General features: G+C 38.7%; 1 protein-coding gene across 1 annotated transcript; it reads right to left on the bottom strand.

The window, feature by feature from the left end:
• Positions 1-13,597: 13,597 nt before the first annotated feature.
• LOC149183853 (annexin-like protein RJ4) lies at positions 13,598-62,553 on the bottom strand. Its single transcript, XM_089415111.1, has 4 exons — positions 62,545-62,553; positions 43,558-43,611; positions 43,227-43,395; positions 13,598-14,422 (listed from the first exon to the last, which is right to left on the bottom strand). Exons 1-4 carry the CDS (start codon positions 62,551-62,553, stop codon positions 13,734-13,736), a joined length of 921 nt encoding a protein of 306 aa, XP_089271237.1. The 3' UTR covers positions 13,598-13,733.
• Positions 62,554-72,089: the final 9,536 nt, after the last annotated feature.

Genomic DNA, 72,089 nt, shown 5'->3' with positions numbered 1-72,089 from the left:
ATAGTTTCAGCAAGCATTCTTGACTATGCAGCAGATGTTGGTAGAATTGTATGAAGATAAGAAGGCGAGAGATGCATCTTCTTCTTCAAAGGCATCAAAGAAGGACAAAGGTAAAGGGAAGAATGATAAACCACCTTGACCTCCATCATCTCCATCATCATCATCTTATTCTTCTTCTTCTAGTGCAGAATCTGAAACGCAAAAGAAACCTAAGAAAACATCTCTTTTGAAACTTGATGTTAAATTTGAGTTACCTATTTATGATTGCGAAATGAATCTTGAAAAGCTAGATAACTAGATAAAGTAGTTAGAAGTGTATTGTCGCATTCAGAACATTTCTAGTGATAAAACTAAAATTTAGTTAGCTACACTTAGAATGGGGGGAACAACTTTAATCTGGTGGGAAAGTAAAACACAACTAGATGTAAAGCGTAAAGGAAAAGTCATCTCATCATGGTCTAAGATTTTAAAAGCTCTTAGGAAACAATTCTATCCTTTAGGATACATGAAGCAAGCTGTTATTGATTGGTAGCATATGAGGCAAGGTAAAGGGCAGAGTGTTCAAGAGTTTAGAAAGAAAGCATTGGCTCTTGATATTTCATTGGATACACATGAAACATTGTTAAAATACGTCGGAAGTTTACATTCATATTTGCAGCATACTTTATTAATGTTTAATCCTGATGATTTTGATGAGGTGTGTGTTCAAGCCATACATATTGAATCAGGTGGCAGACCATTCAAGTGTTCATTGCAGTCATCCAAAGAGTTGGAAACCAAATATTCCAGTGACAGTAAGGGAAAGAACAATTCGAAGAGAAAGAAATCAGTGATCGTTCAGAAGGAAAGACCTACTTGTTCTTATTGCCAGAGAATAGGTCATGATGAATCGAAGTGTTGGAAACTTCGTCTAGAACTTAAGCCCAAAAATTTCCTTAAGGTGGAGGATGAAAATAAGGCCATTGCAGCAGTGCATCAAGATCTAGGTTCAGATTCAGGTGATGAAAGGAGGATAACCACCATGGTTACGACAGGTAAAACTTCTGGCACTGATTCAAGTTCGAAAAATATTGCATCTTCTTCAAACATCAATCCTTCACATGAGGATAAAAGAGTTGAATTGTTTAACATAAGGATAACTTCTAAGCATACAAAGATTGACACAATTATTGACAGTGGATCGCAAGCAAATTTAATATCTGAACATATAATTAATCAATTGGGATTGGAGACATGGAATCATCCAAGACCATACCCATTAGGTTGGCTTAATAAATAAACTCAGATACATGTCATAAAGCAGTGTTGGTTAAAATTTGCAATTACATCTAAGTACATTGATGAAGTGGAGTTAGACATGGTCCCAGTAGACATATGTGGAGTTGTCTTAGGAAGTCCTTATCTTTATGATAGAGATGCAGTGTTTTACAGAAGAGAACATAAATATCACCTAAAGAAAGAAGGGGTTGAATTTATTTTTAGGGCACATAAAGTCAAAACAAACTTGGATTTAATTTTTACAAATCAAGTTAAGAAGTTAATAAGTTCAAGTAAATATGTACTCATGTTTATTAAGGAACAACATAAGGATGATTATTCAGTTTATAGATCAATTGGTCAAGGTGGTTAATTCTTTTCCAAGAAATCTTATTCATAAATAGGATAAGCAACATGAGATACATTGGATGTCTTATGAACATCTTCTTAAAGACAGAATGACTCTCAACTCATTCATTCAACTGAATTTTAGAAACTATCATCATCAGCAGTGTATTGCAGGGAATGGTACACGTGAGTCTAATCAGAGACTTGTTTCAGATGGTATGTTTATTTTCAGTTTCAGGGGTGCAAGTCAGTATTGGGGAAATTCAATGTTCAATTTCTCTTGTGTTGTGTTGCCATGTCATGTCTCGAACAATTTGGAAACCTCTTTTCAAGTGGAGAGGAAACCTGTTTGTTTTCATATCCAAGCCTTTTCTAAAGCAGTGTCAAAGTGGCTAATGGGAAATTATGCATAAGAGGAAAGTGCTAACCAATGGAAACACCATTTAATAAATAAAGGAAAAGTGATTCAAACAAATCAACAGTTAACTCAATACTTTCAAAGACAAACTAAGTTGTAGCAAATTTCACCTTACAGTTGGATAGGTTCATGGCAGCAAATTCACTTAGTAAATTGGAAGCAGGAAAGTATGTCAATTCAAGTAGTTGGTTTGATGTCAAGTATATCTTTGATTCTCTGTCATTTTGCAAAATAGATTGTTTATACATGTTCATGGTATTAAACAACATCCAATGGACACTGTTTTTAAAGATTGTGAATCATTAACTCATTGTTCTTTGTGGAAAGAATTCAATTTCCATGTTGATAACAAGTTGTTTTCCCATCGTCGTAAGTTGTTCATACTGCAAATTAATGAAACAGGTCATCGACTCAAAAAGTGCCATGGTCAGCATCATCAGGGTCATCACTTGCAAGTGATTTATCGAAGGTATTGGTACATCGTCAGGTCAAGGTGGAAAGAGAGGGAGTTCTACCCTCATTGACTAATTGTTTAGTCAAAATTTTGTGGTCCAAAAGCTTTCAAGTGGAGAGGAATGATCCAGGAGGATTCCGTTGATTCAATTGCACAAGTGCTCAAGTGTCGTCATCAGTGTTCAGTGTCATTGTGACTTTCGTTCAGCTTCGACAGTGTTGGTTATGGATCAGGTTTTCAGGTAGTGTTTATGGTTTTTCATGGCGTTTAGTTGAGAGGGTTTGTACCTGGGTGTCGACTTGTGTTCATCGACCATTCTTCCATGATTGGTCGACAACATATGTTTTGTCGTACGACTTTGCAGGTTTGGGTTTGACATGTGTTATAGACATTTTTGTGCCTTACAGCATGGAGCATGAAATGTCGATAATCTGAGGGATCCACAGTCCCTAAACATGTTGTTCTTACCCTTGGAGGAACAAGGTCAGCAAACCACAGCACTACAGATCAGTTCTCCACTGAAAAACACTCAAAAACAGGTCAATTCTGGATCAAAGCAGCTGCTCCACTAGGCATCTGCGCTGCATAGCAGGTACAACAAAGGCTACCTGCGTTGCATAGCAAGTAGGACAAAGGCTACCTGCGCTGAGCGTACTTGGACATGTGGAGGAATCTTTTCTCAATGTGCCAGTGCCCAGGAAGCTTCTAAAATGACACTTGGATCAGAAGATTCGCCTAATGATGAGTTAAGAGCTTCTAAAACTCCAAGAGGAAGGCAGAAACTCCGAGTGAAGGACTGAAGAACAACTGGAGTTGAAGAGCACAACAAGTCACACATCAAGCTGACTTATCTTCACTCCAAAACTCTATATAAGGATCTCATCCCATGGGATCTGGAGGCCGGAATTTTGTGCAGAGAATTGCTATTGGTTTACAGTTGAGGGTATTGGGTGATTGCTTGAGGGAGGTGAAGAAGAGATTTCTCTCCGTCGGGAAGGTGATGCTGGATTGGACCTCTCATGGTTGTATCACCACCTGAACCTTACTTCCATATATTAATAAAGCATTTGAGGTTCTTCTATTCGCATGTGTTTCAATGGTGTATTGTCTTACTTGCGTCTTTGATTTATGCTAATCCTTGAATCAATTATGAATACATGCTTCTTGTAGTTTCCTTTTCTTGTCTTATTTGCAGGATCTCGTGTAGCTGGGCCCGTGAAAAGACTTGGAGCTGGGAGCAAGCGGCAATCAAAGGAGATTGGATCGACCATTTGCGCAAGACATCGGTAAGTGGATCTCTTCCTTTTATCTCTTGCATGTCATAAAGAAGAAACTTTAGATAGCTTTGCTTTCAGCTGTTGCTAAGGAACTGTCACCCTTAGAGTGGGATAGGGTCATTCCGTGTTGGATAATTTTCCCCACAACAGACTGGCGACTCCGCTGGGGATCGTGTCTTGTTGGTAGCTTGTGTATTCTTGCTATTTATCTCTTGAACAAAGGGAGTACCGAATCGAACTGCATTCGAATCCTTCGAATGCAAAGTAGAGGGCAGCTACTCTAGCTCAGTGCTGGGCATGTTCATGATTTAAAGAGCTGATCCACAAGGACTCTTTTTAGCTCTTTGTGATAGTGTTCATCTTCCTCAATCATCCTCTAGTGTATACTTGTCTGATAGCTTCTGATTTGGCCAAAAACCGCTCATTTTTTAGCAAACTGTGACCCGGAATCTGAGAGAGACGTGAGTTGTCTCATCAGTGCAGCTGCAACAAAGGCTACCTGCACTGCAACGCAGGTCCCGAAGGGGCTACCTGCGCTGCATCTCAGATTGACAGTGCAGTACCTGCGCTGATCCAGTTTTTCCTTGTGCAACTTGGATTCTCCACTGTCTGTTGCCCAGTTTTCAGTATTGTTTTTGCAGCCTGTTGTCAACCTGTATACCCAGCTGAAACTACCTTTCTTGGCCATCATTCTGCCTCAGTTGTATGAAGAAACCATGATTGTTCTTATTGTATTTCTTGCTTTCATTCACAGTTTCCCGTAGCGAAAGTAAACTAGTCTTGCTGTGACCTCTTGGATCTAGACCTGTAAGAAAGTGTCGTTGTGATTCTAAGAGCTAGTTTATTGCTGTTCATAGCTGCTTGAACATTTGCTTTCGTTATCTGGTTCGAATTTCAGTATTTCTTGTGTAAAAACAAGTAGATCTTAAGGTGTTCTTTTGATTATTGGACAAATACTTGTTTGCTTTCGCTTGAAGTTGAATTCGAAATCGTACAACAACTTTCTTTTTTTCATACACCAAACATTAAGAGAGAAGAAAAGAAATACTTGCATTGTGCATGTGCATTTTGACAGTTTGCATGTCGATTTAGGAAAAGTGCATCAGTGTGTGCTCTATGATCTGTTTGAAAAGATGATGTCTTTCTTTTCCTTCAGTAGTTAAGGTTTTCATAAGTTGAAAGAATTGAAAAAGCTTGCTTATCATTCTTAGACTGCATTTAGGAGTTGTCTCATACATCACGTGGTGATCCATAAAGGCAAACTGCTAAGCAAGATCAACCTAAAAAGAACTGAATTTATCTAAAAACGCTTTGAAACATAACGAAACACAGTAGAGGTCTAGGTAGAGACGTGAACCGGCGTTGTTAAACATAGTGACTATCGATCTCTACGAAGGTGGGTGATTCCTCCTGAGGGACGAGAGCGCTAATACGGATTTGTGCCCCCGCGTACCGTCGCGTATATTGGGGGACCCCTATAGGAACAAAGACTTTATCCATAGGAAACCGTGTCTGCCGCCCTACTGATCGCGATGCAGTGAACACAACATTCACGAAGATCGACCACTCGTACCGTAAAACGTATTCTGTGGTTTCGCGAAAGGTTTGGCACACCCTCTGCCTAGAACTCCAGAGTAGTTTCTTTTGGCCTTTTTCAAACTCTATAACTGAAAAAGTCCATCCGAGCATTTTTCACTTCGGGCTCGTTAATACATCGAAGGAGACTAGAGTCATCTTTAGCTTTTTCTCGACTCTTAAAAAGTGAAAAAGCAAGTTGTGTCTAAAGCGTCGTCATATAAAATTCATCTTAAACAGAACATAATTACCCCTGATTCCTACGTTGATCTTAAAGTTGAGAACATGGAACACACCAACAAAGGGATTCCACATGATGGGACCCCTAGCCCTTTCTCCTCTTGGGGAGAAGTTGGTGCGCCCCACATGGCCACATTGTCGCTTCCAGGACTGACAATTGGCCTGCCAGTTTGGCTATTCTCAACCGCTGTAGTTCAGACCACCACGGTTCCTGAACAGTCGAATCAACAGTTAGACCAGTCTAGAACTACCCTCCAGCCTTCCGCTTCTTATGAGCCTTCCTCCGATCCTTCTTCCTCGACAGGTCAAGCCGCCAAAAGCGCGGCTCCCATAGAAAAGAAGAAGGAAAAGAAGAAGAAATAAAAGAAGCAGAAGGAGCCAAAGGCGCCTGGGGGCAAGCAGAAGGTAACTAACGAAAACCCACACACAGCACGGACCAGGCCCAAATCGCCATGTGTCATATGTAGAGGAGATCACCTCCACCGTGATTGTCCCAGTATTCCCCGGATACTAAGGGACTGGTCCCCTCGTTTGCACGAGTCGGAAGCATCAACCTCTGACAACCAGGTCGAATGCTTACCGTCGACCAACGAAAGTGAAGGTCGCAGACGACGAAGGGGAATGAGATTCCCCTGCGAACTGTGTGAAGGCAATCACACCCTTCGCCGTTGTCCCTTTTTAGACGAAGCAAAGAGAGTTTTGGAAGATCAACCGGTTGCACCATTGCTACTTCCTCCTGGATATCAAAAACTCGCGCCAAGTCCTTCGTTGGTCGAAAATACAGCTGCCCCGATCATAGGGCCAGCTAAAGTGTCAGTCACTGAAAGTAAACCTATTGAATCCGGACCGGACGAAAGTCCCAAGGTCGAAACGGCAGTTGACCTGGTTCTCCCTTCAGAAGTTTCATCTTCAAATACCACAGTCACTGAGGATTCATCTTCAGTTGACACCCTCACCGAAGAGAGTAAGGATGACACCGTCCAGGTTCTCTTCATCAACACCAATTCTGATGAACATCAGGGCAATGTGCCCACTCCTTTATCGCAGGAAGGAGCATCGTCAGGATCATACCCGGCCGTATATTCGGTCCCACCACCAAGCAACCTGGTTGTGTCCTTTGATTGGAACCAACTAGGCAGACCCCGGTCACCAACCAGTATACCATTTAGAATTATAGTCCAAATATACAAAATGGTGATGGCTGGGACTATCATTGATGAAGGGGAATCTGTGAGTATCCTGTCCTCTATTGCTTGGAAAGCACTGGGTTGCCCGACGCTTTTGCCTGAGATAAGGAACCTCTCGGGTTTTGACAAAGGAACCAGTCAACCATTAGGGATTCTGCCTAATGTGCCTATTACCTTGAAAGGGAAGGCTGTCAAGATGAATTTGATGGTCGTCCAAGGACCCTTGGATTATAACCTACTCCTTGGACGAGACTACATATATTGCATGGAAGCAATAGTCTCCTCACTCTTTCGAATAATGTGTTTTCCATACGAAGGGAGAATGGTCAAGCTCGTAGACCAACTTTCCTTTCCGGGATCACGCATCGCAAATAGTCACATACCTATCCTGAATGGTCTTTTTGATCAAGAAAGGTCTCTACCTCCAGTTCTTCTTCCTGATGAATGCGAGTAATTCAGGAAAGGAAGGCCGGAACCCAGGGGGCATGCATCCTGGTCTGCTATGGAGGCAGAAAAAACCTTAGGTGTAAAGTAGAATTTCCGCGGGAGAATATGACTAGTCCGTACCCCGTCCCCTCCTTCATCTTTGTGAGCTTCCTCTGAGCCATCTTCAATAGAGAAGAAGGCCAAGAAGACAAAGAGAGACTGGGCATCTCAGAAGGGGTAATTGGGACTGGGGTTGTTCTAGAATAAGATTCTTTTGTCAAAGTTATGTGGGGGACGGGAGAGTCCGTCATTCACCTTTGTCTAAATAGGTAGGCTCTACCAAAGAAGGGGATCCGTTTGTGGCAGCAAGTAGGTACCGGCTTTGGGTAAAAGGCCAGCCTCACCCATTAAAACAAATGTTTTAAAGGATAAGTAGGGGCAGCCCCCAAAGATAGAGACGTTGTTGTTGCCACAGATTGTAACCATCTTTGGATAACCTAATGATAGACATCGCCGAAGAAAGTTTCTGTTTGAAAGATTAACAGAGCAATCTTTGGGTAACCTGAAAGAGGTAGGCCTCACCTGTTGAAAACAAAGGTTTTAAACGGATAAGTAGGGGCAGCCTTGAAATTAGACTTACACCTGGGGGCATGCAAACCTCTTGGAATGCAAGCGCGGGCGGCTTTTTAGTTTTAGGTAGGACTAACCCCGCTAACCCGTAGGATGGGCCGATACCCAGCTTGCATGAAGAGAGGATATGGAGCAAAGCGTAGGAAGATGAAGCTCTTTAAAAAATAGGAATCTTCCATGAGACCCTACTACTTTATGACTGGTAAAAACGAGCAGTTTTGGCAAAGTTCATGCTCGTTAAAAAATAAACGCAAGATCCGAGCAGTTTTAATGCGGAAGTTCATGCTCGTTAAAAAATAAATGTTAAGCATGTGAGCAAGCTTCCCCCAGAGTTCAAGCTCACTGGAAAAAATGAACCGGTAAATAACCATTTGAGACCGTAAATTCATCAGCCATAAAAGCCTTGGTCGTGTTTGTGCACCGTCACCTCCACTTTTCATTTGGCCGATCATTCACATCCACTTGATTGTTTACCTATTTTGAGGAACAGCTGCGAAGAGTTATTTCACCTAGCCATCCTTGTAATACTGCCATGATTGGAAAATTCCAACCTGTACCTGGAATCTGCTGCTATCCCTGTTTATCACTCGTTCCTCAAAAGACGAGTCTTCTTTGAGCTCTTTTCACTGACTCGTAAAATATGAAAAGTTTGCCGAGTTTTGGCCTTCCAGCTCGTTAAAAGGACCGGAAGAGCTATCCCTCCTCTAGATTTTAATCTTTTTGGACCTGAGGGATTATTGCACAAAAAGATCGAGCGCTTGTCTAGTTCGGCTCGATAAAGATATCAAACATTCATCCCTTCTGTATTGTTTTATACTTTTTCGGACATAAGGGATTAGATGACGAAAAAGGACCCCTGGAGTCCACTTTATGTACCCTTTTCAGACTCTCTAAAAGTGAAAAGGACCGAGTTGTCGTTGTCGCTGGGCTCGTTAAAAATATTAGATAGCGACAAACTTGTCTTTAGACGAGAACGAGTTTCCCTATCGCTAAGCTCATTAAAACATAGCGATGGGCTTGCCCGAAGGGCAGGTTATAGAACAAGCATATGTTATCCTCCTCAAGCTTGACAAAAATAAAGAGGTACTGGTCAGAAATGACTGGGGAAAAATTGGGAAGAACCTCAAAGCTTAATGGTAGCAAGTCGCTCTTGAACATGACACTTTTGCCTCCGTAAATATCGGGTTGGGTTATTATCATTCACCGGTCCCTTCACCATGGTCTCGCCATACCATCCATATATGGGGTAATGCTACCGATCCATCACATCAGTGTCATTATATGTTCAAGAGATGTCATTCAGAAAGTGTCAACCGGGTCCCATCCACTACCATACATCATCTTTCATCCTTCCATGACCGCCACCCTGAATCATATTTCACAGATCGTTTTCACCAATCATCACTAGCTCCGTTCCGTGTCACTGATGTGGGATTCATTAAGGCCCTCCTTTGACGGATCACTTCTTGTCGACATCAGCTCATTATCCAAGAAGTTGATCTAGGAACACCCCCTCAGTACTTTGAAGCTTGCATGCCTCAATGGCAAGTTTCTCACTTCCGGCGATAGGTATACATTAATGACCTTCGACCAGGAGACTTTGCGTGGTGTTCGACGTCAGATCCTATATTCACGCCACGTGAATTGTGCTGCAGTACCTTGAGGGTCATCATCATTATCGGTGATTCCTCTCACGCTTGTTAACAGTTTACATTATTGACTGGTAATCAAGCGATGTCTTTCCATGTTCGACTTCAAGAAATTCTCACATGGATCGACTTGTACTAGAGTGAAGATCAGACAAGTTTGAAGACCTCAGATCTAGTTTCATCCATCCGGGCTGCGATATATATTCAGGAGATAAAGACATAGACATGTGCAGTAGATGGTCATCCTACTAAAAGGATGATAATTAAAAGCAGAGAATTATCAGTCTATTATCAGACGATCGTCTGTTTATGAACAACAAATGTATTTATAAAGCTGAGCATGGGAAATGCCCGCATCAGCTAGATCATGAAAAGAAAGTATGAAAATATAATGTATTGTATTGTATTTTGTTACAGGTCACCTCCCGACGATTGAATGAACTTCGGATCCTCCTAATAAAGCATTTCACCCGATAAACGACCTCATACTTTAGGGGGCAACTGTTATAGACATTTTTGTGCCTTACAGCATGGAGCATGAAATGTCGATAATCTGAGGGATCCAAAGTCCCTAAACATGTTGTTCTTACCCTTGGAGGAACAAGGTCAGCAAACCACAGCACTACAGATCAGTTCTCCACTGAAAAACACTCAAAAACAGGTCAATTCTGGATCAAAGCAGCTGCTCCACTAGGCATCTGCGCTTCATAGCAGGTACAACAAAGGCTACCTGCGTTGCATAGCAAGTAGGACAAAGGCTACCTACGCTGAGCGTACTTGGACATGTGGAGGAATCTTTTCTCAATGTGCCAGTGCCCAGGAAGCTTCTAAAATGACACTTGGATCAGAAGATTCGCCTAATGATGAGTTAAGAGCTTCTAAAACTCCAAGAGGAAGGCAGAAACTCCGAGTGAAGGACTGAAGAACAACTGGAGTTGAAGAGCACAACAAGTCACACATCAAGCTGACTTATCTTCACTCCAAAACTCTATATAAGGATCTCATCCCATGGGATCTGGAGGCCGGAATTTTGTGCAGAGAATTGCTGTTGGTTTACAGTTGAGGGTATTGGGTGATTGCTTGAGGGAGGTGAAGAAGAGATTTCTCTTCGTCGGGAAGGTGATGCTGGATTGGACCTCTCATGGTTGTATCACCGCCTGAACCTTACTTCCATATATTAATAAAACATTTGAGGTTCTTCTATTCGCATGTGTTTCAATGGTGTATTGTCTTACTTGCGTCTTTGATTTATGCTAATCCTTGAATCAATTATGAATACATGCTTCTTGTAGTTTCCTTTTCTTGTCTTATTTGCAGGATCTCGTGTAGCTGGGCCCGTGAAAAGACTTGGAGCTGGGAGCAAGCAGCAATCAAAGGAGATTGGATCGACCATTTGCGCAAGACATCGGTAAGTGGATCTCTTCCTTTTATCTCTTGCATGTCATAAAGAAGAAACTTTAGATAGCTTTGCTTTCAGCTGTTGCTAAGGAACTGTCACCCTTAGAGTGGGATAGGGTCATTCCGTGTTGGATACTTTTCCCCACAACACATGGGTGTCATTTGTAGCATAGGTTCGTTGTCAGGGTTGTCGTCACAAAGGTAGTTGGTGTCGACGATCTGTGTGGTTTTATGTCACATTGTTGACAAGTGCGTCATTAGGTGACAAATGTCGCTAATGTCACTTAGCGATGAATGATTGTAAATGGGTGATCAATTGTTGAAACCCTAACCTACACCTAAAACCTAACCTACCACATTAAAACTATGTATCAAACCTATTGCAATACAAAAACCATGTGTTAAAACAAACCTAAACCTAACCCTAAAGTCCTAAGCCTAAAAGCCTAGGTTCTAACCTCATATCAACTCTCGGCCTTTGTAAACATTACAAATCAATGAAAAAAATTACAAATATTTAAATACAGTCACCTGACTGCAGAATTAACTGCGCCAGGAACTGCGTGCTATGTGAACAAGGTTTGCCAAGCGGAGATAAGCTTTAACCACAACGGATAAGCAAACCGTGTCGGAACATTAGCAACATTCACATGTCATCAGAGTAGTCCTAACCGCCAGGGAGAAAGCTGTAGTGGAAATGTTAGGATAATCACGGGGTTAGAGCATGTCGGAACCTAGCATGTGAATGCAATGTATTCACCGCGCAGTTTAGGTGGACAGTCATGGTGAACGGTCAGTAGAACTGCCAGGCGATAACCGCAGTTAGTTAACGACAATCACATGGGCTGTCTCCCCTCCGCCCGGTCATCCAAACTGTTTGTGCTTTTGGGGTTATACTATGATATTTTAGGGTTTTTTTTTTTAAACAGTTTGTCAACAAAGTTAATTTGATGACCATGCACCTAGCCTATGTGTCCCTATGCTACAAGACCGAGCTTTTAATCCCATCGAAACTCAACCAATTCATCCTACAATCAGCCCAAAGTGGTTATGATGCATCTAATCACTGTATAAATGAGCATTTGTAGACTTGTGAAGGGTTAGTGAGGATTTTGAGTGTTTTTGGTACTTGTCATTCAGAGGCTGAGACAGAGAGGTGGTCGGTGTTTTGATCATATCTTGGGCATCTAGAGTCGGTTTTGGAAACCGTAAGAAGCGTTGGAAAGATGGTTTAGAGGTATTCCTGGTTACAGAGGTTAGAATTACCTATGTGCAAGTTCATTATGAGTAAATCACTATGTAATATGTTGGACACCTAATCCTAAATGGGTTAGTGTGGAAGCCGGATAGACTAAGCAGTCCAAGAGACCTTGGGATCTGAAACCCAAGAGTCACATAATGTACTATAAATGTAAATCTCTTGTTAATAAAAATTGAATTGCATGTTTTATCTTTTATATCTGTCTTACTGTCCATGTGAGTTTAACATGGTATCAGAGCGGGCAATCTCCCGCCCTGCTCCATTGTGAGCCACCTGTTTCTGTGGCCTTTGTAAACCAATGCTCTCCTTTTGATTATACTTTTCTGAGCATTTCTTAGAATACAGGATGTTACCTCTATCAGCGCTGCCATTCCTCTGTTATGAGTAGTCCTGGCCCTCTGCCATATTCGTTTCAAGCGCTGCCTTATAACGCCTCTGTCATCAACGCCTCTGTCACCACTGCGCTCTGTCCATAAATGTCCTTGAGATCAGCTGGACAACCTGCAATTTGACCATCTGGACTGTAGTAAGATTCTGAAAGCGCTGTGCCATGCATTAAACGTTGTTTTGGTACGCTGCCCCTATTCGTTTACCGTGCCATACTCTGCCATAACGCTCTGAAATCTGCGCCTACTCCCTGGCTCCAGTGGATTCTGGAAACGCTCTCTGCCTCTATCGCTCTCTAAGCAGTCAGACCATGTCATAATTTCTTCCTCGCCCTCTCTGGTTAAGGTGGCACTACCTAACGCTGAGGCCGTTATACCTGTGCGTTGATTTCTGCTCGCAGATTGTCTGCACCTTCAAATGCTTCTTGGCAAGTGTTAAGAAGAATCCTCCGGAATGCTATTGGTTTTCCGTCTGGTTCTTCAGCTGGAAATTGAGGGAGTGCGGTACTTAGATCAGTGACAAGCTCCGATTCTATCTCCGTGGCATAAAGACCCTGCATCTTCGTGTACATTGTTGCTATAGGGCTACACGAAGTTCTTAAAATGATACACTCCTTTTTAAAAAAAAGCTGCTCTTAAACATCTAAATTTTTGGATTTGCGTTCGTGGTATCAAACTGCATTTGCGCTGTTTTTAAAGTGATATATACACGGTGATATATATTGGTAGCATGGTTATATACAGTGATATATATTGAATGCGCTGTTTTAATATTGAATGTGCGCTATTTTAAAGTGATATATATACAGTGATATATATTGGTAACATGGTTTGCAACATTCATTGACATGGAATAGCACCAGGCTCGATGTAATCTTTTGGTCCAGAAACCGAAATGAAAAGGCGGCCCACTCGCCTACAATTTAATGAAAATGTCAAATTCCAAATTTATTTAGAGTCTTTGTATATTGATCTACGCGGCTCTCATGATTTTCCATCGGGATCATTACTCGAAAGAAAAAAAAAAATTAGTCCCTTTTAAGCTGCATCAGATGGTGATGTTAACAACATGAATTGTGCATTATGTTTATGATCCAGTGAGTCGAGACAACTTTGAAACTACTCAAAGAAAAGTGTCTACAGGTTGTGTGCTTGAAATTATTAAGATTCTAAAGCTCTTCATTTCAGGCATAAATGTTTCAAAAGGCGCCATTCGGATGAATGAGCTTAAGCATGATCTTTGCCTATCAATGTAAGCAAAAAATCCTGATAGTCTCCAGAGGTTTCAGACGCTATTGCATGTTCCAAAGTCTTGCTGGTCCTCTTAGCATATGCCTCTTTGATATGCTTCATGTCAACTTCCGCACGTGTTACAACCACCCGTGTTAGTGCATCTTCATCTGTCCCAAGTTTTTCTATCGCTAAGCACAAAACCTTTGTGAAGTGTTTTTCAGGATAGCAAATATAGTTGATCACAACTCGCACTGCATCTTGGAAATCTTCAGCCACGTCTTCTTCGAGGGACTTTTTGTACCGAATATGATATGCTTGCCTCACCATCAATAGTTCAGCCGAAGATCGAGCACTGGAAATTTCTAAAAGCGATATATTCTTTCCATTCCACTTCTTTATTGCATCATGAGATATGACCGCATCACATTCAGCTGGATCTAGTACCCAAAGGAATACAGCTTTCTCAAAGTCACTTGAAAGCTCAGATTCCAATCGCTTCAAGAGATCCTCTTCATACAGTTGAAAATAACTTTGACGGATTACTTTGCGTTGTGCTACAGTTCTATGTCCTAATATTTGTATGATTGACTTCTCATTTGTGCCCCACTCTTCAAAAGCCTTCCTCAGGCGCTTAGAGTTTTCAGATGGGGTCGTTATTGGAACTGGCACTGTAATTCTTTTCCCTTCTAGTGGCCGACTTTAGTCTAAGAAATAGGTTGAGTTTTCCATCACAGTGAGTTGTGCTCTTCCTGTAAGTTGCTGGTGTGAACAAAATGCAAACAGAAAATCATTCTGGAAGATTGTGCGAGTTGTAGTTGGGGAGAGGGTAAGGGCATAAAGAATGATCTAGCCCCAAGGCTACAAACTTGTATTTTCTGTGGTTGTTTCAGTTGAGTAGCATATCACTGTACCAATGCTTGAAATCTTAATGAGTATAGACTATTGGAAGTGATGTTTGGTGATGTACCTCTGCTATAGAGGGTCTCAAACTTCCTCATCTCATTGGATGTGTGGCTGTGAATATATTGAAGACACTCCATATTTCTCTGTCTTGGAACTGAATACGTTTCATATATTATTACTGTGGTGTTTTCTCTGTAATGATGGAGCTTCTTTGATGTTATAACACTTATCTACAACCACTGTTCTTCCTAACATTTGCTGGTATATTCTACTTCAGATCTCTGTTATTATTAGAGTTGATATATCAAAGGTATATGTAATCCATTCCTGTAGTTGAAGTTCGAATTTCAAAGAAGGAAGAAGTCATCTAGTTGTGCATCCATACAAAGCGTATCTTGGTGAAACATATCTATTGTATCTGTGTTGGAAGGACTTTGAGCCTCTCATTCTTGCTGGACACAAATCTGTTAGTGATTGGCTAAATTCTTAGCTGGAATTAGTTGAGTGCCTTTTGAATACCTTCGGTGAAGTTTTTTACATCATTTGGGTCATTTCCAATAAAAAAAAAAGAGGTTGAGATTCTTGGGTTTGTTATTGAAGGAAGAGGTTGAGCTACCCTTGTGTATATTCGTGGAGTTTGAGCCGTGTCTCCATTGCTGGTATTCGTGGATTTTTTATTCTTTTTGCATTCCTGAGCTTCCAGAAGGGATATAGAGGCAAGTTCTATAAAGTTTGAAGGAATCAGCTACGTAACTTAATTTAAAAGGTCTAGTCAGATGTGAAATTTCTACAGAATTTAAAGAACAAAATTTCTGAAAGTCTGGTATTGGACAATTTATTTTTCAAACTGATATTCTTAATTTTTGATATCTTCAATAGCTGGGGTTTGTCTAGACTTGCTATAGTCTCCACTAGGATTGTTGAGTGTTCATTTCTTTGTTGAGACAATGGCTAGATTTGATGATGTATTAGAGTTACTGAATACACTAATACACTCCACTATTGGTGGGAAGGTAAATGTTAGCAAAGACACTCTTTGTGACATTCAGACCTGCCTGCATGATGCACAAGAAAAGATTGATTTTTTGCAACTAGAATCTCAGTTCCAGCAAGATGAGCTTCAACAAATTTGTCATTCCAAATTGTTTTCTGCTCAAAACAATATGTTGTTCAAAGTTAAACCAGCAAGTGGTGAAATTAGTAAGATTGAGGTTGAATCAGATCCAGAATCCAATAAAGCAGCAGATGTACATGCAGATGCAGAAACTCAGTTTGCACTTCCCAAGCCCATCATCAGACCTTGGGAACAGCTTGTCCACAACAAGCACATAACTAGTCTTGGATATGACAAGGACTTGTCCTTTCATATTCCAGACTATGCCAAACCCATTCAGTTTCAGAGTGCTGGATTCATTCATGACAGTTCAGCTGCTCTTCATGACAGTTCAGCTTCAGCTGTTCCAGACTCTGCCCCTCTTCCACAGCAACAACAACAACAAAAACAACAGATCGTGAAATTCCAACACTGTGACCGAGTTGGCCATTTGAAAGATCACTGTTTTGATCTTCATCCATGTAAGCACTGTCATAAAACCAGTCATTCTTCACACAGATGCTTCAGAAATAAACGTCCCGCAAGAACAAAGATTCATCTTGGATGGATCGCTTCTTGGCAATGGGCATCAACAGCCAAGAATATATTCCAAACACATGTTAGAACTTGTTCCAGAGTATTGAAAAGTCTTGCAGCTGAGTTTTCTCCATCATCTCACCTTGTATCTGACAGGGGGGGAAATGATGGTCATCTACAAGCTTCAAAGCCACATCAAGCGAGCTTGAGCCACAACCTGCCACACCAGTTTCAGAGTTGTAGCCAGAGACAAAGATGCCCATGAACATGCCTTCAGTTGGCAATCTAGGACACTTCCTCTAGCAGAAGACTTCAGCTTCTTTCCAGTTTTGGAAGAGTTCCAGGAACAAAATTGAGAACACTTCCTCTAGCAGAAGACACCAGCTTCTTGCCAGTTTTGGAAGAGTTCAAGGAATTGCATTAAGCATTCCAGAGTTGTTGGTCATCCTTAAACCATCACAGGTTGAGACTTCCCTTTTCAGGTTGAAGTTTTACCTTTTATGCGGGGTGAGACCTCCCTTTTATGGTTGAAGGTTTCCCTATTTAAAACAATAGGATCACTTCCTCTAGCAGAAAACTTCAGTTTCTTGCCAGTTTTGGAAGAGTTCCGGGAACTGCACTAAGCGTTCCAGTGTTGGTGGTCATCCTTAAACCACCGCTCTTTATACCAACACTTCATAGAGCACATTCAACCTAGTGCTGCCATGCATTTTTTGCACATTTTTTATTACAGCTCTCTTCTTGGACTCATACATAACCCTTCGGATTAAGGGGGGGAATGTTGGACACCTAATCCTAAATGGGTTAGTGTGGAAGCCGGATAGACTAAGCAGTCCAAGAGACCTTGGGATCTGAAACCCAAGAGTCACATAATGTACTATAAATGTAAATCTCTTGTTAATAAAAATTGAATTGCATGTTTTATCTTTTATATCTGTCTTGCTGTCCATGTGAGTTTAACATAATAGACTCCTTTCTTTTCATTCCTAATAAAAATGGCCGCCCATCTTGAAAGTGGACCCGGAGACGTAGTCCATCAGGGACAAACTCCGTCATCAATATAGTTGTCTAGTATAACTATGTTTTTAGTGTTTTCACTTCTGTTATGCATCTTTTTGTGTTTAAACAGCTGTCGTAAAGTATTCTTCTCAAGTAGTTTTCCTCGATTTCCGTGCTTTGAGCTAACATTCAAATCATTAATGGCTAATCACTTCTACATCAGTTTTAGTTTATGATAATTTCAAATCAGGTATTGAAAGGAATTGAAACTTATCTTCCTCATCTTGCCTCGTATAACTCTCTACTACTATATTTTGGTGTTTCTTGTGAGCCCTTACAACTCGGGGGTTCCAGGGGGAGAAGTTCTCCCTGGATATGGTTCAAATGAGTTGGTTAAGGAATAAGAGATGGATCATATTCTCAGCAATTGGAGTTTCACATCTCATCAGGTATAAATTTATTATCCTGAAATTTTAGTATAGTATTCACATAAAAAAATAGAAAATTAAATTGTTGTAAGCATCTAATTTTGGTTTAAGGTTATGTTATCTGGAATCTTATTGGCTAGTTGAAAATGAAGACTAAGAATGGTATATATGTATGGATGTTTAGATCTCATGTTGGAACTGTTGGAAATAATATTGAGAGGGGGGGGGGGGGGGGGGGGTGAATCAGTATTAGCAAATCAATAAAACTTTTTCATTTCCATACTTAGATATATATACGCTACTTCAGTTAATGGAACCCGCATGTATACGCAACTGTGTCTAATGCATCTAGCGTATATCCTGAATACTTATGGTTTAGTTAATCCATTATATGTTGATCTTTAGCTAGTGCATCAAAACTTTATTAACCATATGAATAGTAAGCAGGTGCAGTAAAACAGAACAGATCATCACACACAAGAAGCACACATGAACACCAGATATAAGGAGGAAACCCAATGTGGGTGAAAACCCCCTGCTACAATTCGTCTCTATCTTCTTTTAATTAGAAAGTTCTTTTTACAATGTTTCTGTACTGGTGCAGTCTTTACCAGTACGCAGGCTGCTATCTGCAGAGAGTTACAACCCTCTCTCGTTCGCCAGCTTTTCCTGGAAGGGAGCTACAACCCCCTTAGCTCTTGTACTAGCCGATCCATTTACTAGTACGTAGGTGCCGGCCTACTGAATGCTCCAATCCTTCACTCGTTTTCCAGCTGCTACTGGAAGGGTGCTACCACCCCCTTGGCTCTTGCACTAGCTGATGTACTAGTATGTAGGTGTCGACCTACAGAAGGCTACAACCTTCTCTTTCTTCCTCCAGGGACCACGTTTCTTAAATTTTCATATTGGATACTCCTGAAGCACAACAAATAATCTAAAAGCCACGTTTCATCCAATTTTCATACTGGACCCATCAATATCATTTAAGCACAAAATCAATCATTACTGCAATACACCTGCATCATCAATCTCTGAATCACCCAATACTTAAAACACTAAAGCCCTGTCAACAAAAGGCAGTCACCAGAACACAGAGAAGAACACCGAACTCTGCAACAATATTCAGAACCAACTGTATCATCACAAAACATGCATCAGAGTGCATACGCTACTTGGAAGTTCCAAACCTGCGTGTATATGCAACTTCACCAAGTCGAACCAACGTATATGTCATTAATTACTTATTCATAACTTTGCTGCACTTCTTGACTTTAGACATACCCAGATCATTACATATACAAGGATAATATGTATGTCAGCAACTAGATCTATTTCATCAGATCTCATGAAGATAAGACATTCTGATCCAGATCCATTATAGATCTCATCCATCAATACTAAAGTTAAACATGATCAACCAAGCTGAATATGCAGAATACTGACACCAGTAAATAGTCATCAAAACTCATCAACAACCAGAAATACCAGCGTATACATCTGTAAATATTCTTCATGATTTGCAGCTATTTCAAACTTGATTTTTACCTAGATCATAACATTTACAGAACATTATATGCGTATGTATACATATCTAGACTAAACAAGATCAAACCGTATAGAGATGATTCATTCCAAGCCATTTGATCCCGATCTATCTTTAGATCTTGTTCTCCATCAATCGTTGAGATTCCTCCTTAGCTTAATGAATCATGAACCCATAACCTGTATACTGGATCTCATGCTTCATCAGATATTCAAGACTTTCTCAATCCATTTGCCTAATGATCTCCTTCTCCTTTTATAGTATTAGGCCTTACTCAATACCATGATCCAAAACCATAAATAATCAATACCATGGACCCAATACCTGGGATCAATACTTTAGACGAGATACCATGGTCCAAAACCATAGGTCCAAATACCAAGGACTAAATACCATGGACCAAAACCCAATGTACGCACCTTCCCTTGCATGAAAGTGCGTGTATACGCATACACGTCTTTTGATCGGTGATCCCGCGTGTATACGCGACTTTGCTAAGAGGAACTTGCATATACCTTATTTTCTTCATTCTTTGTAGTCTGATCATCAACTCTTTGCTGTTGCACTATGATCTGTCATCTGTGTGATTTTCCATCAAGGACAACACTTGTCTCATAATGCCAACAATCTCCCCCGTTGGACTTGATGGCAAAGCTAACTTGTCATACAGAGAACTGTCATCTGATTCCTTTGAGCTGTCCTTCATCTCATGTATTCTGTCACTTCTGATATCTCTTCTATAGATTCATCTAGTTATATATAAGTGAGTTGTTCTTCTACGAGTGGGTTGCCATCAAGTACAACACATGCATCATAATGCCAACATGAACTATTATTGGTGTAGTTTATTGTACTAACTTTGGTATCGTAGCATTTGAGAAAGGAAAGCCAAATATTTCTAAAGGTAATTACAATAAGGAATTCTCAAAGGAGTTGGGTAAGAGTTTCATGAGTTATAGTTTTGTTTCATTTTAATTGAAATAGGTAATTAGAGACATGTTTTAGAAAGGGTTTCACGATATGTTTCCAAGTTTTTGAAAACATTATTGAATGGAAAATATTATTATTTTTATATATGCAAATAATTATGCATGAATAAGTTCTAACTTGCTGCCTATCAGAGAAGTAAGGAAATGGACACATCTAGAATATACCTGGAGGAATCACTGGATCACCCCTTAAAATAATAATGAAAAAATAATGGCAACTAAGATATGGTTTGGAAGATCAAAGGCTTGAGGTAAGTTTGAAGTAATTTTCAGTTATGGAATATGTCTCATAATCTTATTAATTATTCAATGCTTTTTGATTCAATTTTTTGGTATAGTACTGTTAGCATTTTGACAGAAAGCCTTAATGGTTGTAACGTTCAGGGTTGCCATGTGTTTGTCAAAATGTAGTAGTGGTTTCAATAAGCTTGTAAAATTATGTCTAATGAGGAAGCTTGTACGTTGTAAAATGTTTCAAGAAATCATTCGTGGAATTAGAAATGTGTAAATTCAATGAACATCTTCTAGTAGCATAATTTTGGGTTGTCTTTCCTCACGTAAAGTTGTAGATGAAGTTTTCATTCCATGTGTTTGAAAAAATTGGTAAATGAGATAGTAGGGATCCCCTTTTTGTTGTTTTAAAGAATCATAACCCTGGGCATTTTTTATATGGCTTAACTCAACATCAGGTGGTATACGTACTTAAGGCCATGTAACCCCCAATTTTATTAAAAAAAAGGTTTTCAGACTCTGATTCTCTAATCTAGTCAATTTTTCAGATTTGTAGCTGCCTTGTATAGATTTCCTATTGTTTGGTTTTGCAAAAGTTTTTCCACCTTGGATTTCCCTGCTGAGTTGTATTGATGAAATTAATTAAGCTCCTACACTTTGATTTTTTTTTAATGTCTCAATGGTTGATACTCTGATAGTTTAAACATCTTTATGGAAATTTATTTCATGACCGCTAACTGTTTGTCAAAATTCTCCAATTGTTGTAGCTTGCATGGCTGCAAGCTATTTGTAAAATTTCCTGAATGTTTGTAGTCATTCATGTTCCTGAAGTGTTTGTAGAAATGCATCAATGAAGATGGCTAATAGTTCTTCTTGTTTGTTGCGTTCAATTCAAGAATTATTGGCATTACTGTGAGACAATGAAAAATGAGGTTATGTAATAATATACATGTTGATAATCATTGAAGACATGTTAAAATATTAGATTCATGTTAGCTAATTGTTGTGAAATTTCCTTAAGAGCTTATGGTTGTCAAGTGTTTGACAAAATGCCTCAATGGGTGTACATTGCATGCTTGCAAACTCTTTTCTAAAATGCCTCAATGGATGTAGATTGCATGTTTACAAACTATTTGTTAAAATGTCTCAATGGTTGTACATTACATGCTTGTAAATTGTTTGTCATAACGCCTCAATGGTTGTAGCTAATTGTATTTATGAATTCTCTATAAAGATGCATAAGTGAAATTAGGATTTGTAACCAAGGTGTTTCTGGAAATGTCTCAATGAATATGCATGATAATTCTATTGAGTTAAAATTCATGCTCATGAAGTCAAATTTTGGTAAGTGAATTGTTGTAACGTTAGCTTACATATGAATTCATAATTATTGGATACCACTCCTATAGAAGTTGAATTCTCCTTTTAAGCAAAGAATTCATAGGAATGTTATTTGGAATTAAATCAAATTAATTGATCTTGAATACATTTAATTGCAACATAATGAACAATTAGCTTGTTGGAAATTAAGTTTTGTAAAGTTTGATATTTATTCATCCCTCTAAAGTCTCTTTCTTTTAAATGTGATTTTTGAGCTTGAGAAGCAAGTATTATGGTTATAAATTTTGGACCTTAATGAAACCATTATCCTTGTAGCTTTGATGAGAATATTAAAATTACCATGGGTTAGTTAGTAGAATTTAGTTCATAGGGTAAATGATAGCAATGCCAAAAGATGGCCCTGCATTAACTTTTATGTCTTGTAAAAAAATGTGTATCGTATTTTAGGTCTTAGTGTTCAATGTTTCTCTATAATACTCATGGTTGGTAAGGTGGGACCTTACATCTAGTCAGGTTTAAATGCCACTTTCATAATGTTAATCCCAAAATCAAGTGAGGATGATGATCCTAGTGGATTTCGTCCCATTGTATTGTGCAATGTGATCTATAAAATCATATTGTCAGTTATAGTGAGGTGATTAAAGACGATGCTTCACTAGATTGTCAACCCATAACAAATAGGCTTCATGGAAGGACAATGTTTTTTGGATGGGATCGTTACTGCTCATGAAATCATCCACACATTGAAGACCAATAAAAAACGAGGTATGCTGATAAAGATGGACCTTTCAAAAGCACATGACAGGCTAAGCTGGAAATTCCTCATTCGGTCCCTGCAATCCTTTGGATTCAATGATCATTGGATCCAGTGGATCTATTTATTGATGTCCACCATTTTTTTCTCGATCCTTATCAATGTATACCCATCACCAAACTTTTGATCATCCAGAAGTTTACGCCAGGGATATCCTCTGTCTCCTTTCTTATTCATTCTAGTTGTGGAAGGGCTAGGGAGAGAAATTCAATCAATGATATGTCAAGGCAGATTAAAGGGTATCAATATTCATCCCTTGGATGACCCAATGATGCAACATAAATTCATGGACGACAACATGCTCTTTAGGGAACCCTCAATTTAGGAAACACAAGCTCTGCTATCAATACTGGAAAAGTTTCAAGAAGCCACATATATGTTGATAAACAATGCCAACTCTAATATTTTATTCTTTAATACACTGCAACCAATTCAAAGGTTCTTGGCTCATATGATGATTTTTTCAATTAAAGTCCTTCGACCAAATATCTAGGCATCCCCCTAGTGGCTAATCCTTTATGGATATCGGTTTGGAAAGAGATCTGCAACAAGTTATCCAAATGTTTATCAGACTGGACCTTTAGAGCACTAAATCTTCCTGGATGCATAACCTTATTGAAAGCAATATTGCAAGTAGTTTCCACCTACCAGATATCAACACCCCAAAGTATATATAAGGAAATCGTGGTGACCTTTAGAAAATTCTTGTGGCAAGGAACAAACAAATGTAGAAAATGGGCCTTCGTTTCATCGAAGAAGCTTTGCCTCCCAAAAAAATGTGATGGATTGGGGCTCCATGACCCATAACTTCTCAATAAGGTAGTGACCACAAAGCTTTAGTGGAGATGGATTCAAGGGAAGTCAAAGCTATGGAAATAGATATGAGACAAAAAATATAGCGATGGCGGGAACAAAGAAAATAGAATCAGATCCAATGAGAGTCCACCTGGTTCCAGTATCTGGAATATATCACGATCAAACAGTTACATTATCAAAAAACACTTCTTCTGGGAGACCCAAGGAGGGAAATAAACATGGTTCTAGGAGGACTCTTGGCAGCAACTACCTAAAATAAGGGAAATAACAACTCCAGACCCAGTAAAATCCCTCACAATGAGACAAAAAGACAAGAGGGTAGCAGACTATTTCATGGTTCCCAATCCTAATGCTGAATGGTGAGAATGGAAAACAGACGAGGAACGACAGGGAAGAGAGACTGCTCATTACTAGCATCTATAACAACAAATTCTCAATGAATTTCGTCTCCATATTAGGGAAGGAGAAAATATTCTACGATGGGGCCGATCTTAAGGTGTATTTAATATTCGAGAAGCATATGCCCTAGTAGTTGGCCAAAACTACCAACCATAGGACCCGATATGGAGGAAAATTTGGTGCCAAAACGTATGGCCAAAAGTCACTCATTTTTTATGGTTGGTAGAAAGGTGTAAATTGCTAACCTGGTATCAAATCATCAGAAAAGGATATAATGGTCCCTCCATATGTGTGGTCTATAGAAGTTAGGAACAATCATGAGCACATTCTTAAATCCTGCCCTAAAGCAAGGTTTTATGGGAGAATGGGATGACCGCTTTAAGGAATCTGGACAAATCATTGAATACTCTCATGAATACTATAGAGAAATAGTAGGCTTCACTATTCAAAAAATTGATTGTCAACAGAGCGCGTGTTCTAGTGAAAGGAATCTTATGTGGAGCTTATGGAAAGGTAGGAACAAGATCATCTTCAAATATCATTTAGTTTCTACCCTAGAGATATGGAAAACCACTAAAAGGAATATACAAGAAACCATTCTGATGGAAAACTGGAGAGATGACAATTGGAAGGCTAAGGGAGAGGAAACCTTGATCCTTGTCAATTTGGGCCTCTCGCTAGGTTCTCTCATCTCCCCACCTAGATAATTGGATCTAGGTCCATGTAGCTTCATAAATTTCTTTATCCCCCCTGAGGAATGATTTGTGAAGCTTAACTTTGATGGAACATCAAAAGGCAACCTAGGCCTAATAGGATATGGAGGCATTTTAAGAGATTCAAATGGAGAACTAGTTTATTACTATGCAGATTATTGTGGCTCCACAACTAATAATGTGGCTGAATTTACTACCCTTGGAAAAGGGATCTTATTGGCATCTCGATTATAGATTTTGAACATTCAAATCACTGGAGATTCAACCTTATTCATAACGGACACCTAGAAATTGTTGCTGGGATCTCCTCCAAATAAGGCTATCAAAAGTTGGAAGATAATAGCCCAAGCTTCATGTATTCAATAATCTCTAAAGTCCTTCCCCTACGTAATCACTTCCCACATCTGTCACTCAAAGAACCAAGTGGAAGACTGACTCGCTAATCAGGGATTAATAGCACTTCACAGATATTTTTCCTCTCGTTGGCCACTAGATGTGGATGATAAAACTACAAGTAATCTCCTTAATCTCTTGAAGAAAGAAACTTCTTATGGATTACGACATAGGAATTTTAGAGAGCGTTAAGGATCACACCACGCATAGGTAATTAGATGCGACGTGGTATGTCCAGGAACACTTGGGATCAACATCACATCAATCGTGAGGCAAACTAGAGTATTTGGCTTTGGCAGGCAATGGTAATGGAAATAATTTGTGTCTGTGAAATGCATGACAGGCAGGGAGGAGAGCATGTTAGTGAAAATTTTGCTGGGTGCTGCTCCGAAGTGCCCTACAAATACCTGTTAGTTGTCAGGTGAATTGGGCTGGAGTGGGTGTGGGTCCTGTGGCTAGTGGACCAAACTTTGAAAGCATCCCAACAAGCTAGGATTTGGGCACTCGTTCTCACCTTGCATGCTTATGTAGTGGGATTTTTAGATAGGTAACCTTTTCATATGCTATTACATTTCAACTGGACTCTAGTTTATAGGATTTGCATTGGGGGAGGGGACTCTTCTAGGGCTCTCAACTTCTCTCTCTATCCTGATTGTGTTAATTTTGGTGGGAGTTGTTCTTTCTATGCCACCTTAGCCTTTTACTGAAAGATGGTTCAACTTTCATCATTGTTCAGACCTATATCCTCGACATTTGGGTTCTATTTTGGGTCTATAGGTTCTTTTTCTATGGTTATGAGGTGTTCTTAACAAAAATACTTTGGAGCTATCGTCCCATCCCTCCCTGTCTGGTGAAGGTGTCTGGGTGGTTAGTCACGTGTATCACATATGGTAGCAAGCATATTTCTTGGTGGCTTCTCCTTTCCTCTTAGGGCCCTATCTAGGTAGTGGGAGTTTTGTGCGTTGTCTTTAAAGGCCCGGAGAGGTGTAAGTGTCTAGACTTGAGACTCTTCTTTCCCTCTTTGTCGTCTTGGCCCCCTTCCTCTCAGATTTTTGAGCTTGTAAGGGTTGGAAAAATAATTCTTGGGTTCTTCTTTGTCAGCAGTCATATGACCAAATTCTATGGTCTAGTTGTGGAACTAAGACATCATGAGGGGCACTCTTAGTGGTAGTCATTGAAGGAGGTCAACATCTAGGACCTTGTCAGTAGAGTGTGGTACAATCAAAATGGTTGTGTTCGAGAAGCGGTGATGATTCAATAAAGTGGTTGTCCTTGCAGAGGTGGTCGTTGGGGGCACATGGACACTCGAGAAGATGTGAACGAGGCAAAAGGTGTTGTTGAGGAAGGGGAAGTTTCCCACACCCTCGACCCTTTCCTGGGCCATGTGGTTTAGACACCATCTCTAGAGACAATAAAAAAAAGACTTTGAGGTATCCAGGCCAACTTGGGCATCCTTTCATAGCACATAAATGAGGATCAAAACGAGTTGGTGGCTTACATTAATGATGTGCAATTCGGTCAAAATGAGGTCTTGGAACAAGTTGCTACCCTGAGACGTAGTCAACATCACAACAATGAACGGATGGAAGAAGTGGAAGCATGATTGGCCCATACTGACTTCCATATACATGAATATCGTGGGAAAGTAGCTAACCCAAGTAATCAAGCTCGAAACCCCCCTCCTTAATATGAAATCTGTAGGGTATGTAGAAGTTTTGCTCGTTTTTTGGTATATATGGGCATTTTGTCCATGATAAATATGTAATCACTGGGTATATATTCTATGTTTTTGTCTAGTTCTCCTTGTTAACAAATCCAGTCGGAGTGAAGCGGGGAGAGCCGCAGACCAACATAATGTAATCAACAATTTTTGGATAATATAAAGAAGTTTTATTGATTGACCAAAAAAAATAAAAAAATAAAAAATACCTCATGGTATGAGAACACATGGTATTCATGTGCAATATAGCCTATTTAAAGGGGGGAATTAAACCAACCTAGATCCATCTTAACTTTGGATCTACCTAGAGCAAAGAGGGATCAAATCTGAGTGAAACTATGTTTACATCTCAGGGGATTTGATCCCTCTTGACACTTGGTAGATCTGGAGTTTAGATGTATCTAAGTTGATATTTTAAAACACTTCACTCTTTCCTAATATTTTTTTTTTTTTACATAGTGGCAAAATATATCATAACTTAGTTGTTAAACTCGCATCAGGACAACCATTGTTGGTTTCTATCCATAAATGTAGGCTGGCTCATCATTGTTATTCAAGGAAAACCACACCACCTAGAATTACCCGTTGGTGGTCAATAAAGGGGTAGACTTTCACTCCTACCAAATGATTTTGAGTTTTGTGCCTTCCTTACGTCCATGTAAGATCAACTCTTAGTCAAATAAAAATAGTTTTAGGGCATACTTGGGCCCGTAACATCTACTCTATCTTATACAATGGGAAAACCTATAATAACTTAGTTCAATAACCAAAAGTGAGGAAATCCATGACGAAATTATATCCACTAATGCAAGTTGACTCGTCACTATTATCCAAGGAAAATCACGCCACATGTAATTAAATACTGGTGGTTTGTAAGGGCCACTGGTAATCCATAAGAGAGTAAGGTTTCACACATGCTAGATGCTCTGGCTTTTGCCACGTCCCAAAAAAATAAAGTCCACTTTTAAATTCATTTATTTATTATTTTTTCCATTTAGGAGCTGTACACAACAATTTTGAAATGCATAAACATAAATATATCAGATATATCTTCATATTCACTCTTTCATGGTCTCGCTGAAGCTGTAAAAATACAAAACCCACAAATTCCAAGTGGAATTTAGAAGCTTATGCCCTTAACTCCCACATTGAAACCATGGTGGGTTGCTGTGGTTATCACTTGTATGCATGCATAATCCTAGTCAACCTCAAACAAGTCCATTCCCTCGCTCTTGGAGACTGTTTTAACCATACCATATCTTTTGAAACCAAACTTCTTCCCATGTATATTGATTTCGGTAATCTGAACAATTCACACCAACTGTTTGACAAAATGTGCAAACAAAATGTTGTATAATGGAATATCATGATCATAGAACATTTCAAGATGGGGTGACATGAAAAGCCCTCATATTGTATAATCAAATGTAAGATAAGGTATAAAAACTAATAATTTCACTTTCACTTTTTACTCAAGGTGTGCGATAGGTCTTATAGACATGTATGGAAAGGTGTTTGTCTACCGAAGCCACAAATTTGCCTGGAACATTATTTTTTGCCAGAATCTGGTGATTTTTTTCTTCAAAAATATAATCATAGGAGCATTTGAATCATTTTTTTGATGTTAGAAATGGTTTCAACACCATCAAAAACCCCTTGGAACTTAAAATCCTGCAGTTTTACAACTATAATCCATATTTCCCAAAATTTATGCCGAATTTTGACAAAAATCATACTGAAATTTCCACTATTTTCCAAGTGAATTTGTGGTCTCGTTAGACTACTCTAAATGGAAAATGTGATTGAGATAGTCAAAAGTGTGATCGATATAGGTTCTTTTGTGGCAGTTGGTCTTATAGACGTGTGGAAATGTGGAAGTGTTGTAAATGCATGCCAAGTGTTCAACAAAATACTCAACATAAATTTGATCTCGTGCAATGCCATGATTTATGGGTATGCCCAAAATGGAGATTCCAATAAGGCCCTGACACTCTTTAATCAAATACATGGTTTAGATATGGAACTCAATTATATTAGTCATGCTAATGTGTTGTCCACATTAAGATGTTTAGGAGCTCTGAACTAGAGCAAGGATTTTCTATATAATGTAATTATAAGTGACTTTGAGTCAAGTGTTTTTTTGGGTGCTTTCTCTCTTAGACATGTATGCCAAGCAAGGGAGAACAAATTGCATGGGCCACATTTTTCATAACATGAATAAAATAAATGTGGTGTCATGGAATGCAATGACTACAATGTATTCACAAAATGGAAAAGTGAATGAGGCTTTGACAATATTTGATCCAATGCAACATGTGGATGTGAATTCTAATTCTTTCACTATGGAAAATGTGCTTTTGGAAATTTTTCCATCAAGAGCTCTTGGAACAAGAGAAAATTACTCACTGGCAACAGACAAATGTTTGTGTTCCTAAAATGACTTTGTCGGGGTACTGTCCAGGCCTGCTAATAGTAGCGCAACACTAGAGATTAAAAAATATACTTTGAAAATCTAAAAGTCGCAAATAACATTACCCTTCTCCTAATTCGAAACGTTCCGATATGGCTATCTCTATGATTGTGTTCAATCAAGGAAAAATAAATGGGACTATGTTTATGCATGGGGTAAGTGGGGAAACTAAAGTGATCTAAATGATGAATCAATATTCCACGAGGAACTAGAACCTGCACAAAAGAACTAACCAAGGTAGAGAATATGAAATTCTACCAGTGTGTCACCAAGTCTTGTTGCTGCTACAACAACCTCCAAAATTTTGGCCTACATCCAAATTTCGGAGCCTACTTTGACTCTTCATACTATCATCACAAGTAATAAGAGTCATCACATGAGTTTTATTTAAGTATTCTTGTCCCATTTGAAATAAAATCAAAGTGTCGTCTTTTAACAGGACAAGCATCACACATCACACAAATTTTGTTTGGGTTTGTTTCAAGGGATAATATTTTTTTTAATGAGTCATTCTTATCATATATACATGTATCATACTCATTTACAGAGTTTCAAGAATTTCCACACAATTTTCATCACTATTGTTGCGAAGTGTATCTTTAGTGTCACACTTGGGAAAAGTTGTCACAATGTATTGATGAAAGTATGTTGTTCATGTGTTCCAGATGATATATGTTGTTTCATCAAGTATTCTAAGTGTGTGATCATGCTAAAGTCTTATCACTATTCACTTTGGCCTCACTGATCCCACACTTATCCAAATATAGAAAACTTCTCGATCGAGAAACCTGACATTACTCAACCTTCCTGAACTATGCATTACACATTCCTTACCTTCTAGAACTATGCACTACACAGTCTTAGTGATCAAGTCAACTCTTGAGCTCCATAGTTGTGTAGTCCCTTCCTTCTGTTAGTCTCCTCTATGCACTGTGTAGTCTCAAGTATCAAGCCTCAACCTTGAGGCCTTGAACTACACAACTGTGCAATTCCTTGGTCTTTGTCCCTCCGGTGCACAGTGGGTGTCTTCAAGCCTCAAGCCCTTAGCCTTAAATCTTGAGCGCCTCAATTGTGCAAATGACTAGCCCTAGCCTTCCTCAACTGCACACTGTGCAGTCTCAAGGCTCATCTTGACCCCTAACCTCCTAAGTTGCTTAACTGTGAAATCGTTGAGCCTGTCTCCTAGCTTGTCACCCGGGTCTAGCTTAGTCAGTGGTTATCATGAAGCATGTTAGAATAGGGGTTTATCAGACTTGATATTGTCTTTTCATGAGTGGATTTCAGCTGTGGGTATTCTATCATGTTATGGTAGGATGATGATGAAGGAGATGGAGAAGGAGACTCTGCTAGAAGACACCTTCGGAGCTGTGAAAACAAGTTGATCAATTAAGAAACACAAAGGGACACCAGATTGCATCAACAATTGAAGATCAAGATCACATTGAAGACACCTTATTTCCAAGATATGTGGAGGAGGAAGAACAAGAGCATATTCAATCTCTCAAGAATACTCAAGGAAAGAAACAACAAAGAGTGGCTTGACATTTCCATGTCAGCATGTAGTCCATGTCATCAGTGTCATGTCATGGGTCATCATTTGCCACATCATTTGTGGATTATCTGAATTCAATGTTGGAGAAATGTAATTTAAATTAGAAGTCCGAGAGACATGTATAGAATGTGAAAATTCATGTAGGAGTCAAAAGGTCATAGAGAAGTCAAAAAATCATGAGGGTAGTCCAAAAGTCACAAGGGAGGTGAATGATCACCCCATTTCTTATATATACACCTTGATTGCTTAAGTAAATAAATTTTCACCTTGGATCCTCCTTGTTACACAAAATTTTGTCAACATGACTGTTGATTTGGATCCCTTGCCATCCGATGAAGTGTCCCAAAAGAATCCCCTATGGAGTTGGAAGTAAAAAATACCAGGGAAAAAAGGAATTTTGGGCTGCACTGCTTAAAAACCATTTTTGAGCATTTGTGCAATTTACCTAGACATCAACCGTGCAATTGCTATTTTGGCCATTATGAGGTGCACAAATTTGCGCTCTCTCTTCCAATATAAACATGCAACCCTATTCATGCAAGTAAAAACAAAAAACAAGTTCTAGAAGCTTTGATGGAGTAATCTTTTGCAAATTAGAAAATTCTAACTACAACGTACCTACACTTGATCCCTTGATTCATGGAACTAATATCCTCCTCTTAAGCATCATATCCCTTGATAAGAGGAACTATAAACCTCCTTATCTTGCCTATAAATTGAGCATAGGACTACAGGATGGAAGATATTTTTTTGGATTTCAAAATTATGCTGCTGAATTGGGGTCTAAGAATGTTGTCCCTAAGGGAAAGATCAAAGACCATTGGAAGAGGTTTTCAACATCAAGGCAACCATGTTGTAAGATTCTTCTTATTCATATTTAATATAAAGAAATTGTTCTTTCCTAATCACATCTATGTTGATGTTACTTGCAAGATTCCTTGATCACTTGCAAGGTTTATAACTAAGTATTGATTCAATCATATGATGTATGTTAGGATAGAGATTTCATTTACCTGATGTTTATATGCAAGATACTTTGATCCTTCATCTGTTTTTGTCTATGCAAATATCTCTTGAATCATCAAGGAGAAGTTGTAGGTAGCACTAAAGGGATTTCTAAAGCAACAAGGAGAAGCCTCTGAAGGCATCTAAAGGGATTCCAAAAGCATGTCATAAAAAGGTAAGTGGTTACTAGTATATCTCATGATTCTTGTCCGAGTTATAAATTAAGGAAAGGTAGAAATTCATGTTCTGTTTGTTACTAGGTTTTCTTTAAAATATAGGGATATAGCTCTTGTTCGCAAGAGGGATTAGTCTGCCATAAAAATTTGGTGACCATATTGGGGAACGAGATTTCTTTGATGTGTCTTTCTGTGACCCTCGATACTTTTAGACCCTTAGAGAACAAAATTTCTCACTTGAAACCTTTGTTTTTTAAAACTTTCTCAAGTTTTTAGGTCCACACAGTTTTTCTTTAGCACCAATGTGCAAATCTGTGCACTTTCCAATGATACACAATGCGCAACCACACTGAATTATACTCTTTGCCTGCACAAGTCTATGAAATTTGTGAAAAATTTAGGGTTTCTCAATTTTAGGTCCAAACCTTTTTTTTAATGTTTTCCTAAGCTTTTTTATAGTTTGATAAAGTCTATGTTATTTTCAATGAGAGTTTTGTACTGTATTTTTGAATAATTCTTGTCTTTGGAAATTAGGGTTAGAGGCTTTGTCCTATTTGTTTGTTGATTCATTAAAATAAGGATTGGTGATTTTTGTGTTTGTGTACCTGTCTTTCTTATTTCATATGATCAGATTGAATGCTTTCTTTTAGCTCTTTGTGGAGAATTATTCAATTATTGAAAATTGAGTTTTTCAAAGTAAAAGTATTTTTCGTTATAAAGGTGTATCTTTTGCTGAAATTGAAACGAAAGTTTTTATTTTATCAATACTGAAGAATATTATAAATATACTTTTGGCAATATTATATTCATAACATTCATTTGAAAAAAATTTGTTGGTTTTCTCTTTGCATTTTGAAAAATTTTGGGTGTTGTGTGTTGAAAGAAGTTTCATAGTCAGTTTGATGTTGGGTGAGTTATAAAATTGAAATTAGATTTATTTTGTTGGAAAATTAGAAGTTGTGCATTCTGAAGTAAATATTTGAAAGAAAAACCTCTCTCTTTACTTTTTTTATACTTCATCGAATTGAAAATATTACAATTATCATATTCGATTTCATTTACGTTTTGAGTCAAGTCATAAAACCACCGATTCACATCCATCAATCGATTGAGTAAACAACAACATTGAAAAATAGCGCTAATAAAAAAAATTAGAATTTTTATTTTTCTAGGGCTGATTACACCTACATTAGAACAAATTGTAGGGCTTTGGAATAGGGAAGTGAGTTAAGTTTCAAAATTGCAAACAAACAATAGAATCTTGTGGTAGGGAGTAAATCCATCCATTACTGTTTGGCTTTGGGAAGTTCCTCTAACAAGGGAGTTAAGCACAAGATCATATCGGACCCAATGGAATGATTGACCCCATTTCATTGGTTATGGTAGCATGATTTACACGTATTAAAAATGGTGTTGAAAGGTACATGGGAGTCACTTGAAGGTAAACCTCAAATTAACCATGTTGAGGAATCTTCAAGGGGATTGAGATTTGTTACTCTTCCCTTGCATGTACGTCTAATGTGTGACTGTCCCCCGAGGTTAAGTTGTTGAATGTGGTAACCTTAGAGACCATAATCTTAGGGCTTTTACCTAAGCTGACGGCGGGGGGACGTCTCTGTCATACCTAGAACAAATGTTGGCTAGACTCACTTGGACCTTTTTGGAGGGTATTCTTCACTTGAGATGACATAAGTGAAGTTACTCGCACCGGATCGTGTTCATTAAGAAGTTTTCTAGAGTAATTAGTTCCACCCACTCTATCTTTATTCACTTTTCATGTTGATCTCTACAACGTTGGAATTCATCCAATTAGTGATTTTGCTATGAAAAGTTTGTTTGCATGGTTTGAATCCTTAAATTTACTAGCATGTGTTCTTTGCTTGTTTTTACTTTTACAGACCTTAGGTGTGGATTGTGAATATTGTTTAAATCCTTAATAAAAAATATTTTAATTGAAACTAATGGAAACAATTCTCGAAGTTAACGATCAAGGAATCGTTATTAACAAGAATCCTAGTCCTTTTCCTAACTTTGGAAATGTCAGTCCTCCTTATATGGCTACATTGTCACTTCTTGGATTCATGATAGGTTTACCAGTGTGGTTGTTTTCAACTTCTTTAGTCCCAAATACTCAAACTATACCACCTCAACAAAGTTTTTCACCTCAACCAATTTCTTTGTCTCAACAACACCAACCATTGGTTAACCCTTTACCTTCTTCACCCGAAATGTCTTCCTTCCTTTCTTCTTCTTCGCTTGGTAAAAACCTTGATGCTAGTAACCAGGTGGCTAAGAAGAAGAATAAAGGGAATTAGAAGAAGAAGAAGCAAGATATGAAAGAAGTCAACCAACCAACTATTGCTATGAGTATGGAAAATATCAAAGAACCATCTAAAGTTTGCCAAAAGCCAAAATTCCCTTGTAAGATTTGTAAGGGTGACCACCTTCTTATTGATTGTTCTAGTATTCCAAAGGTGTTATAAGTGTGGTCTAAAAATTATTATCAACTTATTGTTGATCCATCGACCAATGATTGTCAGGTTCTTGGGAAAAAGGGTAAAGTTAGGTTTCCTTGTAGGTTATGCACAGGGATTCATCATAGTCACCTTTGCCATCAAATGGATGAAGCCTCAAAATTGTTGAAAAACTTACTATTCCACAGTAACAACTTCCAATTGGTTACCATAATATGTCTCCCAACCTACCGTCAGTTGATGAAGTGATTGATCTAATTCCAAGTACAGTCAATCCCACTCTTCCATTAGAGAGTGAAACACATATCACTCAAGTTTCGATTCCACATTCGGTCGATCTCATTCTCCCTTTAGAGATTGAATTTAATACCGCTCAGTTTCTTCTTGTTACTACATATTATTCTATGCATGGGGGCATTTCAACTGTTTCCATTGAACACCCTCCAAGTATTGAGGCCATTTCCTTTTATTGGAGTAGACTGACAGAGCTTCGTATTCCTTCTTTTAACCCTTTCCAAATCATTTTGAAGGATTATGGTAAGAATGTGCGTCGCACAAACGTCGACGAGGGTTCTTCTGTTAGTATTTTATGCTCAACCTCTTGGAAAGATTTGGGTTCCCCTCAGGTTGTGCATGTTACACAAAATCCGTTAGCTTTTAACCGAACCATTAGCGATCCTTCCTAAGTTACCTATTACTCTGGAAGGAAAAAATATCTATATCGATTTTATGGTAGTCAAAGGTCCTTTGGATTTTGATTTTCTCCTTAGGCAAGACTATGTCTATGCCATGAAAGTTATCATTTCCACCCTCTTTTGAGTGATGTTTTTCCCTCACAATGGAATCATTTTGACTATTGACCAACTTTCGTTCGTTGATCTTGACTTGACTACCAATCATCCCACATTCCTCAATGTTCCTTATATGGAAGTGGTAACTACCCCACCATGGATTAATTATGTGTCAACATGTCCCAAGTTTTTAGTTATCGATATAAGTGAGCCCTCACTGTTTGCTCGACTTCTTTTGACTAATATCTCGTAATTGACTTGTTGAACCCTATGGGTAATTTGAATCTGATTTTCTTACCCCTATTGATCCTCTTTACATGTGTTCTTCCTAGAGAACTATTCTTCCTTCTAATGAAGACCTCTTGGAAGCCATCATCAAGGTATGTCCCTTGACATGTGTTTCTTCTGGTTGGAAGACGATCAATTTTCTGTGAGGATGGTTCTTTACTGTGTCAACCTCTCTAAAAAATGAAACAAAGTCTGAGCATAGTTATTCTTGTTTCAAGATCGCATAAAAATGAAACCAATCTATGAAATTCATGAGCATAGTTTTGTCTCAAGCTCGTTAAAAAAATAAACAAACCCCCCTCTAAATCAAGCCTTTCATATGATCATGTCAATAAATCTTCATTTCATCTGCCTATTAGTAAATTGTCATTTACGTAGGCATATCAAATGAAGCTCGGGGGGCATGTGCCTCTGCATGGGTACGTTGTAAATTGTTGTATCATATTTTGTATATGTGGAAATTTTACTTCTTTTTTAAAATCTTCTTCTACTTCTCCTTCTTGTCTCGTTTTACACTTGATTTGCAGATGTTGATACTCCCTCAAACTTACATTAGCTATGTTGATGGCGTTAGTTGTAGTACTCAGAATTTGTCTTCCACAACTTAGGCTATTTATTCACCCACTGATGAGTTAGTGAGCCTCCATGGAATATTCCTTGGTTGAATAACAAATAATATTGTTGAGTATAGTGCATTTATTGAGCTATTATTTGACACCATTTCATTTGGTATTTGTCATTTAATCATTAGGTTAGATTCTCAACTCATAGTATTACATTTAAACGATGTTTATTCAGTAACAAGTTCTACAATGTTAAGGATGTTTTTGTGAGTCCGTGTCTTGGAGAGAGAAAGTGATTACATTTAATACCAACACATTCCAAGAGATTTAAACACATTAAATGATGCATTGGGTAATTATGTGTTAAATCAATATTTGCAACATTTGTTAAAAGAAAAAAATAGTCATTCATACATTATACAAAATAAGCTGATGAAATAGTAGTTTTTCATTAGTTTGTAAAAATTCTAGGTTTAATAAAAATGTCATCCAAGACATATGAGGCCTCATAGCCTTTATTATCCAAACATGCCAATATATTAAAAAAAAAATCTAGCTCTATGACTAGAAGCTAAGCGTAATGATCATGGTAGTAGACTATAGCGCGAGTCACTTATCATAACAATCGATTGATCAGCTAGGGAACTCCCATGGTATGCCTTTGATAAAATAGAGGTAAATCATCAATCCTGATATCTGGGATATCTAGAGTCAACCTCTCAAGATTATGTTCAAGCTTCGATAAAGCGTCTGCTGCCTTTGGGTTCTGTGCCATGAGAGTTGTTGGATGCTCTCCACATCTGTCAAATCGACACAACGCTACTGGTTTGACCAGGCCCACATCTGCATGACTATTTTAGATGATTAGATTTGGATGTCTAAAAAAACAATCGAAAAGACAAAAAACAACAAAAATGTGAATTTTTACCTATGTCACCCCACTACATTCCTACAGAGAGTGGGATATCTGGATCACCAGTATAGTCCATGCTTGCATACAGGTAGTCAAACCATCTAAAAAAAGCAGGAGTATATTTCACAATTGGACCATCACCTCCTCCATGATGAGCCATCAATGAAACCCACTGTAACATGCTAAGATCTCAGGGTCCTACCATTTCCATAGATACCTGTGGATAGAGAAGAGGAATCCTCTCTAGAGAAAATGAAATAACTATGGTGCCATACCCAAAGTTCTTCAATTTTCTTGTTTTTTCTCTAGTATGTTTCCCTTTGAGGTTGGCAACAACTCCTTCACTCCAGTTAAAAGTGGTAGGTTGTAAACACTCCAGAGAAATATCCATTTGAGTTTTAGTGACCAAATGAAGCATAACACTTAAAGCGATGGTCCTCAATGGACGACATGCAATACTTTTAAGATCAAACCTTCCATCTTTGAGTTGAGACCTGTGAAAACAATGTGTGGCTAGATAAGATGTTGTAATTTAACCACCTGGTCTCTGTCCAAATAATGAGATATCGGTCCCACGACGTGGGAGCCTAGTCAAGAAATAAATTTCATCTGCATCTATGGTGAGCCTTTGGTCTCCAATCTGAAAGCATTTTTCTTGGACGTTCGAAGTTCTCACCAGCCATATCAGCTATTACAGTTGAACTTTCATACCCGGAATGATGAAAATTTTGTAAAGACCATAATTCCTCAAGGCCTGCAATGTTGTTGGGTCATTTAAAGCTTCTGAATCTTGGGATTCATGTTCTCTTTCCCTCCATTCCATTTTTTCACTTCAAAATCCTGAAAACAACAATGGAGGTTCATTAGAAAATAATTTGATATATTTTGCAAAAACATTTGGGTGTTTTTTTTTTTTTTAAGACCCTCAGAGCCTTCCGCAACTCCCTTATAGAGACAAAGAATATTTGTGCTGTTTCCCTTCAGGAAAACTACGCAAATAATTTCTAGTAATGAAAAAAGAGTTGGTTTGTGGAGTCCTCATGAAGAGGGACTATGCAAATTGAGGGAAAATTTTTAATTCATAAAGACCTCCTAAAAATAATAAATCACGAGTGAAATTTAAAATGAAAGCTAGCAAAATTAAAAGGATGAAATGGTCTCTTACGTGGAGAAAATGGTTCGTGAAAAGTTCCACTGATTTGATCGCAGGTCCTGAAGTTTCATGTGAAAATGCACTCTTGAAAACCTCTCAATAGTAAAAATACAAATGGTAAAAGAAATTTTTACTTTTGAAATTTTATAAGCAAATTAGGCCTATTAAAATAATATTTTTTTCCTATTAGTTTCTAAAAAATTCAAATTTTTAATGTTTTTACCATTTTTTGAGAAATTACAATGATTTTTTGAGTTTGAATGTGTAGGAAACATGTTTAATTATGAAAATAAATAATTTTGGAAACAAGTAAAATTTTATCACTTTTTTGAACTCTTAAAATTACGAAAAAGAGAAATACAGAGTTACCTTTAAGCTCTTTTCTGACTCTCGAAATATGAAAATATTACCGAGTATGTTTGTTTGTTTCAAACTCGTTAAAGGAAACGAAAAAATGTCTGCTTGATATAAGTTTAACGCTTTTATGGATCATGTCGACTATTTATGAAAAAGGCATACTTTTACTAATCATGGTCAAAAAAATTCTCTCCTGCATTATTTTACCATTTTTTGGGCTCGAGAGACTAAATTTACAAAAGATGACATTTTGGAGTTTACTTATGTTTTTCTCATGACTCCCTAAAAATAAAAAACACTGAGCTTGGCTTTGTTTGGGCTCGTTAAAATTTTACGTTGAAAGAACTGACTAATCCAGGTGGATATTGGTGGCCACCTGCCAAGTCCACCTGGACCCCCACCATTGTCTTTCTCAGCATTTTCAGTTTCCTTAATTGTAGCACAACTTACTATTTTTAGCAGTTTTTCGGGTCCTGAACTTCCGGAGCCTTTTTGAGGTCCTAAACGACGTTTTTTGGGGAATCCGGGGGCAACATGGGTCCATGGAATGGACCATGTTGCATGTTCCAACAATGATAGTGCTCGGATAGATCTTTTTAACGAGCTATTGTATGCGTCAAATGGAGATCATATGCCAAAGTTACGACCCCGGGAAGTTGATGTACCAATTTACCCCAAACGGGGCCCCACAGTTTGGCGTTTCATCTCCTAGGGTTAGGTTTTGGAATGTGAAGGGTTTTCCATTGTTTCTCAACAATAAATAGGCCTTCGAGCCTCATTGTAACTCAGTTCAGAACAGTTCAGAGGCATGTAGCCGCACATCTCTTCTCAGAGATAAGCTACCATCGCCCTAGCTGGTTTATTTCCATTTCTGTTTGTAAGCATATTTCAGTATTTTACAGTAATGAAATGAAGTACTATTTCCGATGTATCTCTGTATTTGTGGTTATTGCATCTCTGTATTTATGGTTATCTCTATAATCTATTGCGTTCCCATCTAAATCCGGATCACTGACTGAGTTTTCTTTTCGTGTCTTCTTAAAACTCTTTAAATAGGAAAACAACATCAAGTTGTACCTTCCCTAGACTAGTAAAAAAATTAAATAGCATTGGACTCGTCAAACATGAAAAGACCAAACCACTCCTTCTCAGGGTTCATTAAAAATACTCGAAAGGATTCATCCAAACGGTGACATTACAGGACAAGCACATGGTATCCTCCTCAAGCTTGTGTAAAAATAAAGAGGTACTTGCCAATAATGGTGGGGATAAATTGGAAATAAACATTTGTTTTTGTATTGTAAAAAGGCAGTATGTCGCCCTTCAACGTGACACTCCACCATCTTTGTGTCTAGGTTGGGAATCCATTTGCCTTTCAATTAGCCATACCTCATTGAAAGTCTTCAAATAGGTTTCAGGTTCTATTTTTGAGTCAAATGTTGATATGTTCAATATAATTCCAACCTCAGTCGAAATTACCTTACTATTCATAACCTTCAATCGCGTCGGTTATACCTGAGTCAGTCCTAAAATACTTGAACTTGTTCTTCAAAACTTGACATGAGTTTCGTGTCATAGGCCCTCCTACGATGGGTCGCTTCCAATCGACATCAACTCATTATCTAGGAAGTTGATCTAGAGACCTCATTTGGTACCTTAGAGCTTGCATATCTGAATGGAAGCTTTCTCACCTTCAATGATAGGATCTCATCATTGACTTTCGATTGAATAATTCTATTAGTGTTTGACAACAAGACATTTATTCACTCTTCATAGATTGTACTAGGGTACGATGAGAACCATTGTCATTATTGGTGGTTTTTCTTGCATCTATTAACAATTCACATAATTAAGGGTGAAAATGTGAAGTTGGGTTACACTTTTGTGAGAAACGCCTCCGAAATATTCCCAACCTCATTTTCTCGGCCGAACTTGTTAGAGAATTATATATTACAGAGCAATGGAAGACATAAAATATTGCAGAAATATAAACACAGAAAATGCATAAAACAAGAGATACACAGATATATGTGGTTCACCCAGTTTGGGCTACATCCAACGAGAAACAACCAGTCCTTCTTTTTATATTATCTAGCAAACTAAAGAGATACAACCTACAACAGATCCGCTGTAATTCCCTCTTCGCTCTCAATCTCCTCTCTCTTCCTCACTTAGAATACAGATATACATAGACGCAATACAGTTCCCTCATATATAGTGAGGGGTTGCCTTCTAGGGAAAAAAATCCCTAAATTAAACATAACTTCTACCATCAGATCTCCGCCTAATGAACGACCCAGATTGACTACAAAATTACAACAGTTTACAAGGTAATTTTACATCTATTCTTAGCTTCAGGGGCGCTACCCCCGATCCCCTTGCAGTGAATATTTTATTGGCGGTGTTGCCGCCCCATTACCAACAGGGGTCCAATGCGGTGATACCTTTGAATAGAGAAGATAATCAGGCTACACACCCAACATAACTTTTGGCCGTTTAGACTAAAGCCGATCGTTAAATGAAATTTTCGTTGAAGTTGAAAATGTTGGCAAAAAAATAGTTCGGCTGAAAATATTGTTTGACTAAACCAGTTGTTCAACCGAACTAGGTTTTTCGGCTGAAAAAATGTTTATATATATGTTGGGGCCATACATTGTTGCAAAGTTTTCCTCTTTGTTGATTTGTCTTTTGTGTGAAAGTCGAGCTCTATTGTGATGTGTTGTGTGGTTTGTTGCTGAGCTTGTGTTGTGTGGTCTGTTGCCAAGCACTGTTGTGTGGTCTGTTGCCGAGCGCTGAAACCAACCAGGTGATTGACACATTTTGTTTTTTATGAATTTTTTAATTTAGTGAAATATTTTTATGATATTTGTGTGATGTTTTTTGTTTTTTTTGTAGCGTGGAAGATTTCTCAACCTGCTCGTCCACCCTCGTCGCTGGAATATTTCTCTCCTCGTCCACCCTTGTCATTGGAAGATTTCTCTCCTCGTGCACCCTCGTCACTGGAATCTCCTCATCCAAAGTAGGTAAGTCACTGTGGCAAGTAAATTATTTTAGTAGAGAATAAGCTCCTTGTATCCAGTAGGAAATGAAGCTAAGCAGTAGAGGTTGCTTCTATGACCACCATCATTGGCTTTGTTCATATCTCCTATTTTTATTTTCTTTTATACCAATTTTCTAATGGCAATGGAATCTTGTATTTTTCCTTTTTTTTAATGATAATGGATGTCCCTTGTTCCTCCCATTTATACCACTGAAAAAATAACAATATCAAACAAACTTCCTAGTGTTCGCCAAAAAAGCACTGCGAACGTAATCAATCTCAAATTATTCTCCTCTGTGAACCATATGCACCCATCCTTTTTCTAGCATCATAGGAACATCATTCATTGTTAGGCTGGGCCTTATGATTATAACATCTCCACTTCTCATGACTCTGACCCAAAATACATCAATAGATAATATATGTAAGCGGATAACGTTTGCATTCTCTATATAACAATAAGAAATAGGCCTTGTTCTTTCGTTGTGTTGAAGATAAATATCTAACATAATGTAAGCTTAATATGATCTAAGTGATTAGGTTAACCTGAAACCGCTGTTGATTGCTATACAAGTAATGTTCAATCTTATGTAGAAGTGTGATGAGTACATGTAACTAATTATGGAAACAATGTATACAACTAGTGTTACAATAGAACCAGTAAGCTTAATCATACAAGAAACATACAACCATTACCATTGTTACTTAGATTAGGTGAATAGCTCATATTACATAGAGGTATAAGATTAGTTATGATATATGTCCCATGTATTAAATATGGGAACATTGGTGATTAATGTACACAATAGATATGGGTTAGTAAGCTGTAAGTAAGTCATGTTTGATTAGAGTTACAAGCTTAGATCATCATAATAGGAACAAGACATTCATGTACAATCTCGTAATACACTCTCTGTTTCTACTGGGATTTTAAATTCTAATCCATGTCCATCTTTTTCCTTTTCCATTCAGTGAAAAGGCTTCAGTAGTTGGCTCAGTCCTTCGTTCAGATCTGGGAAAATTGAATTTGCACTTATTCTGAGTTCTCCTGGAGAGGGAAATATTTTTTTACAAAAAATAGAAAATAAATCTCAATATGTCGTTCAAACTTATAAGGATTGAACTTATAATACAAATATGGACAACAATCAAATTTACCTGTAACCATTTGCATTGCCTTTGAAGGGATTCATGGTATGCACCCATCCTTTTTCCAACATCATAGGAACATCATTCATTGTTAAGATGGGTCTTATGATTATAACATCTCCACTTCTCATGAATCTGACCCAAAATACATCAACAGAGAATATATGCAAGCAGATAACATTTGCATTCTCCGTATAACAGTAAGAAACATGCCTTGTTCTTTCGTCGTGCTGAAGATAAAGCTCTAACATAATGTAAGCTTAATCTGATCTAAGTGATTAGGGAAACCTGAAACCCCTGTTCATTGCTATACAAGTAATGTTCAATCTTATGTAGAAGTGTGATGAGTACATGTAACTGATTATGGAAACAACGTATACAATTAGTGTTACAACAGAATGAGTAAGCTTAATCATACATGAAACTTAGAACCATTACCATTGCTACTTAGATTAGATGAATAACTCATATTACAAAAAGGTAAAAGCTTAGTTATGATATATGTCCCATGTATTGAATATGGGAACACTGGTGATTAATGTACACAATAGATATGGGTTAGTAAGATGTAAGTAAGTCGTGTTTGATTAGAGTTACAAGCTTAGATCGTCATAACAGGAACAAGACATTCATGTACAAGATCGTAATACACTCTCTGTGTCTACTGGGATTTTAAATTCTAATCCATGTCCATATTTTTCCTTTTCCATTCGGTGAAAAGGCTTCAATAGTTGGCTCAATCCTTCACTCGGATCTGGGAAAATTGAATCTACACTTATTCTGAGTTCTCCTGGAGAGGGAAATCTCTGTTTACAAAAAATAGAAAAGAAATCTCAATATGTCATTCAAACATATAAGCATTGAACTTATAATACAAATCTGGACAACAATCAAATTTACCTGTAACCATTTGCATTTCCTTTGAAGGGCTTCATGGGTGACAAAAATATCTAGCACCTCAAGCCTACCTGCACATTTTCAAGTGTGTCATATAGGGCCTTCCTATTTCGCCTGGAGAGCCACTGCAATACAATCACAAAGAGATTATTATTACAAATAGACCTTAAGTTCAATTGATCATTCGGCATGTGGAATATGCACCTATATAAAAATTTCTGTTGATCATAATAAAAACATTGGTCGCTGATTATTGGTATTGGCCTACTGATTTTTCCTTATGTGTGGACACCATACTATTGTTGTTCACATCCTCTCTTATTGAATGAACAATTTGTCTGTCTGGGTAAAGTACTATGTATTCCTAAGGGCTTCTCCAAGCACGATTTCTTCAGTTGAAAAATCACAAATAAACCATAAAATACTCTCTCAATTTTACCAAAAAATCCTTCCCAATATTACCTTAGAAAATTCTAATTGTAGGTTTATTTTTCTTTCTGAAACTACTAAAATTTTGTGTTCATTTAATAAAAAATTAACAGATTAATGAATTGAAAAGATTCAAATAGGAACAAAAAATACCGAATGGATAGACTTGATGCTTGTGTTATAAAATTATATATTACAGAGCAATGAAACACATAAAATATATTGCATAAATACAAACACAGAAAACACATAAAATAAGAGAGACACAAATATACATGGTTCACCCAATTTGGGCTACGTCCATGGAGAAACAACTAGTCCTTCCTTTTATATTATCCATCAAAATGAAGAGATACAACCTACAACAGATCCACTATAATTCCCCCTTCTCTCTCACATAATATACTCTCTCTTTCTTGCTCAGAAAATAAATCTATATAGACACAATACAATTCCCTCATATATAGAGAGGTGTTTCCTTCTAAGGCCAAAAACCCTAAATTAAATAGAACTTCTACCGTCAGATTTCTGCTTAATGAACGACCCAGATTGACTACGAAATTACAAAATTTTACATCTATTTTTAGCCATCGCCCCCCTTAGACCCCCCTGGCAACGCACATTTACGGGTGGTGTTCCGCAAAATTACGAATTGGGGTCCAATGCAAAAATACCTCTAAATAAAGAAGATAATCAGGCTCCACACCCAACAATCTCCCACTTGGAGACTGATTATAACAACTCCACTATTGCTTCATTTTTTGGACAATGACTTCACTTTCGACCTGGCTATTTCTCATCTTCATCATCATGCTTGAAGACCAATTGAAACTGAGTAGAATCTCAATTTCTCCCTGGTTACAACTTTTGTTAACATATATGCAAAATTTTGGCTAGTGTGTAACTTTTCCTACTTCAACTGTCCATCTTCCAACACTAATCGTATGAAATGGTACTTGAGATGTATATGTTTAGTCTTGGAATGAAATGCAGAGTTATTTACAAGATGTATGGCACTCTGGTTGTCACAGTATAACCTGCCCAACTCCTGCTTCTTACCCAATTCATCCAGAAACCTTTGTAACCAAATCATTTCTTTACTAGCCTTTGTAGCAACAACATACTTTGCTTCTGTCGTTGAGAGTGCAACAACACTTTGCAGTTTTGAAACCCAAATGGCAGTTGTTCCACCTACAATAAACACATACCCTATTTTTATCCTCATGTTATCTCTATCACCCACCATATCTGCATCAACATATCCCTGTAGAGCAATGTTTGAACCACCAAAGAATAATGCTTGATTTGTGGTACCTCTCAAATACCTGAGAATCCACTTCAGCACCATCCAATGTTCTTTTCCTGGATTGTTCATGTACCTAATTACAACTCCCACTGCATGTGCAATATCAGGCCTTGTGCAGACCATTGCATACATTAAGCTTCCAACTGTTGATGCATATGGAACTTTAGACATATAAGCCATTTCTTCCCGAGTCTTGGGACACACCTCCTTACTTAGTTTGAAATGGCTAGCCAAAGGTATACTAACTGGTTTTGCATTCTACATATTAAATCTTTTTAACACCTTTTCTATGTACTCACTCTGAGACAATGTTAATTTTTTATTCTTCCTGTCTCTAGTTATTCTCATACCAAGGAGTTGTTTTGCAGCACCCGAATCCTTCATTGCAAATGAGTTCACCAATTTTATTTTCAGCATATTTATTTCCTGCATGTTAGAACCTGCAACAAGCATGTCATCTACATATAATAACAATATAATATAGCTGCCATCATTTTTCCTTTTGAGATAAACATAATGATTAGAGTGACATCTAGTATAACCTTGTTCAGACATAAACCTGTAAAATTTTAGATACCACTGCCTTGGAGACTATTTTAAGCCATACAAGCTCTTCTTCAACCTGCACACTAGTTTCTCCTTTGCTTTTACCTCATAACCTTGTGGTTGTTGCATATATGTCTCTTCCTCCAAATCCCCATGGAGAAAGGATGTATTTACATCTAACTACTCAAGATGCAAATATTCAACTACTACTGGACTTAAAATAGTTTTGATTGAAGTCATTTTAACAACAAGAGAAAATATCTCATCAAAGTATATACCCTTTTTCTATGAAAACCCCTTCACCAAAAGTCTAGCTTTATACCTTTTTCTACATCCATCTTCTTCCTTCAACCTGTAAACCCATTTATTCTGCAATGTTGTTTTACCTGCAGGAAACCTGACTAAGTCGCAAGTCTGGTTATGTGCTAAGGAGTCCATCTCTTCTCTCATGACTTGCTCCCACTTCTTCCTGGTTTCTCCTTGCATTGCTTCTTCATAACATTCTGGTTCACCAGAATCAGTCAATAATACATAATATAATGAAGGAGAGTATTGTTCAGGGAATCTACTTATCCTGGTAGATCTTCTAATACCACTTTTAGGTGTTTGAGGTGCTTGTTTTTGTTCTGGCTGTTGATCATGATTATTTTCAGGCACCTTCACTTTCTCTATGATCTCATCAAGCACTGTGTATTCTCTATTTTCTTTTTCCTGTTTCTTTTCCTGCATTTGATCCTTATACAAAACATTTTCATTGAATATGACATCTCAGCACCTAATGATTTTGTGTTTTTCATAATCATAAAAGCGATAACCAAAATCATTAACACCATATCCAATAAAGGTACATTTCTTTGATTTTGCCTCAAGATTTGTTCTATTTTCTTTATTAATGTGGACAATGGCTTCACAACCAAAAGTCTTTAAAAATGAGTAGTTTACCTTTTTACCTATCCATGCCACCTCTGGAATACCACCATCCAAGGAACTTGAAGGCCCTCTATTTATTAGATAAACAACAATATCTATAGCATCTGCCTAAAATTGTAAAGGCAATCCTGCATGCAATTTGATGCACCTTGCATGCTCCATGATTGTCCTGTTCATCCTTTCTGACACACCATTTTCTTGTGGTGTTCCTGGAACTGTCTTCTCTTTGCAAATTCCATTCTCTGAGCAGTACTTATCAAACTCGTTGCTGCAATATTCACCTCCATTGTCTGATCTGAGACACTTCAACCTTTTTCTTGTCTCATTTTTAACCAAAGATTTCCATTTCTTGAAAGTATCAAATACATCAAATTTATTTCGAATACAATAAATCCAAGTTTTTCTGGTTGCATCATCAATAAAAGTAACATAATAACGAGAGTCGCTGAGAGATGATCCCTGAGTAGGTCCCCATACACCTGTATGCACAAGCTCTAACTTTTCGCTCTTCCTTTATTTCCCAACTTTGAGGAATCTGACTCTCTTTTGTTTTCCATAAACATAATTCTCATAGAATTCCAAATCAACATGCTTAAAACTGGGCAACAAATTTCTTGAGTGAAGAATCTACATCTCCTTCTCAGTCATGTACCCGAGCCAATGATGCCACAATTTTGTATGTTCTCCTATAGAGGTTAAAGCTTTTGTATAATTAGAAATACCATTTCGTAAGTACAATGTACCAACCTTTTCTCCTTTTTCTGTTCCCACGGCTCCTTTAGTGACCTTCCAGGTTTTATCTGTAAAAGTTGTTACAGAACCTTCACCTCCCAACTGCCCTATTGAAATCAAATTTTTCTTCAGATATGGAACATGCCTTACGTCTTTCAATAGCCATTGATTTCCATTATGTTGTTTTATGAAAACTATACCCATTCCAATGATTTTATAGGGCATATCATCACCCAATCAAACTTGTCCAAAATATCCTTGAACATAATCATGAAAATGTTTCCTATCAGGTGTTGCATGGAATGAGGCCCCTGAATCTACCACCCAGGCATGAATAATATTTTCTAATGAAAGAATCAAAGAATATTGCAACACATCACCTGTCACATTCGCTTCATGATTTTTTTCTTGCTACACGTCTCCTTCTTTTCCCTTCCGAGACTTGTAATCTTTCTTCAGGTGTCATTTCTTCTTGAATTTCTTCACACTATCCCCAATATGGACTTGGATCTACCTTTCCTTGACTTACTACGATATACTAGGCTCTTTCCTCTTTCCATTTTTCTTCCCCTAGTCTCTACAGTCAAAGCTTTACCTGATGTTTCACCAGAGATTTTTCGTCGCATTTTGTTATGAAACCAGCTCAAGAAAAGATAGAAAAGATAGATCAACACCTTAGAATTCAGCCTCTTCGAGGGGGGCAGCCTCCTTTACATTACATAAATGAACAATTCTTGGATGATACAAATGACAAAACCTCCTTTCTATATATAGGAGTCTAAGGAGTCACAATATAATCCAGCCGACCTAACAATAATAATATAAAGCCACAAAAATAACAATAGAGGGATTCTATGGGCACATTAATAACAATATGGGGGCAATAGGGGCACAACAATATAAATAAGGGGTATAGTAATGGGGTAATCACTAGTATTATAGGGACCCAACATGCCCCTCTCCTTCAAAAAAGTGTTGTCCTCAACGCTTGAGTAGTTCTGGATACTTCTGCATAAAATTCTCATCCTCCCATGTGGAATCTTCAGCGGATAAGTTCTTCCACTTGATAAGATACTCTGAAATTGATCGATTTCGTAGCTGTCGAGTTCTTGTTTCTATGACTGCTTCCGGTTCCAATATAATTTTTCCTTCCTCGTCAAGTTCTGGCAATATTGTTTGAACTGGGAGCTTGTCGCCTATAACCTTCTTTAAACATGAAACATGGAAAACTGGGTGCAATCGAGAAGCTGCAGGAAGCTCCAATTTGTATGCCATAGTACCAATCTTTTGCAACACCTTGTACGGACCATAATACTTTGGTGATAATTTATTATCCTTCTTAGCTTGCTTGAGGGACATTTGCTTATATGGTTGTAGCCGTAGGAATACCCAATCACCTACATCAAAACTTCTTTCACTGCGATGTTGATCTGCCTGTTGTTTCATTCTATTCTGTGCCAACACGAGGTTATCCTTTAAGAGTTGGAGGACTTGTTGTTGATGTTCGATGTGATGTTCCACTGCCTGAACCTTAGAATTTTCTCTTAAATATGATGTGATGGATGGTGGTTGATACCCATAAAGTGCCATAAATGGGGTCATTTTTGTTGCTGTATGGAAGGAAGTGTTATACCACCATTCAGCCAGAGGCAACCATTTGACCCATTGTGTCTGTTTATCAGATACAAAGCAACGAAGATATCCTTCCAAACATTTGTTTACTATCTCAGTTTGCCCATCAGATTGAGGATGATAAGATGAGCTATGAGCTAACTGAGTACCAAGACAAGAAAATAATTCTGTCCAAAAATTTCCAGTGAAAATGGGATCTCTGTCACTTACAATAATCTTTGGGTTTCCATGTAGCTTTTGAATTGTTTCCATAAATGCAGTAGAAACTGTACTGGCTTTAAATGGATGTGATAATGCACAAAAGTGTGCATACTTGGTAAGTCTGTCAACTACCACCATGATGACACTCTTTCCCTCAGACTTGGGTAAACCTGTGATAAAATCCATTGAAACCTCCTCCCAACGTTGGCTTGGAATGGATAAAGGTTGTAATAGACCCGGTGTCTTAATTGTTTCAACTTTATTTTGTTGGCAAACCAAACATTCTGCCACAAACTTTTGAATATCTGATTTAAGGCCATCCCAAAAAAATTCCTTCTTAACCCTGTGGTAAGTTTTTAAAAATCCTGAGTGCCCTCCTAAGGGAGAAGTGTGCAATTCCATAAGAATCTTTTGTTTTAGCTGGGAATTCTTACAGAGGTATAAGCGATCTTTGTACCATAACGAATCATTTTTCCAGCTAAATGTATCAGACGTACTGGAATCTTGTTGTAGCTTTCGAATAAGTGCCCACACTTCTTCGTCATTCTTCCATTCCTCCCTTGCTTCATTTATCCAATCTGGTTGGATAATAGAAATGGCGCACAACAATGCTTCCACATCCTCATCCTTTCTTGAGAGTGCATCTGCCACCACATTTTGCTTCCCTTTTTTGTAGATGATTTCAAAGTCATAACCCAACATCTTTGTGACCCACTTTTGTTGCTCTTCAGAGGATAATCTTTGTTCTAAAAAGTATTTAAGGCTATCATGATCCGTTTTTACCTTGAAGTGTCTTCCCATTAGGTAGGGTCGCCATTTCTTAAGTGCATGGAGTATTGCCAACATTTCCTTCTCATAAATAGCTTTGCTTAAAAACTTTCCCTTGATTGGACGACTTTCAAAAGCAATGGGTCTTTCATCTTGCATTAGAACAGCACCAATTCCATTTCCTGAAGCATCACATTCCACAATAAAGGTTTTTGTGAAGTCCGGTGTAGCTAAGACCGGTGCTTGGCACATTGCCTCTTTAAGATGTTCAAAGGCCTTTGTTGCTTCCGGAGTCCATGAAAATGCATCTTTCTTCAATAATGTTGTTAGAGGTGCTGCTATTCTCCCATAATTCTTAACAAACTTGCGATAATACCCTGTCAACCCAAGAAATCCTCGCAGATGCTTTATGGATGTGGGGATTTTCCATTCCTTAATGGCTTTAATTTTGCTAGGGTCTACCTTAACTCCTTCATGAGATACAATATGACCCAAATATTCCACCTCCTGGACTCCAAAGAAACATTTGGATCTTTTTGCATATAATTGTTTCTCCTCCAATAGTTGTAGCACCCTGTCAACATGTTCAACATGATCCTTCCAAGACTTGCTGTAGATTAGTATATCATCAAAAAATACTAACACAAATTTTCTAAGGAATGGTTTGAAAATTGAATTCATCAAACCTTGAAATGTTGAAGGTGCATTGGTAAGGCCAAAAGGCATGACCAAAAATTCATAATGACCCTCATGAGTTCTAAATGCCGTTTTCGGAATGTCTTCAATCTTCATTCTGATTTGATGATATCCTGAACGAAGATCCAACTTGGTGAAGTAAATTGATCCATGCAATTCATCCAGTAATTCATCAATGACAGGAATGGGGAACTTATCTTTAATAGTGAGCTTGTTGAGCTCCCTATAATCCGGACACATGCGCCATGATCCATCCTTCTTGTGCACCAATACTACTGGAGCAGAGAAAGAACTTTGACTCGGTTGAATTATACCAGCCTCTAGCATTTCTGCAACCATACGTTCAATTTCACTTTTTTGGACATAGGGATATCTGTACGGCCTGATGTTTGGAGGAACACTTCCTGGAATCAGATGAATAGCATGATCATGATCACGCATAGGTGGGAGACCTTTGGGAGTCTCAAATACCTTGGAATGATTGTCCAGGACTTTTTGGAGATCTGGAGAAATAGATGATTCCAATGTGGAAACATCTAGCGAACATAATTGTGCAATTACACCTCTTTGCTCCTTTTTTAGAAGCTTTGTCATACCATTAGAGCTGATTATCTTTCCTGGTTTCCCTGCAATACCCCTTAATTCAACTTCCTTTCCTTCCGTAGAAAATTTGATGAAAAGTTCTTGAAAATTAAAAGCTATTGTACCCAAGGATTGTAGCCATTGGACTCCTAGTACAACATCAACACCTCCCATTGGAATGGAAAGCATTGGGCTAGTCAATACATATTCTCCCATGGATAGCTTGATATTATGGCACTTTCCAGAGCAATTTATTGTTCCTCCATTTGCAATCATCACTTGACACTCTGGTGCTGGATATAGGAAGCAATTCAATTCTTTTGCTACCCTACAATGAATAAAATTGTGGGTGCTTCCTGAATCAATCAACACTATTACCTTTTTCTTCTTGATTTGTCCTTCTATCTTGATGGTTTGAGGAGTGGTAATTCCCGCCAATGCATTACAAGATATGGTCGGATTTATTTTTTCTTCATCTAGGCTTTGTTCCTGGAGTATATCCTCTTCTTTTGACCTTTCTTGCTCCTTTTCTTCTTCCTCTTCACAATCTATGTAGAATAATTTCTTCTCAGCACACTTATGACCTTTAGTGTATTTGCTATCACAACTGTAACAAAGCCCTTTTGCTCTTTTTTCTTCCAATTGTTGTGGTGTCAACCTTATAGGTTGTGGAAGACTAGGGGCAACAACACTTCCGTCTTTATAGTTGTGAGTGGTATGCTTCCTGGTTGCCATAATTTTGCTTTCCATTTTTCTTGCTAACCTGAATGCCTTCTCTAATGAATCAGGTTCCCAAAGGCGAACATCATGTTGGATATTATCCTTTAAAGACCCTATGAACACATCAATCCTATGCTCCTCTGGAATATCTTTTACCCTTATGTTCAATTTTTGGAACTCCTCAATGTGCTCCATTATTGAACCCTTTTGTTTGAGACTTATCAATTGGCTAAAAAAAGTGTTGCTTTTTGTATCCTCATAATGTGCTATCAATTCTTCCGTAAAAATTGCCCAAGTGATAAATTGTTTACGAGAGCAAAGCCATTGATACCATACAAACTGATTTGGTTCCAAATATAAAGTTGCCATACGTACCTTTTGTGTGTTTTGCACATTATTGAGATCGAAGAATTGCTCCATCTGTAATATCCATGTGGCGGGATCCTTGCCATCAAACTTCCTCATATCGATTTTTGGAATATGGTGGGTCTTCGATCCAACATTAGAGTCTATGGAATCATGATTAACATTTCTTTTGTTCACATCATGAGTTTCCTTTACAACCTTTTCACCATTAGTAAGTATTTCTTGTAGAAAATTTGTCAAATCTGTCTTCAAATCTGCCATGTCTGTCTTCAAATCCATCCTCAAATCTATCTTCAGATCATCCATCTTAGCTTCCATGCCCTTTATCTTAGATTCCACGCCATTTATCTTAGCATCTGTTAGCTTTTGTGAGCGTGACATTTGTTGCACTTGTTCTTGTAATTTTGATATATCATGTAGCATTTCTTCCTCTTCTTCATGAGTCATGCTAGAGCTTTCAGGTTCCTTACTAGGTGTTTGCATTTTCTTTCCTCGGGGCATCAGTTACCGATAATAATGCTTTACTATGCCCTTTGAATTCCTTCAAACCAAGCTTATGCAAAAATTAAAAAAAAAACTACACACCTTTTTTTTACTTTGTAGAAGCCTGATATTGAATCTGATGTATCTCTGTAATTTCGAATCATCTAGTTCTGAAATTGTGACCTGTAGTAGCCTTCTATGTCCTCTTTCCAATGCCACTAGTCTGATCCAAATTGGATTCTCCAAGAAAGAGTTATGCACAATCTCCCACAGTGACCTGATTATAGACTAGTTCAGTAGAGCGAACTTGTATGAAGTGCCACGTGTCACTGTTTCAACCTTTGACTCTAAAAAATATATAAAAAAAAACTACAGTCCGTCCTCTTTCTGTACCTTCTTACGAAATTTTAATCCGATGCTCAGAAAGAAAGTTATGATGATTTTCCCCAGGTCACCTGTTTTGAGTGTAATTCAGGAGTCTGCAAAAAGACCAACTTCCTCAGATCATATCTCCGAAAATATCATGCAAAAAGCTCTGAAATTCGGACCCAAGGTTCAACGCGATTTCTTCTCAAATGGGTTTTTTTTGCGACTTCTGAAACGTCACAGAAAAAAAGTTATAGTGAAAATTCCACGATGACCTGTTTGGAGCAGCGAAACCCTAGAATCCAAAGCTCTGATACCAAATGTTATGAAACCAGCTCAAGAAAAGATAGAAAAGATAGATCAACGCCTTAGAATTCAGCCTCTTCGAGGGGGAAACCTCCTTTACATTACATAAATGAACAATTCTTGGATGATACAAATGACAAAACCTCCTTTCTATATATAGGAGTCTAAGGAGTCACAATATAATCCAGCCGACCTAACAATAATAATATAAAACCACAAAAATAACAATAGAGGGATTCTATGGGCACATTAATAACAATATGGGGGCAATGGGGGCACAACAATATAAATAAGGGGTATAGTAATGGGGTAATCACTAGTATTATAGGGACCCAACACATTTCCTAGCTAAGGATTGCACTGACAACATCATAAAACTTTGAAGTACTAGATCCAGAGACAAGGTTACTAATGGCTATAACTAAACCATTCCAACTTTCTCGCAATGAACATAGAAATAATAGAGCCCTAACTTCATCCTCAAAAGTTACCCCTACACAACTTAACTGTCTGGTAACTATATTAAATTCATTTAAATGATCAACAACAGATCCACCTTCTAACATCTTCATATTAAATAAACACTTCATAAGAAATACCTTATTTGAGGCTGAGGGTTTTTCATATAATTTGGCCAATGCCGACATTAAACCCTCTATTGTCATTTCCTTTGAAATATTAAAGGCTACCGACGATGCTAGGCACAACTGTATTGTTACAAGTGCCTTTCTGTCGAGAATATCCCATTCTGTGTCTGTCATACTCATCATCTTCTTTGTCTTTCCTCTCAATGGTAGGTACGGATCTTTCTGATACAAGTAATCTTCCATCTACATCTTCCACAACTGGTAGTTTTGGCTGTTAAATTTTTCGACCCTAAACCTACCATCTTCTGCCATTGATCCCACTTGAACCAGGAACCCTTCTCTCCTACGAATTTATCAACCAAATAGACCTTCAGCTTTGATACCAGTTGTTAGAAAATTATATATTATAGAGAAATGAAACACATAAAATATATTGCAGAAATACAAAAATAGAAAACACATTAAACAAGAGAGACACAGATATACATGGTTCACCCAATTTAGGCTACGTCCATGGAGAAACAACCAGGCCTTCCTTTTATATTATCTAGCAAAATGAAGAGAGACAACCTACAACAGATTCACTGTAATTCCCTCTTCGCTCTCACACAATCTCCTCTCTTTTTCTCACTTATAAAATAGATTTACGTAGATGCAATACAATTCCCTCAAATATAATGAGGGGTTGCCTTCTAGGGAAAAAAACCCTAAATTAAACATAACTTCTACCGTCAGAATTCCACCTAATGAACGACCTAGATTGACTACGAAATTACAACATTTTACAAGGTAATTTTACATCTATTTTTAGTTGTTGCCCCCCCTGAACCCTCCTAGCAGCGCACATTTACGAGCAGCGTTTCTGCCAAATTATGAACTAGGGTCCGATGTAGCGATACCTTTGAAGAAAGAAGATAATCAAGCTCCACACCCAACAACTTGAGAAGCCACCCTACAAAGGCTAAACAAAATGTCTCTCAGTTTCTGATGCCTAGGTTAAAACATTGCACAAAATAATTTCCACGATGTGATAAGAAGAATAGAGTTTGATCTACGTCCTCCTAAGAAATAAAATCACCAGATTATTAATGCATCTGCATACTTTTGGCAAAAGATTCAACTACCACATTAAATCCTAGCACAATTAAGAAATCTCTAAATTAAAAAAGATTATCTGTAGCAACATTACAATATAGATATCATATATCCTAACAAATTAAATGTATGATTACAATTACATACTTATAATGAATCAAAGAATGTATAAAAGCTCTACTAGAATTAATTTAAATAAAATTAGCCAAATGAAAAAATGGACAAAGATTTAAAAACGATTTTCAAAAATGGATATTTTCACTTGAGTTGAAATGGTGGCCTGGTCACCATCATTGACTTACATCTTGCAATTACATTTACTTTCCTGGATGAATTAATTTGATTACTTGTTTGAATGGTGAAGGAAAACATTAATGAGTAATTATAGTGTTGGTATTGCTTTTCCATCTCTTTTTTGTGTTTTAATTTTAATGTTATTGGGTTTCTAATTAGAGATCTCTAGTTGTCTTCTTCTTGCAATTCTCCAACCATCCAACCAAGTAGAAACAAAATTTCTTGATACCTAGCCTTTTGACAAATTTGTATAAACAATAATCTTTTGCACAACCTAACAATACCTGTATAAATATATTAAATTCATTTTATTGAATTTGTTTTTTTACAGGGATCAGAAAACCCATTAAACATGGTTGAAAAATGGACATTATGCATATAATTTTCTTGTTATCCCAATCCAGGGCAAGAAGTGATTACTTATGTGCTATGCAATATTGTGACGAACAAATTCCTCCAAAGGAAAAGGAATGTACCTGGAAGAACAACAAACAATGAAGCATATTATATTGCATTGATAGAAGGCTTAGGAAAAGCTAGGGAGTATGGATCCAATGGAATTGTAGTCTTCACCAATTCTGAACTTGTGTGCAACCAGATGAAAGGCGTGTACCAAGTTAAAAAGGAGAGGTTAAAACAACTGCATGGAGAAGCAAAAAATATTGTCAGTCAATTTCAATCATTTAGCATAAGACATTGTGCAAATGTTAATAGGATGTCTAGTGATCTATTGTATGGGGAAATGCCAATTCAATATTTGTGTGTGAAAGATGAATTACTGTTAAGAAGTTCTCCATCAATATTTATTGATGGACATTGTAAGATATCTTTGATATGTGTGTGTTTTTTAGTTATCAATGTGTCATTTTTAATGACCGTGTGTTTTTTTCAATTCTATACCAAGTGTGCCCCCACTATGTAAGCACAACTTGATGAACTTGACATGTTTTAGAAAAATTTGTATTTAATTTTCAAAATGTGCATGCTTCAACACTTGTGTTTTTAGTCTTTCAATGTTTTTAAATATCAATTTTAAGATCTTAAAATGCATGATGTAATTTCAAGGGTTAAATCAATTAAATGCATGAGGTAACTTCAAGGGTTATCTCAATTTTCTGAATTTTTAATATTTTTAAATAGAAATTTAAATATTTTTAAATGCATGTGTAACTTGAAGAGTTACAATAATTTTTTGAATTCATGATCTTTTTAAATAGCATTTAAAAAAAAATTGTAAATCCACAAGGTAACTTTTTAAATATCATGCATGTTTATATATCTATAGATATCCATATCATGGATGTGCATTTGCCACATGATTCTTTGAGGTGAACATCAATAGAGTCTCATGCATCTACTAGAGCGAGAGGTCAAAGTCGTGGATCAAAGAGAATATCAAATGAATCGGGGGAGGTCCATCATTCACATCATGGTGTATATATATATATATATATATATATATATCTATATCTATATCTATATCTATATATACACACACACACACACACACACACACACACACACACACACTTAAATGATAAATAAGTAGAATCATATATATGTACATATAAATATTGAACACTGATTTTCTATTTTCTTAGATGATTCGCTCACAATGTTGTCACGTGACGGTGGTCAACATTCTCCAAGCGCTCATTAATCTTAGGGTGGTCAACATTCTCCAAGTTGTCATCAATCTCAGGGTGGTCAAAATTCTCTGAGTGGTCATCAATCTCAGGGTGGTCATCAATCTTAGGGTGGTCAACATCATTTTGGTAAATTATACATGTCTATATTGCATACATGTATGAATACATTTGTTCATATGTTTTTATATTTATGAAATTTTATATATATTGATCCAGAGGGTGAAAATGCTAGTCCAAGTAGACATAAGCAAAGTCGGAAGGTTCAAGAAGAAGGCCAGACACCAACTACTTTTTATCCATCTGATATTCTAAATGAGCTTCCTTGGGAGACAAACCTCTTATAATGCACATTACAAAAGTGAAAAACTCATTATTGTAAATTGAGGAAAGACCTTGGGAGTTTGGAGCTCCCCGTAGAGAGTAGAGAAAGCTTAGAAATGATTACACACTCTTTAAGCTCATTTTTTGAAGTTTATGAGAATCTTGGGCCAACCACAGATTCATTTATAAATATGATGAGGCATAGAAAGGAAGCAATGATGGGTCTTGATAAATGGGTCGAGGTTAATAAAAGGGTTACAAAAGAAGATGCAAAATCTATGTTTAATTTCAAATAAGGGCCGAAAAGAAAAATGTTGAAGGTGAAATATTTCAAGCACCCTGATATAGCTTTCCATCTGTATGATAGGTTCCTTGCAGTGTATGGAAAGTTGCCATGGAATGATGAGGTTCTAGTTTATTTTGCAAAATTATTTATGCAGATTTTTTTTGGGTATGAAACCCGATTACAATGACCTTCCATCCGAATATTACGGTACTGGGAAAGGTCGGTTATATAATCGTAAGGGCACATTACGTGATGCTGAATTTCCTCGCCCTCAACCACCTTTGGTATGCCAACCTCCTTGTCTGGTAACTTTGCGGTCAGAGATGGATGCCACTTCTCAAATTAGTCAAGAAGGAAGGGATGCCATTATAGATAACATACAAAGTGCATTGACTGAAATTGATATCGGTTTAAATTGGAAAAGAGCACGATATAATGCATGTGCAATTTGTATATAAAACAGATGAGGAGATAGATAATATGAATACTGAATAACTTAAATCATATGCAAAGGCTTGTTGTAATGGTTGGAAAGACCTAATTGTTCATGAAGAAGAGGGTGTGGGATCGATATGTGTCAATGTTCAGGGTTGATATTTTAATGTAATTTGTAATGTATGTGTTAATGTTGATTCACATACATTTTGTTAATTTTTTAGATATAATCTAACAAAAATGTATCATATGTTCACCATTTGCAGTTAACTCGTTTGTTGAATGAAAATTTTGATAATGTCACGGTCCCAGGTTTAGGTTCCAATGAAGATATTTTGAGAGATGTTAGTTTTTTTTAAGAGTTCATGTTGATACAATTATTATTCTACTTTTATTATATCAGTATATTGTGACCTGACATATTTTTAAAAGAAATAATTAAATGTATATATAATTAAATGTTAACAGATTCTAATTCCGATCGATCTTTTGGACATAGTGCCACCCTCTTCCTCCCTATTAGGAGATGTGCCACAAGTATTGAATATTTCACTTATGTTTTGTTATAAATTGAAGTGCAAGTTTCATTAAAAAATGATTTATAGATTTATCTTATAATTTTAAAATTTTGGAATTTTAGGTTTGGGGAGATTTCCATTGTCCAGGGACTTTAGCGATGGAGTCGACAATGGGGATAGGATCATCTAAACAATTTGAAAAATTCATGTAACGATTTTTTTAATATTGTGATTTTATGCATTTTCATACATGAAATTTAAAATTTCTAATATATACATGTACATGTATTGTACAGGGCATCTAGGAGGGCGCAATGCAAGATGAACACCAAAAGGGCATAATGGAGGGCAAACACCATGAGGTATTGCATGTAATTTGGAATTTTTTATAATTTTTTTTTTATGATCTTACATTCTCATTTAATTTTAAAGTACATAATCTTATGTATATATGCAATTACACATGTTGTGCAGGGCACCCATGATTCAGAGGAGAGCACCAAGAGGTCGATAGATCGTATATTAGAGCGAGATTTTATAAATTTATGCAACCTTTTATTTGACAATTTGTTAATGTTATATTTACTTTTATCATGATATAAATTTTGGAGATATTTAAAGTAAAACTGTTTATTATGAATTGATGCAATTTATTATTTGACAACATTTTATTGTATATTTTAAAATTTTGGACATATTTTAAATGTTGAACTCTTTATTATAATTTAATACACGTTAATTTTGGAGTTTATGTACGTTTTGCATGGTACAATTGATGAATGGTTTGATGCTTAAAACTTGGTTTTACATATTTAAGTTCATGAATATGTAGTGCAATGAAAGTAAATTTCCATTTAATACATGCTAATTTTGGAGTTTATGTACATTTTGCATGGTACAATTGATGTACGGTTTGATGCTTAAAACTTGGTTTCACATATTTAAGTTCATGAATATTTAGTGCAATGAAAGTAAATTCGCATTTAATACATGCTAAGTTTGGAGTTTATGTACATTTTTCATGGTACAATTGATGTATGGTTTGATGCTTAAAACTTGGTTTTACATATTTATGTTCATGAATATGTAGTGCAATGAAAGTAAATTTGCAGTTAGTTGGTACATTTTGCATTGAATCATTCCTATAATGTTAGTAGATGATTCTTATGTTTTGTTTAAAGTTGTTTTGTCTTGACTTATTTAAATCGAATCTATTAAAATTTCAAATTACAAAATGTGGTATGCATTTTGCATTTGAATGAAATAAGTATAATTCGATGTAGATGTATTAAACAATGATAACTAAAAATTTCATTATAAAATATGGTACATGTACATTTTTCATTCATGTATAGAAAGGCTACTATGGATGTCGGTTGATAGTTAAATTTTAATATAAAGTTATTTGAATGCACATTTACATAAGGTAGATGAAATTGCAGTATAAAACATGGCCCACAATTTGCATGATGCATGCATGGCTTAATGCTTTTAAATGTTTTACATATTTGAATTTAGTTGGTACATTTTGCATTCAATCATTCCTATAATGTTAGTAGATGATTCTTAGGTTTTGTTTAAAGTTGTTTTGTCTTCAAGACTTATTTCAAATGAATCTATTAAAATTGCAAATTACAAAATGTGGTCTGCATTTTGCATTTGAATGAATCAAGTATAATTCGATGTAGATGTCAAACAATGATAACAATTTTCATGATGCATGTGCATGGTTTGATTCTTTTAAAGGTTTTACATATAATTTAAGTTCATGAATATGTAGAAATGAAAGTAAATTTGCATTTAGTTGGTACATTTTTGCATTTAATCATTCCTATAATGTTAGTAAATGATTCTTAGTAAATGACTCAACCAACCACAATCACAAATTAACATAGAAGTAACAATGCTCGACTCAACCAACTACAATCACAAATTAATAGAGCAGTAACAACACAGTATACATCACAAATTAACAGAGCAGTAAATCCCCAATACAGGTCTACATAACAAGAAATATACATATAACTTTGTAACTCAATACAAGACCCAATGAATATCACTTTCACATCATCACATTCTTGTTGGCTACGTGGGACCTGACCCAGGTTCAGGGTTAGTTAGCCAAAAAAATTCCTACACTACTGGCCCTTTCAGCATTAGCTCGTGGACCGCGGACCGAAGTCTCACCCGAAACAGTATGGGGGGATGCTGGAACCAAGTTTCCACACCCTAAGATGGTCGTGATGTCAATTTCTACCCTCATTTCTTGCTTTCGTGTAGGTCGCTAAGATTTTAGGCTCAATCCATCTAGCTCCTTATTCCACCCTTCACTACCTCCGCGAAGGTGTACGATTGACCTTCGCATAGCCCTAACCTATGGTCCAGGTACTTTTGCGCTACTATGACAGTGTATTGTACAAGTTCCCAAGTTATCTTAAGTGTTTTACTTATCTTACTAAACAATCATAGTTAGCACCGCGTAAACATATATTCTTACTTGCATTTGATTAACTAATACAGTCACATACATTCACGCATCACATGAACATTTGTATATTAAACCCAAAATGCAATATAACCAGATGCATTAACAAGAAATAGATACACAAAATTTGTAGAATACTTCTCTTTATTGATATCTTCATACTATTACAGACTCTATCTGCCCTGCGCACACAGCTGCAGGGGTTCGTGCACTCAGTTGCGGACTTCTACCCTAGGCCTCTGCACACTTAGCTGCAGAGCCTCTACCTACGCTAAGACCCAAACTACTTAGACTTCACTATGAAGACTCTTCACTCCATTCTTTGCTAAAGACTTCGTAACTACTTAGAGCTTACTTACTTAGCTCTTTTCATACAATCCCATGGTCCACGGACCATGGGTAGATCTTTACAGCTGACTTTACCCTTTACAAAATAAGGGAAGACAACCCCTTATGACTCATGACACCTTTATGCTCCGCTACCACAAAATGCAGAGACTTTACAACTTTATTACAAAACTTGACCTAAAACATGGGCTTTTAGTCCCAGAACTGTCCTTGGGGGATCCTGTTCCTGACAGGCCCCCAACACAAACATCGTGACTCACCCTTCAGTCACTCTACGGGCATGGAGATCTTAGCGCGAAGACCTCCGAACTTGATCTGTATGACCGCAACCTCGATAGTGCACTGTGCGACTGCCTACTTTGCTTCTTCAACCATCTGCTCGGTCATTGCTCCTAAACTATCAGCCTGAAGCTTTTGCTGAGTTGCTTGCAGAGTCACAATATTTCCTTCAATAGAGGCCATAACCGCATAAGCCTCATCCAACTAGGGCTTCAGTCGTGCCTTCAACACTGCTTCCTTGTGCTACGTTGCATCTACCTGTTCTTTCAACTGCTTGGCCTCCTGCAGCTTTTCCAGTCTCTGTGTGAGCATGATTATTTGCGCTATGCCTTTGACCTCATCATAGCACTGCTATAGTTCTCGCGCTTCTGTCTCCAGCCACTGTACATTAGGGTCCTCCTGTAGGCTCGTCAGGACCTCGAACGAATGTTTGAAAATTTGTATGCAGTCTTCTACTACACTGTTGACCACCGCTCTGTAACAACGGTTGCATGATGCTCCTTTACTTCTGGCAGAGTTGGAGGCTGGGCCTTCAACTGTAACTCTGTAATCTATAGGTTCAACTCCAGTTGAACCCGAGCAATCTTTGTATGAGCATCACTCACCTCGACCAGTTCTTCCTCAGGGATGGCCAGCTCTGAGACTATTCAGCATGCCTCCTCCATGACTTGAATTATTCATTTGTTTAGGTCGGTTACCTCAGCCATGGCGGCAATGGTAGAGTCTTGTTGTAGTGCCATCTGCTCATTATTAATCCTCTGCTCACTGATCACCTATAGAGCACAATGTTCGCGGGCCCTCAGCTCCGTGACCACTCCATCCTGCAAGAGGTGGAGCGCCTCGCTAGGGAGCACTGCCAGATTCAACCCCACTCCCTTGAGGGTGCTGACACTGGGCTTATCAACTTCATTCTCCATGGTTAGTGCTCCATCGGGTAGTACTATCACGCTACAGACCTTTGCGCGCAGCATATCAGCAGCCTCTGAAGTGCCGATAGCAAGGCTAGCGGACACCGTGCCATCCTGTGATGTATAGCTCCTGCACACCTGTCTGGATGGCCCCCAATATTAGTTACTGCTGCTGCTCAAACTATTGTAGGGCCTTCGTAGTGACATCTCACACCGTGTATCCAATATAGTGTAAATCGCCCTATGTGAGGGTGATTGGGTCCAACGACGTCTTAGTGGCCTTGGATTTCTTCCTCGACCCTCTTTTCTCTTGCTCCCTTGGATGCTTGATGTAGGTGGATGTCGCCTGTGGGTCTGTGTCATGCTACTCGGTTTGCTCGTCTGTCTCTTCCTCTATCTCGGGTGAAAGCGGCCTTGTGCCTTTGTCAGAGCCCCGCTCTGTTCCAGCTGTCTACTTCGTCATTTGCTGGGTGATATCACGCTCCTCCTGGGCCTTGTCAGCAGCCTCCTTCTTCCTCTTCTTGGCCAGCTGCGCCATGTTGAGCTTAGCCTCCTCCTGCTTGTGCTGCGTGGCAGACTTGCTTGCTCCCACCACCAAGTCTGATGTTGTGCACCATTCTGCCAGCCAACGATCAAGTACTGCATCAATGGCATCATTCGTTTCCAAGTAAGGCAAGTCATACCATGTCTGCGTAGGGTCCTTCCGCACCCTAATTGACACATGGTGAAAATATGCCTTGAACTCTGCGTAGCCCTGCAGGTTTGCAAACACCATTGGCGACAACCGTGGTTTGCGATTGATAGCCATGTGGATGTTCATCTCCATCAAGATCCATAAGATCTTACTGTCCTTGATGCACTGTGCATCCTTGGTCGCCCACAGCGAAGCGTACTTTGCTGCTTCTGGTAGGTCCGACATGACTGATGGGAATTGACTGTCCTCTGGCAATTCCCATGCTACCAACACAATAGACATCAAGAGCCATGCGTAGTGGAAAGTCTTTGCGAGCTACCGGGCCTCGCGGAAGTTCGCAAGGAACTCACCGCAGAGATAGTGCGCCCAATTGAACTAAACTCCTTCAACGCATTGGGTAGCTAGCGTGACGACAAGCACCGGCACCTCATCAACACGACACTTCCTCATCACCTTCCCTGCCAAAATCCGCGTGACCACCTTTACAGCAGGGTCACTGATTCCTGATATGGCATATCCGCGTAGTTTCTTTACAAGCTTAAATTTTTCCTTCATGGCCTTCGCAAGGGCCTGCTCGCCACCTTTTCTGCCAAACATCATGGCCAAATTTTCTCCTGTGTAGGGGAGCCACGTGATCCTATGATGGGTATGGGCTCCTCTAGCCACGGACACCCTTTGTGCACCAAAAAGAGCAGCTGCTTGATGACTAAGACTGTAATCGGGGTGCAGTTGTAGTGTGGCACCCATAGCATGTTGATCAGACCTGCCTTGTCTACTCCTCTAAGCCAGCTCCGTGGCTCCAATGTCGTCATCTCGGTGGTTGTGTCAATGATGTGGTGCATTAGCTGCTCGGTCGCCAAGTGCAGGAACTTCTCATGGTCAGCTAAGTCCCAGTCTTCCAGCTTTAACAGAGGAACCCGCCCCAAGCACGGACCATCAAAGATAATCTCATCCGGCAGCAGAGGGTTTTGTAAGGGGGACCTTGCTCTCATCTATGTCTTTTGGCACCTTGGTCTTTCCCTTGCGCGGAGGGACGTACTCAGGAAAACGAGTGATAGGGTCAGCACCTTGGGCTTCAACTTCCTCCACGTCTATCCCCAAGTCCTCATCATCCATCGAGATGTCTTTGACTTCTTCCTCCTCTGGCTCCAGATTGATGGATTTACCGTTTTCCTGTGCGGTGGGCTTGTCCTTTGGTGGGTTTCTTCTCAGCGATGCACACACCGGTGTCGCAGGCTGCTTAACTTTCCTATCCTTTGCACTCTCCTTGGTTGGGGTTAACTTCGGTTTAGGTGTCTGTGGTGATTTGGGGACTTCCGCTAATACTTGGTAATCTTTAGTGCAGCTTCTTCTGCCTCCATAACAATTTCTGGCACAACCTCCTCGGATGTCTTTACTTTGGTATCCATAACTTCGGCAGGTGTTGACATGATGCTATTCAATAGTTCTTGTGTCATCTCTGGTAATTTCTCAAACATCAAACTTGCTATCAGAGCTTCGAAGAATTCTCAGTTCATATGCGCCTGAGAGCTCAACAACTCAATTCTCAAAATGCCAAGTGTTTTTCGCTGGGCAACCACCTGTAATTTATAGGGCATTTTGAATTCAAATCTAACTGTTCCCCCCACATTCGGTTCATTAATGTCGGATTGGCAACATATTTTCAAGGATCTGACCCATAAATTTCATCTTAAATGTCGGCCACCCACTCCATTTGGCCGCATTTCTACCATCAAATCATGAATAGTGACTTTAATGGTCACTTTCCAGCTGACCTGCGTGATTTCTCCCTGGGTAGCACAACTCCCTTCGCACTGTCGTGAACCCTGTGACACTTCCTTGCTTTGCACAATCCTCCAATTGCGTAGCTCCCCAACCCGGGCAGTGTAGTTTATAGTCCCGCGCCTCCTTTCAGCTGCCTGGAGCGCTAAGACTATGCTACCCTCATATAGTCACATGGCCAGACCACTGGTGTATGGCTTCAATCAGCTGCCATTCACCTTTCCTGGGAAGGGATCTCCATTCAATTTGACCAACTAAACTACTCCACCATTGGTAATCTCCTTAATGACACAGGGTCCTAACTAGTGCATTCTGAACTTCCCTAGGAATTTATCAAACTTGCTGGCATATAACAAAACCAGATCATTTACCTTAAAGGTCTGTAGTTTAATATGTCGATCATGCCATGCTTTTTCGCACTGCTTTTGGACTTGTTGGTGAAATCCATCTAGAAATCTCATTCCTCAAGCTCAGCTAGCTACGCGAGCCTCTCTTCCAGGGCTTCGTAATCTGTCATACCCATGAGTGCCACGATGCGTAGACTAGGCACAATGTATTCCATGGGCATCATTGCTTCAACACCATATACAAGCCTAAAGGGTGTCTATCCAGTCAACTTCTTGCATGTCGTCCGATAAGCCCATAGTACTACGGGTATGCATAGATCCCAATCACTTTGCTGAGCGTTTCAAACCTTGGTCAGTGCATTCCCCAGTACTTTATTGAATACCTCCACCATCCTGTTAGCCTCTGGGTGATAAGGCATGATATTCTAGTGATATGCCTGAAATTCCTCCGTCAGCGCACTAATCGTGTCATTCATAAAGTGCGTACCACGATCACTCATGAGAATCTTTGGACACCCAAATCACGTCAGTACATACTCAAAGAGGAACTTCGTAGCATTCACACTTGTGCAATCCTTCATAGGTTGTGCCTCCACTCATCGAGTCAAATACTCCATCGCGGTGATAATGTACCATGCTCCCATCTTCTTCCCTTGGGGTTGAATGGGTCACACAAAATCTATCACCCATTTCTCAAAGGGTTGTAATGTCATTTGTGGATTCAGATGGCCTACTAGTCCTTTGACACACATCGTACACCTTGTAGTAAGCTTTTGATCCTGATGGAGGGATGGCCACCACAACCCTGCACGTAGAATCTTCTACGTAGTTGCTCTCCCTGCATAATGACCTCCCACAGCGTTCCCATGAGCGTCCACGAGGATACTACTCCTTTCAAACTCCGGTACATATCATTGCAATATTTCATTAGACCCCATTTTGTACAGATGCCCAACAATGACAGAAAAGTTTGCTACGCGTACCACTAACTCCTTCTTCTACTAGACAGTGTAACCTTCTGGGGCAGTTCCTGTCATTAGGAAGTGTACGATATCTTCCAATGACCATCCACAACATGCACTACAAATAGCTGCTCGTCAGGCAACCCCTCCTCCAAATTAGTGGGCTCTTCCCCTATTTTGATGTGCGACAGATGGTCTGGTCCCTCGTTCAGTCGTCCAAGATTCACAATAACTTCAAAATCATACTCCTGGAATAATAACAACCACCTGTAGATTCGCCCCCCCAACACAGGCTTATTGACCAAGTATTTCAACGTGGAATGATCTGTATACATCTTAAAATGGTCACCTATAAGATAGTGTCTAAATGTCTGGAGCGTGTATACCATGGCTAACCCTTCGCGCTTGGTGGTGGAATAGTTCTTCTCAGCCTTGGATAACCTTTTGCTTACAAACGCTATAGGATGGTCCAAGTCTACTCTGCCAGCCTGTGTTGATACCGCTCCCAACACTATACATGACGCGTCAACATGTACATGAAACTCCTTCTTCCAATCCCGGAAGACTAAAATCGGCGCGGTGACCACCTTTTCTTTCAATACATCCAGGCTTTTCTTACAGTCCTCATTCAAATAGAACGTGACATCCTCTTTCAACAACTTCTCCATAGGCGCGGTGATCTGGGCATAGCCCTTGATAAACTTCCTGTAATACCTAGTATGCCCTAAGGTTGCGCACAGCTATTTCACACTCCTCGGTGCTTCCAAGTTAAATATCACTGCAAGCTTCGTGGGATCTACCATCAGTCCCTACCTACAAACCACATGACCCAGCAGGGTCCCAAAAGGAACACAAAATAGGCACTTCTTCAGGTTGAGCGTGATCTGGAACCTTTGACAGGTATCTAGCATCAGGCGCAAACTGGCCACATGGCGTTTCACTAGCCCAAACACAGTCCAATAATCAAAGTATACCTCTAGAAACTTATGACTAAAGTCCTTGAATGCATCAATGACTACGCACGAAAAAATAGCAGGCGCATTCTTCAATCCGAAAGGCATTACAGTGTACTGAAAACATCCCCACTCAGTTGTGAATGTCGTCTTTCTTCTATCCTCCAGCGTGATTTTGATCTGATGGTACCTAGAGAACTCATTAGTGAAGGAATACGCTTCCTAGCCACCTAAATTATCCAACACCTCATTAGTGAACGGAGTCAAGAAAGGATCATGTACGCAAGTGTCATTCAACTTCCTGAGATCTATGCATATCCTTATTTCATCCTTCTACTTCTTTTCCTGTACCACCATTGGGCTTACCCAATTAGATTTTTCTATGGGCTCAATGATGCATGTCATGAGCATCTTTTCTAGCTCTAAGCGGACCTTCTCCTTATACTTCAGATTGAGACGGTAAGGTCTTTGCTTAACTGGCTTCGCGTTGGGCTTCAACATGAACTTCATAACACCCAGGTCTCCTATTATCCCTTTTAGATCTGTAAACTTGTTAGGGAACAAATTATATTATTCGTGGAGCAATTCAATGACCTTATCCACCACCGTGTCATCCCAGTAATCTCCAATCTTCACGAATTTGGGCTCCGCCTCCATACCAATATTCACCTTCTTCATTTTCAGTGGTGCGATTATATTAGGATTCTCAATCTGTGGTCCCTCAACCTCGCGGTGACCCTCTATTCCAGGGATGTTAATCTTTTACCAATCCTCATTTTCTTCTTCAACAGTCACGTTGTATCATTCCAGCACGTGGCTCAGCTGAGTAGTCCAATCGGGTTGAATCAGATCCAAAGGATCCTGTGGTGTCCTAAAGAATGCTGCTTTCACTTCTTGTAGCGCTTCGTTAATACAATCAAACCCATCTTCAAAGCTGAATGTCATTATGAATCCTTCATGCAGAATATCCCATTCACCTATACCATGGCAGAGTTTTGTTTCCAAGTGCCAGTTCATCAGGATGACATCCAGGGTATGATAGAACAAGTGCACCCATTCCGGTTGGGGCTTTGATCCATAAGCCTGAGCCCATTTGGTCAAGTGTGTGGTGGATCATCCTTCTCATCATACTTGTATGTCATTTTCACCTTTGGCTTCCCAAAGCGTGTTCGCATCATTCTCCTACATTCGTGCCAATCATCAAAGCTACCCTTGTGTGTACCCCACCACCTTGCGGGCATAGCGTACAGTTCCTAGTCCAATGCCAGGCAGCGCTGCTTTTCCGGTACTTCCCTCTCAAATGCATCCAAAAATACATCTACATCATTCAGGCCATCATAAGTAGGAAGACTTCTTACCTCTAACGACACGCAGTGCAGCAACCGGGTCATCATGTTACAACTCAGTGTGGTTACTTCATGTAATTGATTCTACCAGTGCTCTAATTCTTCACTAGAGTCCGAGGTGTAGGAACTCTCATGATCCCATGTAATTCGTCCATCCACTGTTGGATTCACCCAATATTGGTCTCACACTGTTATCTTATATATACAATCCAAATCATCACCGCTCTCATAATCACGGACTAGTTCGGTATAGCGTGACCCTTCAGGAGAATCTAGGGGTACTATTATGCAGAGTGATTTCTTCTCAAAAATCATCTTTCGATTCTTTAGGTTGATTACCCTGTTCAGGTCAGTAGCCCAATCGATGCCAAGGAGCGCAGGGTAGGGGTTGTTGTCATCCACAATTTCTATTACTTCAAAGTCAGCCAATGTGCTTGCGCCTTCAATATCTACAGTCACCCCTTGTAGCCGCCCCATGGGGATGATCTTCTACTGATTTTCCATTCTTAACTGAATCGGAGACCACTGTAGCATGGGTCTTCCCATCCACTCCCAAGTCTGCTTTGGTAGGACGTTCGCGTCTAACCCCAGATCCAAAATAACCTGATCCATTTCATATTCTCCTATTTGTGCGGTCAGTCTCATCTCTCATCCTGTCCTTGTTTTATGCTTACCAATCTTTCGTACCACGTGCGGTTCACCTAGAGTGTTTCCGACGCATCTATTTATAAGCTCCTGTAATCCCTTCATAGCCTTGCTATCACGTAGAAGCTTCATGCAGGTCTCTAGAAAGGTCGTCAGCATAGAAGGGTCCACTTCCTGATCAGTCTTATTCTTGCTCTCTGAGATAGAGGCCTTAGCAAAGCTCATCTTTGCTTCCATGAATGTTTCATGTGCGCGCTCCAAATCAAATTTAGCCTCCCTCGCGGGATCTTTGCGAACCCATGTGCTATCTTCGTGTTGTTTTCCCTTATCATTCCCTGTTGTAATTCCACTTCAGAGCACTATATTCACATTTAGGTCCTCTTCATGAGGCTCAGAACTCATCATCTGTAGGTTCTGAGTCGATTGAGGTGTTAGTGCCCCTTTGTCGCGTATTGTTGCTATGAGTGTAGGACAATCCTCCATTTCATGATCAAACAGAGTGCAATATTTGCATGCTGGATGCTTTAGGTTAGTGCTATCAGGGGTACAGTGTCCTGGTCCTCCACAGTTGTAGCAGATTAGCTGTCCCCGACCTCTGCTAGGTCCTCCTCTACCTCGGCCTCGTCCACACCCCTTAAAGCCTGTTCGCGCCATCCCTACTCTCTGGTCAGGGGGCCGCGTTTCTGCCTAAACCCTATAGGTGAGTGTTCTATCCATCATCACTTCATAACTTCTGCAGTTGGGCTCATCATGCCCTACTGACCTACAGAAGCCGCATAACAGTTGTTGCGGTGTTTGTACAAACTTCTATAGCAAATGACAGTTATTCGTTGTATGTTTTCCTGCTACCTGCCATGTACCACACCACAACACAGGCCCTGCGCTTGGTCTTGCTTGGGCTTCTAGCCTCAAAGGCATCGGTCCTCCTCCTGTAATATAGTTCACAAAGACTGGGCAATGGTCTTTGTCATGCCCTTGACCTTTACATTTCAGGCACCATATCTCTTCGCGCACCTCTGGTCGAACTGTTTTGTCCTGCTTCAAACTTTGCATTTCAAGGCAAAGGTTTTGCAACTGCGCATGGATCTGCTGAACCCCCAGATTCGGATCTTGCATTGGTGTTTCATGCAGTCTCATTGCAATCTCCAAGGCCTCTGCCTGAGTCGTAATCTTCTGTTGTGACAGCGCAACCCTTAGGTGTCGCAGGAGCGAATCCACGAACCACTTGCGGTGTTGTCCATCTGTTAAGTTCATATTAGCCTCGAGAATCTTACACTTCAACCTCTGATCTAATTACCAAGGTGTCTCACTTGGTTTCATTGCAATTTCCTTGAACCCCACAATCGATTGTGCCTTGGATTTAGGCCTACTAAACTCTTTATTCAACGCGATTTGGATGTCTGCCACTCAAGCATTTGGGTTATCATTAGAGTACTTGATGTACCAAGTTAGCGTGCGATCCTGCAAAGCACTAACCAATTTCACCTTCTTCACATGGTCATTTGTGACACCTTGAGCTTCCCATATAACTTTCACAATGAACCAAAATTGGTCCGGGTCCTCATTTCCCAAGCCTTTAAACAAAGGCAGCTTCACTGAATTTTCCATGTTGAACTGCGGTGGAGGTGGTGGTGGTATGGGTGAAGTCGCAGGTGATGGTGGTGAAGTTGGAGGTGGTGTGGGTGGAGGTGGAAGTCGTGGGAATCCTTGTCTTATTAACTAAATTTCACTTCGCGGAGAAGCCTGCGCTACTCCCTCTTCGTTACCCAATGGAGGTGAAATCAGTGGGCTATACTCATGACCCTTTCTTCCTTTGTTTCAGTAATTCTTTCAACTTCGCATAGCCCCGAACATTGAGGTAGCTACATAACTCATTTTTCGCACAATAACATCTTAATCCATGTATTCAAAGATTTCAAGTACTTACCTCGTGCACCTTTGAAAAAGTGCCACTCTACCTTGCTGCAACTAAGTGAGGTATAGACCGCGAATTCAGTCACAAATCCTCCTATGATGCGATCAAGCCAATGATCGACAACACGAGCGATCTTATCCTTAGAGGCTTCCAGTCTTTGTACTAACTCTGGGGTCTAGACAATAGGACCGTCAAGTCTCCACCTTCCTTGGCTATCCACTAGCTTCGCGATCCACTCGTATAGCTCAATTGGAAAGGAACAGAAAAAGATCTCATGGATTTCTGTATATAGGTACCTATCTAGCCACTGTTCCTTTGTTAGTCGCAGATTTCTATTCTCCTGCACCACGAATTCATGGATCTTCTTGTCCAACCAATCTTTGATCTCTTTCTTAGTTGGATTCCAGTGATACAACATCACACATCTCTTATGCAGATTCTGGTCCTGAAAACGGAACTATTTGTTGGCTACTGGGGCCTGAACTAGGTTCAACATTAGTTAGCTAAACAAATCCCTACACTACTGGCCCTTTCGGCATCAGTCTATGGAGCGCGGACCGAAGTCTCACCCGAAGCAGTATGGGGGGATGTTAGAACCAAGTTTCCACACCCTGAGATGGTCGTGATGTTGGTTTATACCCTCAGTTCCTCCTTTCACGCATGCCACTATGATTTTAGGCTCAGTCAGTCT

Source organism: Pinus tabuliformis, chromosome 3_2 (genome assembly GCF_031772625.1).
Source record: "Pinus tabuliformis cultivar Carrire ecotype Pingquan chromosome 3_2, CPIR1, whole genome shotgun sequence".
Lineage (NCBI taxonomy): Eukaryota > Viridiplantae > Streptophyta > Pinopsida > Pinales > Pinaceae > Pinus > Pinus tabuliformis.
The sequence above is the reverse complement of the archived record's forward strand: the minus strand, read 5'-3'. Positions and strand labels throughout refer to the sequence as shown.

What these genes read in the sequence shown, in the direction of transcription:
- LOC149183853 (XM_089415111.1), bottom strand. An exon ending in ACACACTTGAAAATGTGCAG is followed by an intron (nt 43,396 to 43,557) that starts GTAGGCTTGAGG and finishes TTTTGTAAACAG; the next exon opens with AGATTTCCCTCTCCAGGAGA. An exon ending in AGAGAGTGTATTACGATCTT is followed by an intron (nt 14,423 to 43,226) that starts GTACATGAATGT and finishes GGCCACTAGAAG; the next exon opens with GGAAAAGAATTACAGTGCCA.